Source organism: Homo sapiens, chromosome 5 (assembly GCF_000001405.40).
Source record: "Homo sapiens chromosome 5, GRCh38.p14 Primary Assembly".
In the NCBI taxonomy this organism is placed as follows: Eukaryota; Metazoa; Chordata; class Mammalia; order Primates; family Hominidae; genus Homo; species Homo sapiens.
The window spans coordinates 46,874,771-46,946,859 of NC_000005.10; the positions used below are offsets into that span (position 1 = coordinate 46,874,771).

At 38.5% G+C, this 72,089-nt stretch overlaps 1 annotated feature.

The window, feature by feature from the left end:
• Positions 1–72,089: part of a centromere (Linear centromere model derived predominantly from reads generated in PMID: 17803354. This region does not represent an actual centromere sequence, as long-range ordering of repeats and unmapped WGS contigs is not provided by the model. For details of model production, see http://arxiv.org/abs/1307.0035.) that runs on past both edges of the window.

The following is a 72,089-nucleotide window of genomic DNA, read 5'->3' on the forward strand; positions in this document are numbered from 1 at the left end:
TTCCTTCTGAGAGAACGGTTTTCAAACAGTCTTTTTGTAGTATCTGCAAGTCGATATTTGGAACGATTTGAGGCCTATGAGGGAAAAGGAACTATCTTCACATACAAACTAGACAGAAGCATGCTCAGAAACTGCTGTGTGATGTGTGCATTCAACTCACAGAGTTGAACCTTCCTTTTGAGAGAGACGTTTTGAAACAGTCTTTTTGTAGTATGTACAGGTGGATATTTTTGGTGCTTTGAGGTCTAAGATGGAAAAGGAAATACCTTCACCTACAAACTAGACAGAAGCATTCTCAGAAACTGCTTTGTGATGTGTGCATTAAACTTACAGACTTGAAACCTTATTTTGATAGAGCAGTGTTGAAACACACTTTTTATAGAACCTGCAAGTGTTCATTTGGAGAGCTTTGTTGCCTGTGGTGGAAAAAGAAATGTGTTCACATACAAACTAGAAAGAAGCCTTCTCAGAAACTCCTTTGAGATGTTTGTGTCTAATTCACAAAGTTGAACCTTTCTTTTGGTAGAGCAGATTTGAAACACTGCTTTTGTAGAATCTGCTTGCGTGTATTAGGAGGTCTTTGAGGAATTGGGCGTATACGGGATATCTTCACATACAAATTACACAGAAGCATTCTCAGAAACTGCTCTGTGATGTGTGCATTCAACTCACAGAGTTGAAACTTTCTTTGGAGAAAGCTGTTCTGAAACAGTCTTTTTGTAGTATCTGCAAGTGGATATTTGGAGCGATTTCAGGCCTATGATGGAAAAGGAAATATGTTCACATACAAACTAGACAGAAGCAATCTCAGAAACTGCTTTGTGATGTGTGTGTTCAATTCACAGGGTTGACTATTTCTTTTGATTGAGCAGTTTTGAACCACCTGTTTTGTAGAATCTGCTTGTGGATATTTGTAGCTCTTGGAGGAATTCTTTGTAAAAGGGATATCTGCACATACACACTAGTCAGAAGCATTCTCAGAAACTTCTTTGTGATGTGTGAATTGAATTCACAGAGTTGAACCTTCCTTTTGAGAGAGCCGTTTTGAAACAATCTTTTTGAAGTATCTTCAATTGGATGTTTGTAGTGATTTGAGGCCTAAGATGGAAAAGGAAATATCTTCACATACAATCTAGACAGAGGCACTCTCAGAAGCTGCTTGGTGATGTCTGCATTCAACTCACAGACTTGAACCCTTGTTTTGAAAGAGCAGTGTTGAAACACACATTTTGTACGATCTGCAAGTGTTCATTTGGAGCGCTTTTGTGCCTATGGTGGATAAAGAAATATCTTCACATAAATACTAGACAGAAGCATTCTCAGAAACTGCTTTGTGATGTGTGCATTCAACTCACAGAGTTGAACCTTCCTTTTGAGAGAGAGGTTTTGAAACAGTCTTTTTGTAGTATCTGCAAGTGGATATTTTTAGTGATTTGAGGTCTAAGATGGAAAAGGAAATACCTTCACCTACAAACTAGACAGAAGCATTCTCAGAAACTGCTTTGTGATGTGTGCATTCAACTTACAGACTTGAAACTTTATTTTGATAGAGCAGTGTTGAAACACACTTTTTATAGAATCTGCAAGTGTTCATTTGGAGAGCTTTGTTGCCTCTGGTGGAAAAAGGAATATGTTCACATAGAAACTAGAAAGAAGCATTCTCAGAAACTCCTTTTCGATGTTTGTGTCCAATTCACAAAGTTGAACCTTTCTTTTGATAGAGCAGATTTGAAACACTGCTTTTGTAGACTCTGCTTGCGGATATTTGGAGGTCTTTGAGGAATGGGGCGTATGCGGGAGATCTTCACCTACAAGTTACACAGAAGCATTCTCAGAAACTGCTTTGTGATGTGCGCATTCAACTCACAGAGTTGAAACTTTCTTTTGAGAAAGCAGTTTTGAAACAGTCTTTTTATAGTATCTGCAAGTGGATATTTGGAGCGATTTGAGGCCTATGATGGAAAAGGAAATATGTTCACATACAAACTAGACAGAAGCGTTCTCAGAAACTGCTTTGTGATGTGTGCATTCACCTCACAGAGTGGAACCGTTCTTTGGATAGAGCAGTTTTGAAACAGTCTTTCTCTAGTATCTGCAAGTGTTCATTTTGAGCGCTTTGAGGCCCATGATGGAAAAGTTAATATTTTCACATAAACCTAGACAGAAGCTTTCTCAGGAATTTCATTGAGATGTGTGCATTAAGGTAACTGATTTGAATACGTCTTTTGATAGAGCAGTATTGAAACACTTCTTTTGTATAATCTGCCTGTGGATATCTGGAACTCTTTGAAGAATTCTTTGGAAACGGCTATCTTCACATAAAAACTAGACCCAAGCATTCTCAGAAAGTTCTTTGTGATATGTACATTGGACTCCCAGACTTGAACCTTTCTTTTGATAGAGCAGTGCTGGAACACACTTTTTGTAGAATCTTCATGTGTTCGTCTGGAGTGCTTTGTTGCCTATGGTAGAAAAAGGAATATCTTCACCTAAAAACAAGACAGAAGCATTCTCAGAGACTGCTTTGTGATGTGTGTGTTCAATTCGCTGAGTTGAATGTTCCTTTTGATAGAGCAGTTTTGAAACACTGCTTTTGTAGAATCTGCTTGTTGATATTGGGGGCTCTATGAGGAATTTGTTGTAAACGGGATATCTTCACATACAAAGTAGACAGAAGCATTCTCAGAAACTGCTCTGTGATGTGTGCATTCAACTCACAGAGTTGAACCTTCCTTTTGCGAGAGCTGTTTTGAAGCAGTCTTTTTGTGGTATCTGCAATTGGATATTTGGATCGATTTGAGGCCTAAGATGGAAAAGGAAATATCTCCACATACAAACTAGACAGAAGCATTCTCAGACACTGCGTTGTGATGTGTGCATTCAACTCACAGAGTTGAACCTTCCTTTTGAGAGCAGTTTTGAAACAGTCTTTTTGAAGTATCTGCAAGTGGATGTTTGGAGAGATTTGAGGCCTAAGATGGAAAAGGATATATCTTCACCTAAAAACTAGGCAGAAGCATTCTCAGAAACTGCTTTGTGATGTGGGGATTCAACTCACAGGCTTGAAACTTTCTTTTGATACAGCAGGGTTCAAACACACTTTTTGTAGAATCTGCAAGTGTTCATTTGGAGTGCTTTCTTGCCCATGGTGGAAAAAGAAATATCTTCACGTAAAAACTAGACAGAAACATTCTCAGAAAATACTTTGTGATGTGGTTGTTCAATTCACAGGGTTGAACCTTTCTTTAGATAAAGCAGTTTTGAAACACTGCTTTTGTAGAATCTTCTTGTGGATATTTGGAGCTGTTTGAGGAATTCGTTTTAAACGGGATATCTTCACATTCAAACTAGTCAGAAGCATTCTCAGAAACTGGTTTGTGATGTGTGCATTCTACTCACAGAGTTGAACCTTCCTTTTGAGAGAGCAGTTTTGAAACAATCTTTTTGTATTCTCTACAAGTGGATACTTGGAGCAATGGGAGGACTAAGATTGAAAAGGAAATATCTTCACGGCCAAACTTGACAGAAGCTTTCTCAGAATCTGCTTTGTGATGTGTGCATTTACCTCACAGAGTGGAACCGTCCTTTTGATAGAGCAGTTCTGAAACAGTCTTTTTGTAGGATCTGCGAGTGTTCATTTTGGAGCACTTTTAAGCCTTTGGCGGAAAAGGAAATATCTTCACAAAAAAACTAGACAGAGGCATGCTCAGGAACTTCACTGAGATGTGTGCATTCAAGTAACTGAGTTGAATCTGCCTTTTGATAGAGCAGAATTGAAACACTCCTTTTGTAGAATCTGCTTGTGGATATTTGGAACTCTTTCAGGAGTTCGTTGGCAGCTGGTATCTTCACAAAAAAAGGAGACCCAAGGATTCTCAAAAAGTTCCTTGAGATGTGTGCCTTAAACTCACAGACTTCAAACTTTCTTTTGAGAGATCAGTGTTGGAACACGCTTTTTGTAGAATCTGCAAGTGTTCATTTAGTGCGCTTTGTTGCCTATGGTGGAAAAAGAAATATCTTCAAATGAAAACTAGACAGAAACATTCTCAGAAACTCCTTTGTGAAGTGTGTGTCAAATTCACAGAATTGAAATATTCCTTTGATAGCGCAGCTTTGAAACACCGCTTTTATAGGATCTGCTTGTGGATATCTGGAGCTCTTTGAGGAATTTGTTGTAAACGGGATATCTTCACATACAAAGTAGACAGAAGCATTCTCAGAAACTGCTTTGTGATGTGTGCATTCCAATCACAGACTTCAACCTTTCTTTTGAAAGAGCAGTGTTCAAACACACATTTTGTAGGATGTGCAAGTGTTCACTTGGAGCGCTTTTTTGCCTATGGTGGAAAAAGAAATATCTTCACATAAATACTAGACAGAAGCATTCTCAGAAACGCCTTAGTGATGTGTTTGTTCTATTCAGAGAGTTGAACCTTTCTTTTGATAGAGCAGTTTTGATACACTGCTTCTGTAGAATCTGCTTGTGGATATTTGGAGCTCTTTGAGGAATTCGTTGTAAACGGGATATCTTCACATACAAACTAGACAGAAGCATTCTCAGAAACTGCTTTGTGGTGTGTGCATTCAACTCACAGAGTTGAACCTTCCTTCTGAGAGAGCAGTTTTTAAACAGTCTCTTTGAAATATCTGCAAGTGGATATTTGGAGCGATGGGAAGTCTAAGTTTGAAAAGGAAATATCCTCACATACAAACTAGACAGAAGCAATCTCATTAACTGCTTTGCGATGTGTGCATTCAGCTCACAGAGTTGAACCTTCCTTTTGAGAGAGCAGTTTTGAAACAGTTTTTTGTAGTATCCTCAAGTGGATATATGGAGCGATGTGAGGCTTAAGATGGAAACGGGAATATCTTCACATGCAAACTAGAAAGAAGCATTCTCAGAAACTGCTTTGTGATGGGTGCATTCAACTCAGAGACTTGAACATTTCTTTAGACGGAGCAGTGTTGAAACACACATATGCAGAATCTGCAAGAGTTCATTTGGAGCGCTTTGATGCCTATGGTGGAAAAAGAAATATCTTCACATAAAGACTAGAAAGAAGCGTTCTCCGAAACTCCTTTGTGATATATGTGTTCAGTTCACAGAGTTGAACCTTTCTTTTGATTGAGCAGTTTTGAAACACTGCTTTTCTAGAATCTGCTTTTGGATATTTGAAGCTCTTTGACGAATTCGCTGTCAATGTTATATCTTCACATACAAACTAGACAGAAGCATTCTCAGAAACTGCTTTTTGATGTGTGCATTCAACACACGGAGTTGAACCTTCCTTCTGAGAACAGTTTTGAAGCAGTCTTTTTGTGGTATCTGCAAGTCGATATTTGGAACGATTTGGGACCTATGAGGGAAAAGGAACTATCTTCACGTACAAGCTAGACAGAAGCATTCTCAGAAACTGCTTTGTGATGTGTGCATTCAACACACGGAGTTGAGCCTTCCTTCTGAGAGAACGGTTTTCAAACAGTCTTTTTGTAGTATCTGCAAGTCGATATTTGGAACGATTTGAGGCCTATGAGGGAAAAGGAACTATCTTCACATACAAACTAGACAGAAGCATGCTCAGAAACTGCTGTGTGATGTGTGCATTCAACTCACAGAGTTGAACCTTCCTTTTGAGAGAGACGTTTTGAAACAGTCTTTTTGTAGTATGTACAGGTGGATATTTTTGGTGCTTTGAGGTCTAAGATGGAAAAGGAAATACCTTCACCTACAAACTAGACAGAAGCATTCTCAGAAACTGCTTTGTGATGTGTGCATTAAACTTACAGACTTGAAACCTTATTTAGATAGAGCAGTGTTGAAACACACTTTTTATAGAATCTGCAAGTGTTCATTTGGAGAGCTTTGTTGCCTGTGGTGGAAAAAGAAATGTGTTCACATACAAACTAGAAAGAAGCCTTCTCAGAAACTCCTTTGAGATGTTTGTGTCCAATTCACAAAGTTGAACCTTTCTTTTGATAGAGCAGATTTGAAACACTGCTTTTGTAGAATCTGCTTGCATTTTTTTTGGAGGTCTTTGAGGAATTGGGCGTATACGGGATATCTTCACATACAAATTACACAGAAGCATTCTCAGAAACTGCTCTGTGATGTGTGCATTCCTCTCACAGAGTTGAAACTTTCTTTTGAGAAAGCTGTTCTGAAACAGTCTTTTTGTAGTATCTGCAAGTGGATATTTGGAGCGATTTGAGGCCTATGATGGAAAAGGAAATATGTTCACTTACAAACTAGACAGAAGCATTCTCAGAAACTGCTTTGTGATGTGTGTGTTCAATTCACAGGGTTGACTCTTTCTTTTGATTGAGCAGTTTTGAACCACCTGTTTTGTAGAATCTGCTTGTGGATATTTGTAGCTCTTGGAGGAATTCTTTGTAAAAGGGATATCTTCACATACACACTAGTCAGAAGCATTCTCAGAAACTTCTTTGTGATGTGTGAATTGAACTCACAGAGTTGAACCTTCCTTTTGAGAGAGCCGTTTTGAAACAATCTTTTTGAAGTATCTTCAATTGGATGTTTGTAGTGATTTGAGGCCTAAGATGGAAGAGGAAATATCTTCACATACAATCTAGACAGAAGCACTCTCAGAAGCTGCTTGGTGATGTCTGCATTCAACTCACAGACTTGAACCCTTGTTTTGAAAGAGCAGTGTTGAAACACACATTTTGTACGATCTGCAAGTGTTCATTTGGAACGCTGTTGTGCCTATGGTGGATAAAGAAATATCTTCACATAAATACTAGAAAGTAGCATTCTCAGAAACTGCTTTGTGATGTGTGCATTCAACTCACAGAGTTGAACCTTCCTTTTGAGAGAGAGGTTTTGAAACAGTCTTTTTGTAGTATCTGCAAGTGGATATTTTTAGTGATTTGAGGTCTAAGATGGAAAAGGAAATACCTTCACCTACAAACTAGACAGAAGCATTCTCAGAAACTGCTTTGTGATGTGTGCATTAAACTTACAGACTTGAAACTTTATTTTGATAGAGCAGTGTTGAAACACACTTTTTATAGAATCTGCAAGTGTTCATTTGGAGAGCTTTGTTGCCTGTGGTGGAAAAAGGAATATGTTCACCTAGAAACTAGAAAGAAGCCTTCTCAGAAACTCCTTTGAGATGTTTGTGTCCAATTCACAAAGTTGAACCTTTCTTTTGATAGAGCAGATTTGAAACACTGCTTTTGTAGAATCTGCTTGCGGATATTTGGCGGTCTTTTAGGAATTGGGCGTATACGGGAGATCTTCACATACAAGTTACACAGAAGCATTCTCAGAAACTGCTTTGTGATGTGTGCATTCAACTCACAGAGTTGAAACTTTCTTTTGAGAAAGCAGTTTTGAAACAGTCTTTTTGTAGTATCTGCAAGTGGATATTTGGAGCGATTTGAGGCCTATGATGGAAAAGGAAATATGTTCACATACAAACTAGACAGAAGCGTTCTGAGAAACTGCTTTGTGATGTGTGCATTCACCTCACAGAGTGGAACCTTTCTTTGGATAGAGCAGTTTTGAAACAGTCTTTCTCTAGTATCTGCAAGTGTTCATTTTGAGCGCTTTGAGGCCCATGATGGAAAAGGAAATATTTTCACATAAAAACTAGACAGAAGCTTTCTCAGGAACTTCATTGAGATGTGTGCATTAAAGTAACTGAGTTGAATACGTCTTTTGATAGAGCAGTATTGAAACACTTCTTTTGTAGAATCTGCCTGTGGATATCTGGAACTCTTTGAAGAATTCTTTGGAAACGGCTATCTTCACATAAAAAGTAGACCCAAGCATTCACAGAACGTTCTTTGTGACATGTACATTGGACTCCCAGACTTGAAACTTTCTTTTGATAGAGCAGTGTTGGAACACACTTTTTGTAGAATCTTCATGTGTTCGTTTGGAGTGCTCTGTTGCCTATGGTGGAAAAAGGAATATCTTCACCTAAAAACCAGACAGAAGCATTCTCAGAGACTGCTTTGTGATGTGTGTGTTCAATTCGCAGAGTTGAAAGTTGCTTTTGATAGAGCAGTTTTGAAACACTGCTTTTGTAGAATCTGCTTGTTGCTATTGGGGGCTCTTTGAGGAATTTGTTGTAAACGGGATATCTTCACATACAAAGTAGACAGAAGCATTCTCAGAAACTGCTCTGTGATGTGTGCATTCAACTCACAGAGTTGAACCTTCCTTTTGCGAGAGCTGTTTTGAAGCAGTCTTTTTGTGGTATCTGCAATTGGATATTTGGATCGATTTGAGGCCTAAGATGGAAAAGGAAATATCTTCACATACAAACTAGACAGAAGCATTCTCAGACACTGCGTTGTGATGTGTGCATTCAACTCACAGAGTTGAACCTTCCTTTTGAGAGCAGTTTTGAAACAGTCTTTTTGAAGTATCTGCAAGTGGATGTTTGGAGAGATTTGAGGCCTAAGATGGAAAAGGATATATCTTCACCTAAAAACTAGGCAGAAGCATTCTCAGAAACTGCTTTGTGATGTGGGGATTCAACTCACAGGCTTGAAACTTTCTTTTGATAGAGCAGGGTTGAAACACACTTTTTGTAGAATCTGCAAGTGTTCATTTGGAGTGCTTTCTTGCCCATGGTGGAAAAAGAAATATCTTCACGTAAAAACTAGACAGAAACATTCTCAGAAAATACTTTGTGATGTGGTTGTTCAATTCACAGGGTTGAACCTTTCTTTAGATAAAGCAGTTTTGAAACACTGCTTTTGTAGAATCTTCTTGTGGATATTTGGAGCTGTTTGAGGAATTCGTTTTAAACGGGATATCTTCACATTCAAACTAGTCAGAAGCATTCTCAGAAACTGGTTTGTGATGTGTGCATTCTACTCACAGAGTTGAACCTTCCTTTTGAGAGAGCAGTTTTGAAACAATCTTTTTGTATTCTCTACAAGTGGATACTTGGAGCAATGGGAGGACTAAGATTGAAAAGGAAATATCTTCACGGCCAAACTTGACAGAAGCTTTCTCAGAATCTGCTTTGTGATGTGTGCATTTACCTCACAGAGTGGAACCGTCCTTTTGATAGAGCAGTTCTGAAACAGTCTTTTTGTAGGATCTGCGAGTGTTCATTTTGGAGCGCTTTTAAGCCTTTGGCGGAAAAGGAAATATCTTCACAAAAAAACTAGACAGAGGCATGCTCAGGAACTTCACTGAGATGTGTGCATTCAAGTAACTGAGTTGAATCTGCCTTTTGATAGAGCAGAATTGAAACACTCCTTTTGTAGAATCTGCTTGTGGATATTTGGAACTCTTTCAGGAGTTCGTTGGCAGCTGGTATCTTCACAAAAAAAGGAGACCCAAGGATTCTCAAAAAGTTCCTTGAGATGTGTGCCTTAAACTCACAGACTTCAAACTTTCTTTTGAGAGATCAGTGTTGGAACACGCTTTTTGTAGAATCTGCAAGTGTTCATTTAGTGCGCTTTGTTGCCTATGGTGGAAAAAGAAATATCTTCAAATGAAAACTAGACAGAAACATTCTCAGAAACTCCTTTGTGAAGTGTGTGTCAAATTCACAGAATTGAAATATTCCTTTGATAGCGCAGCTTTGAAACACCGCTTTTATAGGATCTGCTTGTGGATATCTGGAGCTCTTTGAGGAATTTGTTGTAAACGGGATATCTTCACATACAAAGTAGACAGAAGCATTCTCAGAAACTGCTTTGTGATGTGTGCATTCCAATCACAGACTTCAACCTTTCTTTTGAAAGAGCAGTGTTCAAACACACATTTTGTAGGATGTGCAAGTGTTCACTTGGAGCGCTTTTTTGCCTATGGTGGAAAAAGAAATATCTTCACATAAATACTAGACAGAAGCATTCTCAGAAACGCCTTAGTGATGTGTTTGTTCTATTCAGAGAGTTGAACCTTTCTTTTGATAGAGCAGTTTTGATACACTGTTTCTGTAGAATCTGCTTGTGGATATTTGGAGCTCTTTGAGGAATTCGTTGTAAACGGGATATCTTCACATACAAACTAGACAGAAGCATTCTCAGAAACTGCTTTGTGGTGTGTGCATTCAACTCACAGAGTTGAACCTTCCTTCTGAGAGAGCAGTTTTTAAACAGTCTCTTTGAAATATCTGCAAGTGGATATTTGGAGCGATGGGAAGTCTAAGTTTGAAAAGGAAATATCCTCACATACAAACTAGACAGAAGCAATCTCATTAACTGCTTTGCGATGTGTGCATTCAGCTCACAGAGTTGAACCTTCCTTTTGAGAGAGCAGTTTTGAAACAGTTTTTTGTAGTATCCTCAAGTGGATATATGGAGCGATGTGAGGCTTAAGATGGAAACGGGAATATCTTCACATGCAAACTAGAAAGAAGCATTCTCAGAAACTGCTTTGTGATGGGTGCATTCAACTCAGAGACTTGAACATTTCTTTAGACGGAGCAGTGTTGAAACACACATATGCAGAATCTGCAAGAGTTCATTTGGAGCGCTTTGATGCCTATGGTGGAAAAAGAAATATCTTCACATAAAGACTAGAAAGAAGCGTTCTCCGAAACTCCTTTGTGATATATGTGTTCAGTTCACAGAGTTGAACCTTTCTTTTGATTGAGCAGTTTTGAAACACTGCTTTTCTAGAATCTGCTTTTGGATATTTGAAGCTCTTTGACGAATTCGCTGTCAATGTTATATCTTCACATACAAACTAGACAGAAGCATTCTCAGAAACTGCTTTTTGATGTGTGCATTCAACACACGGAGTTGAACCTTCCTTCTGAGAACAGTTTTGAAGCAGTCTTTTTGTGGTATCTGCAAGTCGATATTTGGAACGATTTGGGACCTATGAGGGAAAAGGAACTATCTTCACGTACAAGCTAGACAGAAGCATTCTCAGAAACTGCTTTGTGATGTGTGCATTCAACACACGGAGTTGAACCTTCCTTCTGAGAGAACGGTTTTCAAACAGTCTTTTTGTAGTATCTGCAAGTCGATATTTGGAACGATTTGAGGCCTATGAGGGAAAAGGAACTATCTTCACATACAAACTAGACAGAAGCATGCTCAGAAACTGCTGTGTGATGTGTGCATTCAACTCACAGAGTTGAACCTTCCTTTTGAGAGAGACGTTTTGAAACAGTCTTTTTGTAGTATGTACAGGTGGATATTTTTGGTGCTTTGAGGTCTAAGATGGAAAAGGAAATACCTTCACATACAAACTAGACAGAAGCATTCTCAGAAACTGCTTTGTGATGTGTGCATTAAACTTACAGACTTGAAACCTTATTTTGATAGAGCAGTGTTGAAACACACTTTTTATAGAACCTGCAAGTGTTCATTTGGAGAGCTTTGTTGCCTGTGGTGGAAAAAGAAATGTGTTCACATACAAACTAGAAAGAAGCCTTCTCAGAAACTCCTTTGAGATGTTTGTGTCTAATTCACAAAGTTGAACCTTTCTTTTGGTAGAGCAGATTTGAAACACTGCTTTTGTAGAATCTGCTTGCGTGTATTAGGAGGTCTTTGAGGAATTGGGCGTATACGGGATATCTTCACATACAAATTACACAGAAGCATTCTCAGAAACTGCTCTGTGATGTGTGCATTCAACTAACAGAGTTGAAACTTTCTTTGGAGAAAGCAGTTCTGAAACAGTCTTTTTGTAGTATCTGCAAGTGGATACTTGGAGCGATTTGAGGCCTATGATGGAAAAGGAAATATGTTCACTTACAAACTAGACAGAAGCATTCTCAGATACTGCTTTGTGATGTGTGTGTTCAATTCACAGGGTTGACTCTTTCTTTTGATTGAGCAGTTTTGAACCACCAGTTTTGTAAAATCTGCTTGTGGATATTTGTAGCTCTTGGAGGAATTCTTTGTAAAAGGGAGATCTTCACATACACACTAGTCAGAAGCATTCTCAGAAACTTCTTTGTGATATGTGAATTGAACTCACAGAGTTGAACCTTCCTTTTGAGAGAGCCGTTTTGAAACAATCTTTTTGAAGTATCTTCAATTGGATGTTTCTAGTGATTTGAGTCCTAAGATGGAAAAGGAAATATCTTCACATACAATCTAGAGAGAAGCACTCTCAGAAGCTGCTTGGTGATGTCTGCATTTAACTCACAGACTTGAACCCTTGTTTTGAAAGAGCAGTGTTGAAACACACATTTTGTACGATCTGCAAGTGTTCATTTGGAGCGCTTTTGTGCCTATGGTGGATAAAGAAATGTCTTCACATAAATACTAGACAGAAGCATTCTCAGAAACTGCTTTGTGATGTGTGCATTCAACTCACAGAGTTGAACCTTCCTTTTGAGAGAGAGGTTTTGAAACAGTCTTTTTGTAGTATCTGCAAGTGGATATTTTTAGTGATTTGAGGTCTAAGATGGAAAAGGAAATACCTTCACCTACAAACTAGACAGAAGCATTCTCAGAAACTGCTTTGTGATGTGTGCATTAAACTTACAGACTTGAAACTTTATTTTGATAGAGCAGTGTTGAAACACACTTTTTATAGAATCTGCAAGTGTTCATTTGGAGAGCTTTGTTGCCTGTGGTGGAAAAAGGAATATGTTCACCTAGAAACTAGAAAGAAGCCTTCTCAGAAACTCCTTTGAGATGTTTGTGTCCAATTCACAAAGTTGAACCTTTCTTTTGATAGAGCAGATTTGAAACACTGCTTTTGTAGAATCTGCTTGCGGATATTTGGCGGTCTTTTAGGAATTGGGCGTATACGGGAGATCTTCACATACAAGTTACACAGAAGCATTCTCAGAAACTGCTTTGTGATGTGTGCATTCAACTCACAGAGTTGAAACTTTCTTTTGAGAAAGCAGTTTTGAAACAGTCTTTTTGTAGTATCTGCAAGTGGATATTTGGAGCGATTTGAGGCCTATGATGGAAAAGGAAATATGTTCACATACAAACTAGACAGAAGCGTTCTGAGAAACTGCTTTGTGATGTGTGCATTCACCTCACAGAGTGGAACCTTTCTTTGGATAGAGCAGTTTTGAAACAGTCTTTCTCTAGTATCTGCAAGTGTTCATTTTGAGCGCTTTGAGGCCCATGATGGAAAAGGAAATATTTTCACATAAAAACTAGACAGAAGCTTTCTCAGGAACTTCATTGAGATGTGTGCATTAAAGTAACTGAGTTGAATACGTCTTTTGATAGAGCAGTATTGAAACACTTCTTTTGTAGAATCTGCCTGTGGATATCTGGAACTCTTTGAAGAATTCTTTGGAAACGGCTATCTTCACATAAAAAGTAGACCCAAGCATTCTCAGAAAGTTCTTTGTGATATGTACATTGGACTCCCAGACTTGAACCTTTCTTTTGATAGAGCAGTGTTGGAACACACTTTTTGTAGAATCTTCATGTGTTCGTTTGGAGTGCTTTGTTGCCTCTGGTGGAAAAAGGAATATCTTCACCTAAAAACCAGACAGAAGCATTCTCAGAGACTGCTTTGTGATGTGTGTGTTCAATTCGCAGAGTTGGAAGTTCCTTTTGATAGAGCAGTTTTGAAACACTGCTTTTGTAGAATCTGCTTGTTGCTATTGGGGGCTCTTTGAGGAATTTGTTGTAAACGGGATACCTTCACATACAAACTAGACAGAAGCATTCTCAGAAACTGCTCTGTGATGGGTGCATTCAACTCACAGAGTTGAACCTTCCTTTTGCGAGAGCTGTTTTGAAGCAGTCTTTTTGTGGTATCTGCAATTGGATATTTGGATCGATTTGAGGCCTAAGATGGAAAAGGAAATATCTTCACATACAAACTAGACAGAAGCATTCTCAGACACTGCGTTGTGATGTGTGCATTCAACTCACAGAGTTGAACCTTCCTTTTGAGAGCAGTTTTGAAACAGTCTTTTTGAAGTATCTGCAAGTGGATGTTTGGAGAGATTTGAGGCCTAAGATGGAAAAGGATATATCTTCACCTAAAAACTAGGCAGAAGCATTCTCAGAAACTGCTTTGTGATGTGGGGATTCAACTCACAGGCTTGAAACTTTCTTTTGATAGAGCAGGGTTCAAACACACTTTTTGTAGAATCTGCAAGTGTTCATTTGGAGTGCTTTCTTGCCCATGGTGGAAAAAGAAATATCTTCATGTAAAAACTAGACAGAAACATTCTCAGAAAATACTTTGTGATGTGGTTGTTCAATTCACAGGGTTGAACCTTTCTTTAGATAAAGCAGTTTTGAAACACTGCTTTTGTAGAATCTTCTTGTGGATATTTGGAGCTGTTTGAGGAATTCGTTTTAAACGGGATATCTTCACATTCAAACTAGTCAGAAGCATTCTCAGAAACTGGTTTGTGATGTGTGCATTCTACTCACAGAGTTGAACCTTCCTTTTGAGAGAGCAGTTTTGAAACAATCTTTTTGTATTCTCTACAAGTGGATACTTGGAGCAATGGGAGGACTAAGATTGAAAAGGAAATATCTTCACGGCCAAACTTGACAGAAGCTTTCTCAGAATCTGCTTTGTGATGTGTGCATTTACCTCACAGAGTGGAACCGTCCTTTTGATAGAGCAGTTCTGAAACAGTCTTTTTGTAGGATCTGCGAGTGTTCATTTTGGAGCGCTTTTAAGCCTTTGGCGGAAAAGGAAATATCTTCACAAAAAAACTAGACAGAGGCATGCTCAGGAACTTCACTGAGATGTGTGCATTCAAGTAACTGAGTTGAATCTGCCTTTTGATAGAGCAGAATTGAAACACTCCTTTTGTAGAATCTGCTTGTGGATATTTGGAACTCTTTCAGGAGTTCGTTGGCAGCTGGTATCTTCACAAAAAAAGGAGACCCAAGGATTCTCAAAAAGTTCCTTGAGATGTGTGCCTTAAACTCACAGACTTCAAACTTTCTTTTGAGAGATCAGTGTTGGAACACGCTTTTTGTAGAATCTGCAAGTGTTCATTTAGTGCGCTTTGTTGCCTATGGTGGAAAAAGAAATATCTTCAAATGAAAACTAGACAGAAACATTCTCAGAAACTCCTTTGTGAAGTGTGTGTCAAATTCACAGAATTGAAATATTCCTTTGATAGCGCAGCTTTGAAACACCGCTTTTATAGGATCTGCTTGTGGATATCTGGAGCTCTTTGAGGAATTTGTTGTAAACGGGATATCTTCACATACAAAGTAGACAGAAGCATTCTCAGAAACTGCTTTGTGATGTGTGCATTCCAATCACAGACTTCAACCTTTCTTTTGAAAGAGCAGTGTTCAAACACACATTTTGTAGGATGTGCAAGTGTTCACTTGGAGCGCTTTTTTGCCTATGGTGGAAAAAGAAATATCTTCACATAAATACTAGACAGAAGCATTCTCAGAAACGCCTTAGTGATGTGTTTGTTCTATTCAGAGAGTTGAACCTTTCTTTTGATAGAGCAGTTTTGATACACTGCTTCTGTAGAATCTGCTTGTGGATATTTGGAGCTACTTTGAGGAATTCGTTGTAAACGGGATATCTTCACATACAAACTAGACAGAAGCATTCTCAGAAACTGCTTTGTGGTGTGTGCATTCAACTCACAGAGTTGAACCTTCCTTCTGAGAGAGCAGTTTTTAAACAGTCTCTTTGAAATATCTGCAAGTGGATATTTGGAGCGATGGGAAGTCTAAGTTTGAAAAGGAAATATCCTCACATACAAACTAGACAGAAGCAATCTCATTAACTGCTTTGCGATGTGTGCATTCAGCTCACAGAGTTGAACCTTCCTTTTGAGAGAGCAGTTTTGAAACAGTTTTTTGTAGTATCCTCAAGTGGATATATGGAGCGATGTGAGGCTTAAGATGGAAACGGGAATATCTTCACATGCAAACTAGAAAGAAGCATTCTCAGAAACTGCTTTGTGATGGGTGCATTCAACTCAGAGACTTGAACATTTCTTTAGACGGAGCAGTGTTGAAACACACATATGCAGAATCTGCAAGAGTTCATTTGGAGCGCTTTGATGCCTATGGTGGAAAAAGAAATATCTTCACATAAAGACTAGAAAGAAGCGTTCTCCGAAACTCCTTTGTGATATATGTGTTCAGTTCACAGAGTTGAACCTTTCTTTTGATTGAGCAGTTTTGAAACACTGCTTTTCTAGAATCTGCTTTTGGATATTTGAAGCTCTTTGACGAATTCACTGTCAATGTTATATCTTCACATACAAACTAGACAGAAGCATTCTCAGAAACTGCTTTTTCATGTGTGCATTCAACACACGGAGTTGAACCTTCCTTCTGAGAACAGTTTTGAAGCAGTCTTTTTGTGGTATCTGCAAGTCGATATTTGGAACGATTTGGGACCTATGAGGGAAAAGGAACTATCTTCACGTACAAGCTAGACAGAAAGCATTCTCAGAAACTGCTTTGTGATGTGTGCATTCAACACACGGAGTTGAACCTTCCTTCTGAGAGAACAGTTTTCAAACAGTCTTTTTGTAGTATCTGCAAGTCGCTATTTGGAACGCTATGAGGCCTATGAGGGAAAAGGAACTATCTTCACATACAAACTAGACAGAAGCATGCTCAGAAACTGCTTTGTGATGTGTGTGTTCAATTCACAGGGTTGACTCTTTCTTTTGATTGAGCAGTTTTGAACAACCTGTTTTGTAGAATCTGCTTGTGGATATTTGTAGCTCTTGGAAGAATTCATTGTAAAAGGGATATCTTCACATACACACAAGTCAGAAGCATTCTCAGAAACTTCTTTGTGATTGTGAATTGAACTCACAGAGTTGATCCTTCCTTCTGAGAGAGCCGTTTTGAAACAATCTTTTTGAAGTATCTTCAATTGGATACTTGTAGTGATTTGAGGCCTAAGATGGAAAAGGAAATATCTTCACATACAATCTAGACAGAAGCACTCTCAGAAGCTGCTTGGTGATGTCTGCATTCAACTCACAGACTTTAACCCTTGTTTTGAAAGAGCAGTGTTGAAACACACATTTTGTAGGATCTGCAAGTGTTCATTTGGAGAGCTTTTGTGCCTATGGTGGAAAAAGCAATATCTTCACATAAATACTAGACAGAAGCATTCTCAGAAACTGCTTTGTGATGTGTGCATTCAACTCACAGAGTTGAACCTTCCTTTTGAGAGAGAGATTTTGAAACAGTCTTTTTGTAGTATCTGCAAGTGGATATTTTTAGTGATTTGAGGTGTAAGATGGAAAAGGAAATACCTTCACCTACAAACTAGACAGAAGCATTCTCAGAAACTGCTTGGTGATGTGTGCATTCAACTCACAGAGTTGAAACTTTCTTTTGAGAATGCAGTTTTGAAACAGTCTTCTTGTAGTATCTGCAAGTGGATATTTGGAGCGATTTGAGGCCTATGATGGAAAAGGAAATATGTTCACATACAAACTAGACAGAAGCGTTCTCAGAAACTGCTTTGTGATGTGTGCATTCACCTCACAGAGTGGAACCGTTCTTTGGATAGAGCAGTTTTGAAACAGTCTTTCTCTAGTATCTGCAAGTGTTCATTTTGAGCGCTTTGAGGCCCATGATGGAAAAGTTAATATTTTCACATAAACCTAGACAGAAGCTTTCTCAGGAATTTCATTGAGATGTGTGCATTAAGGTAACTGATTTGAATACGTCTTTTGATAGAGCAGTATTGAAACACTTCTTTTGTATAATCTGCCTGTGGATATCTGGAACTCTTTGAAGAATTCTTTGGAAACGGCTATCTTCACATAAAAACTAGACCCAAGCATTCTCAGAAAGTTCTTTGTGATATGTACATTGGACTCCCAGACTTGAACCTTTCTTTTGATAGAGCAGTGCTGGAACACACTTTTTGTAGAATCTTCATGTGTTCGTCTGGAGTGCTTTGTTGCCTATGGTAGAAAAAGGAATATCTTCACCTAAAAACAAGACAGAAGCATTCTCAGAGACTGCTTTGTGATGTGTGTGTTCAATTCGCTGAGTTGAATGTTCCTTTTGATAGAGCAGTTTTGAAACACTGCTTTTGTAGAATCTGCTTGTTGATATTGGGGGCTCTATGAGGAATTTGTTGTAAACGGGATATCTTCACATACAAAGTAGACAGAAGCATTCTCAGAAACTGCTCTGTGATGTGTACATTCAACTCACAGAGTTGAACCTTCCTTTTGCGAGAGCTGTTTTGAAGCAGTCTTTTTGTGGTATCTGCAATTGGATATTTGGATCGATTTGAGGCCTAAGATGGAAAAGGAAATATCTCCACATACAAACTAGACAGAAGCATTCTCACAAACTGCTCTGTGATGTGTGCATTCAACTCACAGAGTTGAGCCTTCCTTTTGAGAGCAGTTTTGAAACAGTCTTTTTGAAGTATCTGCAAGTGGATGTTTGGAGAGATTTGAGGCCTAAGATGGAAAAGGATATATCTTCATCTAAAAACTAGGCAGAAGCATTCTCAGAAACTGCTTTGTGATGTGGGGATTCAACTCACAGGCTTGAAATTTTCTTTTGATAGAGCAGGTTTGAAACACACTTTTCGTAGAATCTGCAAGTGTTCATTTGGAGTGCTTTCTTGCCCATGATGGAAAAAGAAATATCTTCACGTAAAAACTAGACAGAAACATTCTCAGAAAATACTTTGTGATGTAGTTGTTCAATTCACAGGGTTGAACCTTTCTTTAGATAAAGGAGTTTTGAAACACTGCTTTTGTAGAATCTTCTTGTGGATATTTGGAGCTGTTTGAGGAATTCGTTTTAAACGGGATACCTTCATATTCAATCTAGTCAGAAGCATTCTCAGAAACTGGTTTGTGATGTGTGCATTCTACTCACAGAGTTGAACCTTCCTTTTGAGAGAGCAGTTTTGAAACAATCTTTTTGTATTCTCTACAAGTGGATACTTGGAGCAATGGGAGGACTAAGATTGAAAAGGAAATATCTTCACGGCCAAACTTGACAGAAGCTTTCTCAGAATCTGCTTTGTGATGTGTGCATTTACCTCACAGAGTGGAACCGTCCTTTTGATAGAGCAGTTCTGAAACAGTCTTTTTGTAGGATCTGCGAGTGTTCATTTTGGAGCGCTTTTAAGCCTTTGGCGGAAAAGGAAATATCTTCACAAAAAAACTAGACAGAGGCATGCTCAGGAACTTCACTGAGATGTGTGCATTCAAGTAACTGAGTTGAATCTGCCTTTTGATAGAGCAGAATTGAAACACTCCTTTTGTAGAATCTGCTTGTGGATATTTGGAACTCTTTCAGGAGTTCGTTGGCAGCTGGTATCTTCACAAAAAAAGGAGACCCAAGGATTCTCAAAAAGTTCCTTGAGATGTGTGCCTTAAACTCACAGACTTCAAACTTTCTTTTGAGAGATCAGTGTTGGAACACGCTTTTTGTAGAATCTGCAAGTGTTCATTTAGTGCGCTTTGTTGCCTATGGTGGAAAAAGAAATATCTTCAAATGAAAACTAGACAGAAACATTCTCAGAAACTCCTTTGTGAAGTGTGTGTCAAATTCACAGAATTGAAATATTCCTTTGATAGCGCAGCTTTGAAACACCGCTTTTATAGGATCTGCTTGTGGATATCTGGAGCTCTTTGAGGAATTTGTTGTAAACGGGATATCTTCACATACAAAGTAGACAGAAGCATTCTCAGAAACTGCTTTGTGATGTGTGCATTCCAATCACAGACTTCAACCTTTCTTTTGAAAGAGCAGTGTTCAAACACACATTTTGTAGGATGTGCAAGTGTTCACTTGGAGCGCTTTTTTGCCTATGGTGGAAAAAGAAATATCTTCACATAAATACTAGACAGAAGCATTCTCAGAAACGCCTTAGTGATGTGTTTGTTCTATTCAGAGAGTTGAACCTTTCTTTTGATAGAGCAGTTTTGATACACTGCTTCTGTAGAATCTGCTTGTGGATATTTGGAGCTCTTTGAGGAATTCGTTGTAAACGGGATATCTTCACATACAAACTAGACAGAAGCATTCTCAGAAACTGCTTTGTGGTGTGTGCATTCAACTCACAGAGTTGAACCTTCCTTCTGAGAGAGCAGTTTTTAAACAGTCTCTTTGAAATATCTGCAAGTGGATATTTGGAGCGATGGGAAGTCTAAGTTTGAAAAGGAAATATCCTCACATACAAACTAGACAGAAGCAATCTCATTAACTGCTTTGCGATGTGTGCATTCAGCTCACAGAGTTGAACCTTCCTTTTGAGAGAGCAGTTTTGAAACAGTTTTTTGTAGTATCCTCAAGTGGATATATGGAGCGATGTGAGGCTTAAGATGGAAACGGGAATATCTTCACATGCAAACTAGAAAGAAGCATTCTCAGAAACTGCTTTGTGATGGGTGCATTCAACTCAGAGACTTGAACATTTCTTTAGACGGAGCAGTGTTGAAACACACATATGCAGAATCTGCAAGAGTTCATTTGGAGCGCTTTGATGCCTATGGTGGAAAAAGAAATATCTTCACATAAAGACTAGAAAGAAGCGTTCTCCGAAACTCCTTTGTGATATATGTGTTCAGTTCACAGAGTTGAACCTTTCTTTTGATTGAGCAGTTTTGAAACACTGCTTTTCTAGAATCTGCTTTTGGATATTTGAAGCTCTTTGACGAATTCGCTGTCAATGTTATATCTTCACATACAAACTAGACAGAAGCATTCTCAGAAACTGCTTTTTGATGTGTGCATTCAACACACGGAGTTGAACCTTCCTTCTGAGAACAGTTTTGAAGCAGTCTTTTTGTGGTATCTGCAAGTCGATATTTGGAACGATTTGGGACCTATGAGGGAAAAGGAACTATCTTCACATACAAGCTAGACAGAAGCATTCTCAGAAACTGCTTTGTGATGTGTGCATTCAACTCACAGAGTTGAACCTTCCTTTTGAGAGAGAGATTTTGAAACAGTCTTTTTGTAGTATCTGCAAGTGGATATTTTTAGTGATTTGAGGTGTAAGATGGAAAAGGAAATACCTTCACCTACAAACTAGACAGAAGCATTCTCAGAAACTGCTTTGTGATGTGTGCATTAAACTTACAGACTTGAAACTTTATTTTGATAGAGCAGTGTTGAAACACACTTTTTATAGAATCTGCAAGTGTTCATTTGGAGAGCTTTGTTGCCTGTGGTGGAAAAAGGAATATGTTCACCTAGAAACTAGAAAGAAGCCTTCTCAGAAACTCCTTTGAGATGTTTGTGTCCAATTCACAAAGTTGAACCTTTCTTTTGATAGAGCAGATTTGAAACACTGCTTTTGTAGAATCTGCTTGCGGATATTTGGCGGTCTTTTAGGAATTGGGCGTATACGGGAGATCTTCACATACAAGTTACACAGAAGCATTCTCAGAAACTGCTTTGTGATGTGTGCATTCAACTCACAGAGTTGAAACTTTCTTTTGAGAAAGCAGTTTTGAAACAGTCTTTTTGTAGTATCTGCAAGTGGATATTTGGAGCGATTTGAGGCCTATGATGGAAAAGGAAATATGTTCACATACAAACTAGACAGAAGCGTTCTGAGAAACTGCTTTGTGATGTGTGCATTCACCTCACAGAGTGGAACCTTTCTTTGGATAGAGCAGTTTTGAAACAGTCTTTCTCTAGTATCTGCAAGTGTTCATTTTGAGCGCTTTGAGGCCCATGATGGAAAAGGAAATATTTTCACATAAAAACTAGACAGAAGCTTTCTCAGGAACTTCATTGAGATGTGTGCATTAAAGTAACTGAGTTGAATACGTCTTTTGATAGAGCAGTATTGAAACACTTCTTTTGTAGAATCTGCCTGTGGATATCTGGAACTCTTTGAAGAATTCTTTGGAAACGGCTATCTTCACATAAAAAGTAGACCCAAGCATTCACAGAACGTTCTTTGTGACATGTACATTGGACTCCCAGACTTGAAACTTTCTTTTGATAGAGCAGTGTTGGAACACACTTTTTGTAGAATCTTCATGTGTTCGTTTGGAGTGCTCTGTTGCCTATGGTGGAAAAAGGAATATCTTCACCTAAAAACCAGACAGAAGCATTCTCAGAGACTGCTTTGTGATGTGTGTGTTCAATTCGCAGAGTTGAAAGTTGCTTTGGATAGAGCAGTTTTGAAACACTGCTTTTGTAGAATCTGCTTGTTGCTATTGGGGGCTCTTTGAGGAATTTGTTGTAAACGGGATATCTTCACATACAAAGTAGACAGAAGCATTCTCAGAAACTGCTCTGTGATGGGTGCATTCAACTCACAGAGTTGAACCTTCCTTTTGCGAGAGCTGTTTTGAAGCAGTCTTTTTGTGGTATCTGCAATTGGATATTTGGATCGATTTGAGGCCTAAGATGGAAAAGGAAATATCTTCACATACAAACTAGACAGAAGCATTCTCAGACACTGCGTTGTGATGTGTGCATTCAACTCACAGAGTTGAACCTTCCTTTTGAGAGCAGTTTTGAAACAGTCTTTTTGAAGTATCTGCAAGTGGATGTTTGGAGAGATTTGAGGCCTAAGATGGAAAAGGATATATCTTCACCTAAAAACTAGGCAGAAGCATTCTCAGAAACTGCTTTGTGATGTGGGGATTCAACTCACAGGCTTGAAACTTTCTTTTGATAGAGCAGGGTTCAAACACATTTTTGTAGAATCTGCAAGTGTTCATTTGGAGTGCTTTCTTGCCCATGGTGGAAAAAGAAATATCTTCACGTAAAAACTAGACAGAAACATTCTCAGAAAATACTTTGTGATGTGGTTGTTCAATTCACAGGGTTGAACCTTTCTTTAGATAAAGCAGTTTTGAAACACTGCTTTTGTAGAATCTTCTTGTGGATATTTGGAGCTGTTTGAGGAATTCGTTTTAAACGGGACATCTTCACATTCAAACTAGTCAGAAGCATTCTCAGAAACTGGTTTGTGATGTGTGCATTCTACTCACAGAGTTGAACCTTCCTTTTGAGAGAGCAGTTTTGAAACAATCTTTTTGTATTCTCTACAAGTGGATACTTGGAGCAATGGGAGGACTAAGATTGAAAAGGAAATATCTTCACGGCCAAACTTGACAGAAGCTTTCTCAGAATCTGCTTTGTGATGTGTGCATTTACCTCACAGAGTGGAACCGTCCTTTTGATAGAGCAGTTCTGAAACAGTCTTTTTGTAGGATCTGCGAGTGTTCATTTTGGAGCGCTTTTAAGCCTTTGGCGGAAAAGGAAATATCTTCACAAAAAAACTAGACAGAGGCATGCTCAGGAACTTCACTGAGATGTGTGCATTCAAGTAACTGAGTTGAATCTGCCTTTTGATAGAGCAGAATTGAAACACTCCTTTTGTAGAATCTGCTTGTGGATATTTGGAACTCTTTCAGGAGTTCGTTGGCAGCTGGTATCTTCACAAAAAAAGGAGACCCAAGGATTCTCAAAAAGTTCCTTGAGATGTCTGCCTTAAACTCACAGACTTCAAACTTTCTTTTGAGAGACCAGTGTTGGAACACGCTTTTTGTAGAATCTGCAAGTGTTCATTTAGTGCGCTTTGTTGCCTATGGTGGAAAAAGAAATATCTTCAAATGAAAACTAGACAGAAACATTCTCAGAAACTCCTTTGTGAAGTGTGTGTCAAATTCACAGAATTGAAATATTCCTTTGATAGCGCAGCTTTGAAACACCGCTTTTATAGGATCTGCTTGTGGATATCTGGAGCTCTTTGAGGAATTTGTTGTAAACGGGATATCTTCACATACAAAGTAGACAGAAGCATTCTCAGAAACTGCTTTGTGATGTGTGCATTCCAATCACAGACTTCAACCTTTCTTTTGAAAGAGCAGTGTTCAAACACACATTTTGTAGGATGTGCAAGTGTTCACTTGGAGCGCTTTTTTGCCTATGGTGGAAAAAGAAATATCTTCACATAAATACTAGACAGAAGCATTCTCAGAAACGCCTTAGTGATGTGTTTGTTCTATTCAGAGAGTTGAACCTTTCTTTTGATAGAGCAGTTTTGATACACTGCTTCTGTAGAATCTGCTTGTGGATATTTGGAGCTCTTTGAGGAATTCGTTGTAAACGGGATATCTTCACATACAAACTAGACAGAAGCATTCTCAGAAACTGCTTTGTGGTGTGTGCATTCAACTCACAGAGTTGAACCTTCCTTCTGAGAGAGCAGTTTTTAAACAGTCTCTTTGAAATATCTGCAAGTGGATATTTGGAGCGATGGGAAGTCTAAGTTTGAAAAGGAAATACCCTCACATACAAACTAGACAGAAGCAATCTCATTAACTGCTTTGCGATGTGTGCATTCAGCTCACAGAGTTGAACCTTCCTTTTGAGAGAGCAGTTTTGAAACAGTTTTTTGTAGTATCCTCAAGTGGATATATGGAGCGATGTGAGGCTTAAGATGGAAACGGGAATATCTTCACATACAAACTAGAAAGAAGCATTCTCAGAAACTGCTTTGTGATGGGTGCATTCAACTCAGAGACTTGAACATTTCTTTAGACGGAGCAGTGTTGAAACACACATATGCAGAATCTGCAAGAGTTCATTTGGAGCGCTTTGATGCCTATGGTGGAAAAAGAAATATCTTCACATAAAGACTAGAAAGAAGCGTTCTCCGAAACTCCTTTGTGATATATGTGTTCAGTTCACAGAGTTGAACCTTTCTTTTGATTGAGCAGTTTTGAAACACTGCTTTTCTAGAATCTGCTTTTGGATATTTGAAGCTCTTTGACGAATTCACTGTCAATGTTATATCTTCACATACAAACTAGACAGAAGCATTCTCAGAAACTGCTTTTTGATGTGTGCATTCAACACACGGAGTTGAACCTTCCTTCTGAGAACAGTTTTGAAGCAGTCTTTTTGTGGTATCTGCAAGTCGATATTTGGAACGATTTGGGACCTATGAGGGAAAAGGAACTATCTTCACGTACAAGCTAGACAGAAGCATTCTCAGAAACTGCTTTGTGATATGTGCATTCAACACACGGAGTTGAACCTTCCTTCTGAGAGAACAGTTTTCAAACAGTCTTTTTGTAGTATCTGCAAGTCGATATTTGGAACGCTTTGAGGCCTATGAGGGAAAAGGAACTATCTTCACATACAAACTAGACAGAAGCATGCTCAGAAACTGCTGTGTGATGTGTGCATTCAACTCACAGAGTTGAACCTTCCTTTTGAGAGAGACGTTTTGAAACAGTCTTTTTGTAGTATGTACAGGTGGATATTTTTGGTGATTTGAGGTCTAAGATGGAAAAGGAAATACCTTCACCTACAAACTAGACAGAAGCATTCTCAGAAACTGCTTTGTGATGTGTGCATTAAACTTACAGACTTGAAACCTTATTTTGATAGAGCAGTGTTGAAACACACTTTTTATAGAATCTGCAAGTGTTCATTTGGAGAGCTTTGTTGCCTGTGGTGGAAAAAGAAATGTGTTCACATACAAACTAGAAAGAAGCCTTCTCAGAAACTCCTTTGAGATGTTTGTGTCCAATTCACAAAGTTGAACCTTTCTTTTGATAGAGCAGATTTGAAACACTGCTTTTGTAGAATCTGCTTGCGTGTATTTGGAGGTCTTTGAGGAATTGGGCGTATACGGGATATCTTCACATACAAATTACACAGAAGCATTCTCAGAAACTGCTTCGTGATGTGGGCATTCAACTCACAGAGTTGAAACTTCCTTTTGAGAGAGCAGTTTTGAAACAGTCTTTTTGTAGTATCGGCAAGTGGATATTTGGAGCGATTTGTGGCCTATGATGGAAAAGGAAATATCTTCACATAAAAACTAGACAGAAGCATTCTCAGAAACTGCTTTGTGATGTGAGGATTCGACTCACAGGCTTGAAACTTTCTTTTGATAGAGCAGGGTTGAAACACACTTTTTGTAGAATCTGCAAGTGTTCATTTGGAGTGCTTTCCTTGCCCATGGTGGAAAAAGAAATATCTTCACGTAAAAACTAGACAGAAGCATTCTCAGAAACTGCTTTGTGATGGGTGCATTCAACTCAGAGACTTGAACATTTCTTTAGACGGAGCAGTGTTGAAACACACATTTGTAGAATCTGCAAGAGTTCATTTGGAGCGCTTTGATGCCTATGGTGGAAAAAGAAATATCTTCACATAAACACTAGAAAGAAGCATTCTCAGAAACTGCTTTGTGATGTGTGCATTCAACTCACAGCAGTTGAAACTTTCTTTTGAGAAAGCAGTTTTGAAACAGTCTTTTTGTAGTATCTGCAAGTGGATATTTGGAGCGATTTGAGGCCTATGATGGAAAAGGAAATATGTTCACATACAAACTAGACAGAAGCGTTCTGAGAAACTGCTTTGTGATGTGTGCATTCACCTCACAGAGTGGAACCTTTCTTTGGATAGAGCAGTTTTGAAACAGTCTTTCTCTAGTATCTGCAAGTGTTCATTTTGAGCGCTTTGAGGCCCATGATGGAAAAGGAAATATTTTCACATAAAAACTAGACAGAAGCTTTCTCAGGAACTTCATTGAGATGTGTGCATTAAAGTAACTGAGTTGAATACGTCTTTTGATAGAGCAGTATTGAAACACTTCTTTTGTAGAATCTGCCTGTGGATATCTGGAACTCTTTGAAGAATTCTTTGGAAACGGCTATCTTCACATAAAAAGTAGACCCAAGCATTCACAGAACGTTCTTTGTGACATGTACATTGGACTCCCAGACTTGAAACTTTCTTTTGATAGAGCAGTGTTGGAACACACTTTTTGTAGAATCTTCATGTGTTCGTTTGGAGTGCTCTGTTGCCTATGGTGGAAAAAGGAATATCTTCACCTAAAAACCAGACAGAAGCATTCTCAGAGACTGCTTTGTGATGTGTGTGTTCAATTCGCAGAGTTGAAAGTTGCTTTTGATAGAGCAGTTTTGAAACACTGCTTTTGTAGAATCTGCTTGTTGCTATTGGGGGCTCTTTGAGGAATTTGTTGTAAACGGGATATCTTCACATACAAAGTAGACAGAAGCATTCTCAGAAACTGCTCTGTGATGTGTGCATTCAACTCACAGAGTTGAACCTTCCTTTTGCGAGAGCTGTTTTGAAGCAGTCTTTTTGTGGTATCTGCAATTGGATATTTGGATCGATTTGAGGCCTAAGATGGAAAAGGAAATATCTTCACATACAAACTAGACAGAAGCATTCTCAGACACTGCGTTGTGATGTGTGCATTCAACTCACAGAGTTGAACCTTCCTTTTGAGAGCAGTTTTGAAACAGTCTTTTTGAAGTATCTGCAAGTGGATGTTTGGAGAGATTTGAGGCCCAAGATGGAAAAGGATATATCTTCACCTAAAAACTAGGCAGAAGCATTCTCAGAAACTGCTTTGTGATGTGGGGATTCAACTCACAGGCTTGAAACTTTCTTTTGATAGAGCAGGGTTCAAACACACTTTTTGTAGAATCTGCAAGTGTTCATTTGGAGTGCTTTCTTGCCCATGGTGGAAAAAGAAATATCTTCACGTAAAAACTAGACAGAAACATTCTCAGAAAATACTTTGTGATGTGGTTGTTCAATTCACAGGGTTGAACCTTTCTTTAGATAAAGCAGTTTTGAAACACTGCTTTTGTAGAATCTTCTTGTGGATATTTGGAGCTGTTTGAGGAATTCGTTTTAAACGGGATATCTTCACATTCAAACTAGTCAGAAGCATTCTCAGAAACTGGTTTGTGATGTGTGCATTCTACTCACAGAGTTGAACCTTCCTTTTGAGAGAGCAGTTTTGAAACAATCTTTTTGTATTCTCTACAAGTGGATACTTGGAGCAATGGGAGGACTAAGATTGAAAAGGAAATATCTTCACGGCCAAACTTGACAGAAGCTTTCTCAGAATCTGCTTTGTGATGTGTGCATTTACCTCACAGAGTGGAACCGTCCTTTTGATAGAGCAGTTCTGAAACAGTCTTTTTGTAGGATCTGCGAGTGTTCATTTTGGAGCGCTTTTAAGCCTTTGGCGGAAAAGGAAATATCTTCACAAAAAAACTAGACAGAGGCATGCTCAGGAACTTCACTGAGATGTGTGCATTCAAGTAACTGAGTTGAATCTGCCTTTTGATAGAGCAGAATTGAAACACTCCTTTTGTAGAATCTGCTTGTGGATATTTGGAACTCTTTCAGGAGTTCGTTGGCAGCTGGTATCTTCACAAAAAAAGGAGACCCAAGGATTCTCAAAAAGTTCCTTGAGATGTGTGCCTTAAACTCACAGACTTCAAACTTTCTTTTGAGAGATCAGTGTTGGAACACGCTTTTTGTAGAATCTGCAAGTGTTCATTTAGTGTGCTTTGTTGCCTATGGTGGAAAAAGAAATATCTTCAAATGAAAACTAGACAGAAACATTCTCAGAAACTCCTTTGTGAAGTGTGTGTCAAATTCACAGAATTGAAATATTCCTTTGATAGCGCAGCTTTGAAACACCGCTTTTATAGGATCTGCTTGTGGATATCTGGAGCTCTTTGAGGAATTTGTTGTAAACGGGATATCTTCACATACAAAGTAGACAGAAGCATTCTCAGAAACTGCTTTGTGATGTGTGCATTCCAATCACAGACTTCAACCTTTCTTTTGAAAGAGCAGTGTTCAAACACACATTTTGTAGGATGTGCAAGTGTTCACTTGGAGCGCTTTTTTGCCTATGGTGGAAAAAGAAATATCTTCACATAAATACTAGACAGAAGCATTCTCAGAAACGCCTTAGTGATGTGTTTGTTCTATTCAGAGAGTTGAACCTTTCTTTTGATAGAGCAGTTTTGATACACTGCTTCTGTAGAATCTGCTTGTGGATATTTGGAGCTCTTTGAGGAATTCGTTGTAAACGGGATATCTTCACATACAAACTAGACAGAAGCATTCTCAGAAACTGCTTTGTGGTGTGTGCATTCAACTCACAGAGTTGAACCTTCCTTCTGAGAGAGCAGTTTTTAAACAGTCTCTTTGAAATATCTGCAAGTGGATATTTGGAGCGATGGGAAGTCTAAGTTTGAAAAGGAAATATCCTCACATACAAACTAGACAGAAGCAATCTCATTAACTGCTTTGCGATGTGTGCATTCAGCTCACAGAGTTGAACCTTCCTTTTGAGAGAGCAGTTTTGAAACAGTTTTTTGTAGTATCCTCAAGTGGATATATGGAGCGATGTGAGGCTTAATTTGGAAACGGGAATATCTTTACATGCAAACTAGAAAGAAGCATTCTCAGAAACTGCTTTGTGATGGGTGCATTCAACTCAGAGACTTGAACATTTCTTTAGACGGAGCAGTGTTGAAACACACATATGCAGAATCTGCAAGAGTTCATTTGGAGCGCTTTGATGCCTATGGTGGAAAAAGAAATATCTTCACATAAAGACTAGAAAGAAGCGTTCTCCGAAACTCCTTTGTGATATATGTGTTCAGTTCACAGAGTTGAACCTTTCTTTTGATTGAGCAGTTTTGAAACACTGCTTTTCTAGAATCTGCTTTTGGATATTTGAAGCTCTTTGACGAATTCACTGTCAATGTTATATCTTCACATACAAACTAGACAGAAGCATTCTCAGAAACTGCTTTTTGATGTGTGCATTCAACACACGGAGTTGAACCTTCCTTCTGAGAACAGTTTTGAAGCAGTCTTTTTGTGGTATCTGCAAGTCGATATTTGGAACGATTTGGGACCTATGAGGGAAAAGGAACTATCTTCACATACAAGCTAGACAGAAGCATTCTCAGAAACTGCTTTGTGATGTGTGCATTCAACACACGGAGTTGAACCTTCCTTCTGAGAGAACGGTTTTCAAACAGTCTTTTTGTAGTATCTGCAAGTCGATATTTGGAACGATTTGAGGCCTATGAGGGAAAAGGAACTATCTTCACATACAAACTAGACAGAAGCATGCTCAGAAACTGCTGTGTGATGTGTGCATTCAACTCACAGAGTTGAACCTTCCTTTTGAGAGAGACGTTTTGAAACAGTCTTTTTGTAGTATGTACAGGTGGATATTTTTGGTGCTTTGAGGTCTAAGATGGAAAAGGAAATACCTTCACATACAAACTAGACAGAAGCATTCTCAGAAACTGCTTTGTGATGTGTGCATTAAACTTACAGACTTGAAACCTTATTTTGATAGAGCAGTGTTGAAACACACTTTTTATAGAATCTGCAAGTGTTCATTTGGAGAGCTTTGTTGCCTGTGGTGGAAAAAGAAATGTGTTCACATACAAACTAGAAAGAAGCCTTCTCAGAAACTCCTTTGAGATGTTTTTGTCTAATTCACAAAGTTGAACCTTTCTTTTGATAGAGCAGATTTGAAACACTGCTTTTGTAGAATCTGCTTGCGTGTATTTGGAGGTCTTTGAGGAATTGGGCGTATATGGGATATCTTCACATACAAATTACACAGAAGCATTCTCAGAAACTGCTCTGTGATGTGTGCATTCAACTAACAGAGTTGAAACTTTCTTTGGAGAAAGCAGTTCTGAAACAGTCTTTTTGTAGTATCTGCAAGTGGATACTTGGAGCGATTTGAGGCCTATGATGGAAAAGGAAATATGTTCACTTACAAACTAGACAGAAGCATTCTCAGAAACTGCTTTGTGATGTGTGTGTTCAATTCACAGGGTTGACTCTTTCTTTTGATTGAGCAGTTTTGAACCACCTGTTTTGTAGAATCTGCTTGTGGATATTTGTAGCTCTTGGAGGAATTCTTTGTAAAAGGGATATCTTCACATACACACTAGTCAGAAGCATTCTCAGAAACTTCTTTGTGATGTGTGAATTGAACTCACAGAGTTGAACCTTCCTTTTGAGAGAGCCGTTTTGAAACAATCTTTTTGAAGTATCTTCAATTGGATGTTTGTAGTGATTTGAGGCCTAAGATGGAATAGGAAATATCTTCACATACAATCTAGACAGAAGCACTCTCAGAAGCTGCTTGGTGATGTCTGCATTCAACTCACAGACTTGAACCCTTGTTTTGAAAGAGCAGTGTTGAAACACACATTTTGTACGATCTGCAAGTGTTCATTTGGAACGCTGTTGTGCCTATGGTGGATAAAGAAATATCTTCACATACAAACTAGACAGAAGCATGCTCAGAAACTGCTGTGTGATGTGTGCATTCAACTCACAGAGTTTCACCTTCCTTTTGAGAGAGAGGTTTTGAAACAGTCTTTTTGTAGTATGTACAGGTGGATATTTTTGGTGATTTGAGGTCTAAGATGGAAAAGGAAATACCTTCACCTACAAACTAGACAGAAGCATTCTCAGAAACTGCTTTGTGATGTGTGCATTAAACTTACAGACTTGAAACTTTATTTTGATAGAGCAGTGTTGAAACACACTTTTTATAGAATCTGCAAGTGTTCATTTGGAGAGCTTTGTTGCCTGTGGTGGAAAAAGGAATATGTTCACCTAGAAACTAGAAAGAAGCCTTCTCAGAAACTCCTTTGAGATGTTTGTGTCCAATTCACAAAGTTGAACCTTTCTTTTGATAGAGCAGATTTGAAACACTGCTTTTGTAGAATCTGCTTGCGGATATTTGGCGGTCTTTTAGGAATTGGGCGTATACGGGAGATCTTCACATACAAGTTACACAGAAGCATTCTCAGAAACTGCTTTGTGATGTGTGCATTCAACTCACAGAGTTGCACCTTCCTTTTGAGAGAGAGGTTTTGAAACAGTCTTTTTGTAGTATCTGCAAGTGGATATTTTTAGTGATTTGAGGTCTAAGATGGAAAAGGAAATACCTTCACATACAAACTAGACAGAAGCGTTCTCAGAAACTGCTTTGTGATGTGTGCATTCACCTCACAGAGTGGAACCGTTCTTTGGATAGAGCAGTTTTGAAACAGTCTTTCTCTAGTATCTGCAAGTGTTCATTTTGAGCGCTTTGAGGCCCATGATGGAAAAGGAAATATTTTCACATAAAAACTAGACAGAAGCTTTCTCAGGAACTTCATTGAGATGTGTGCATGAAAGTAACTGAGTGGAATACGTCTTTTGATAGAGCAGTATTGAAACACTTCTTTTGTAGAATCTGCCTGTGGATATCTGGAACTCTTTGAAGAATTCTTTGGAAACGGCTATCTTCACATAAAAAGTAGACCCAAGCATTCTCAGACAGTTCTTTGTGATATGTACATTGGACTCCCAGACTTGAACCTTTCTTTTGATAGAGCAGTGTTGGAACACACTTTTTGTAGAATCTTCATGTGTTCGTTTGGAGTGCTTTGTTGCCCATGGTGGAAAAAGGAATATCTTCACCTACAAACCAGACAGAAGCATTCTCAGAGACTGCTTTGTGATGTGTGTGTTCAATTCGCAGAGTTGAAAGTTGCTTTTGATAGAGCAGTTTTGAAACACTGCTTTTGTAGAATCTGCTTGTTGCTATTGGGGGCTCTTTGAGGAATTTGTTGTAAACGGGATATCTTCACATACAAAGTAGACAGAAGCATTCTCAGAAACTGCTCTGTGATGTGTGCATTCAACTCACAGAGTTGAACTTTCCTTTTGCGAGAGCTGTTTTGAAGCAGTCTTTTTGTGGTATCTGCAATTGGATATTTGGATCGATTTGAGGCCTAAGATGGAAAAGGAAATATCTTCACATACAAACTAGACAGAAGCATTCTCAGACACTGCGTTGTGATGTGTGCATTCAACTCACAGAGTTGAACCTTCCTTTTGAGAGCAGTTTTGAAACAGTCTTTTTGAAGTATCTGCAAGTGGATGTTTGGAGAGATTTGAGGCCTAAGATGGAAAAGGATATATCTTCACCTAAAAACTAGGCAGAAGCATTCTCAGAAACTGCTTTGTGATGTGGGGATTCAACTCACAGGCTTGAAACTTTCTTTTGATAGAGCAGGGTTGAAACACACTTTTTGTAGAATCTGCAAGTGTTCATTTGGAGTGCTTTCTTGCCCATGGTGGAAAAAGAAATATCTTCACGTAAAAACTAGACAGAAACATTCTCAGAAAATACTTTGTGATGTGGTTGTTCAATTCACAGGGTTGAACCTTTCTTTAGATAAAGCAGTTTTGAAACACTGCTTTTGTAGAATCTTCTTGTGGATATTTGGAGCTGTTTGAGGAATTCGTTTTAAACGGGATATCTTCACATTCAAACTAGTCAGAAGCATTCTCAGAAACTGGTTTGTGATGTGTGCATTCTACTCACAGAGTTGAACCTTCCTTTTGAGAGAGCAGTTTTGAAACAATCTTTTTGTATTCTCTACAAGTGGATACTTGGAGCAATGGGAGGACTAAGATTGAAAAGGAAATATCTTCACGGCCAAACTTGACAGAAGCTTTCTCAGAATCTGCTTTGTGATGTGTGCATTTACCTCACAGAGTGGAACCGTCCTTTTGATAGAGCAGTTCTGAAACAGTCTTTTTGTAGGATCTGCGAGTGTTCATTTTGGAGCGCTTTTAAGCCTTTGGCGGAAAAGGAAATATCTTCACAAAAAAACTAGACAGAGGCATGCTCAGGAACTTCACTGAGATGTGTGCATTCAAGTAACTGAGTTGAATCTGCCTTTTGATAGAGCAGAATTGAAACACTCCTTTTGTAGAATCTGCTTGTGGATATTTGGAACTCTTTCAGGAGTTCGTTGGCAGCTGGTATCTTCACAAAAAAAGGAGACCCAAGGATTCTCAAAAAGTTCCTTGAGATGTGTGCCTTAAACTCACAGACTTCAAACTTTCTTTTGAGAGATCAGTGTTGGAACACGCTTTTTGTAGAATCTGCAAGTGTTCATTTAGTGCGCTTTGTTGCCTATGGTGGAAAAAGAAATATCTTCAAATGAAAACTAGACAGAAACATTCTCAGAAACTCCTTTGTGAAGTGTGTGTCAAATTCACAGAATTGAAATATTCCTTTGATAGCGCAGCTTTGAAACACCGCTTTTATAGGATCTGCTTGTGGATATCTGGAGCTCTTTGAGGAATTTGTTGTAAACGGGATATCTTCACATACAAAGTAGACAGAAGCATTCTCAGAAACTGCTTTGTGATGTGTGCATTCCAATCACAGACTTCAACCTTTCTTTTGAAAGAGCAGTGTTCAAACACACATTTTGTAGCCTGTGCAAGTGTTCACTTGGAGCACTTTTTTGCCTATGGTGGAAAAAGAAATATCTTCACATAAATACTAGACAGAAGCATTCTCAGAAACTCCTTTGTGATGTGTTTGTTCTATTCAGAGAGTTGAACCTTTATTTTGATAGAGCAGAATTGAAACACTCCTTTTGTAGAATCTGCTTGTGGATATTTGGAGCTCTTTGAGGAATTCGTTGTAAAAGGGATATCTTCACATACAAACTAGACAGAAGCCATTCTCAGAAACTGCTTTGTGGTGTGTGCATTCAACTCACAGAGGTGAACCTTCCTTCTGAGATAGCAGTTTTTAAACAGTCTCTTTGAAATATCTGCAAGTGGATATTTGGAGCGATGGGAAGTCTAAGATTGAAAAGGAAATATCCTCACATACAAACTAGACAGAAGCAATCTCATTAACTGCTTTGCGATGTGTGCATTCAGCTCACAGAGTTGAACCTTCCTTTTGAGAGAGCAGTTTTGAAACAGTTTTTTGTAGTATCCTCAAGTGGATATATGGAGCGATGTGAGGCTTAAGATGGAAACGGGAATATCTTCACATGCAAACTAGAAAGAAGCATTCTCAGAAACTGCTTTGTGATGGGTGCATTCAACTCAGAGACTTGAACATTTCTTTAGACGGAGCAGTGTTGAAACACACATATGCAGAATCTGCAAGAGTTCATTTGGAGCGCTTTGATGCCTATGGTGGAAAAAGAAATATCTTCACATAAAGACTAGAAAGAAGCGTTCTCCGAAACTCCTTTGTGATATATGTGTTCAGTTCACAGAGTTGAACCTTTCTTTTGATTGAGCAGTTTTGAAACACTGCTTTTCTAGAATCTGCTTTTGGATATTTGAAGCTCTTTGACGAATTCGCTGTCAATGTTATATCTTCACATACAAACTAGACAGAAGCATTCTGAGAAACTGCTTTTTGATGTGTGCATTCAACACACGGAGTTGAACCTTCCTTCTGAGAACAGTTTTGAAGCAGTCTTTTTGTGGTACCTGCAAGTCGATATTTGGAACGATTTGGGACCTATGAGGGAAAAGGAACTATCTTCACATACAAGCTAGACAGAAGCATACTCAGAAACTGCTTTGTGATGTGTGCATTCAACTCACAGAGTTGAGCCTTCCTTTTGAGAGAGAGGTTTTGAAACAGTCTTTTTGTAGTATATACAAGTGGATATTTTTAGTGATTTGAGGTCTAATATGGAAAAGGAAATACCTTCACCTACAAACTAGACAGAAGCATTCTCAGAAACTGCTTTGTGATGTGTGCATTAAACTTACAGAGTTGAAACCTTATTTTGATATAGCAGTGTTGAAACACACTTTTTATAGAACCTGCAAGTGTTCATTTGGAGAGCTTTGTTGCCTGTGGTGGAAAAAGAAATGTGTTCACATACAAACTAGAAAGAAGCCTTCTCAGAAACTCCTTTGAGATGTTTGTGTCTAATTCACAAAGTTGAACCTTTCTTTTGATAGAGCAGATTTGCAACACTGCTTTTGTAGAATCTGCTTGCGTGTATTTGGAGGTCTTTGAGGAATTCGGCGTATACGGGATATCTTCACATACAAATTACACAGAAGCATTCTCAGAAACTGCTCTGTGATGTGTGCATTCAACTAACAGAGTTGAAACTTTCTTTGGAGAAAGCAGTTCTGAAACAGTCTTTTTGTAGTATCTGCAAGTGGATACTTGGAGCGATTTGAGGCCTATGATGGAAAAGGAAATATGTTCACTTACAAACTAGACAGAAGCATTCTCAGAAACTGCTTTGTGATGTGTGTGTTCAATTCACAGGGTTGACTCTTTCTTTTGATTGAGCAGTTTTGAACCACCTGTTTTGTAGAATCTGCTTGTGGATATTTGTAGCTCTTGGAGGAATTCTTTGTAAAAGGGATATCTTCACATACACACTAGTCAGAAGCATTCTCAGAAACTTCTTTGTGATGTGTGAATTGAACTCACAGAGTTGAACCTTCCTTTTGAGAGAGCCGTTTTGAAACAATCTTTTTGAAGTATCTTCAATTGGATGTTTGTAGTGATTTGAGGCCTAAGATGGAATAGGAAATATCTTCACATACAATCTAGACAGAAGCACTCTCAGAAGCTGCTTGGTGATGTCTGCATTCAACTCACAGACTTGAACCCTTGTTTTGAAAGAGCAGTGTTGAAACACACATTTTGTACGATCTGCAAGTGTTCATTTGGAACGCTGTTGTGCCTATGGTGGATAAAGAAATAACTTCACATAAATACTAGAAAGTAGCATTCTCAGAAACTGCTTTGTGATGTGTGCATTCAACTCACAGAGTTGCACCTTCCTTTTGAGAGAGAGGTTTTGAAACAGTCTTTTTGTATATCTGCAAGTGGATATTTTTAGTGATTTGAGGTCTAAGATGGAAAAGGAAATACCTTCACATACAAACTAGACAGAAGCATTCTCAGAAACTGCTTTGTGATGTGTGCATTAAACTTACAGACTTGAAACTTTATTTTGATAGAGCAGTGTTGAAACACACTTTTTATAGAATCTGCAAGTGTTCATTTGGAGAGCTTTGTTGCCTGTGGTGGAAAAAGGAATATGTTCACCTAGAAACTAGAAAGAAGCCTTCTCAGAAACTCCTTTGAGATGTTTGTGTCCAATTCACAAAGTTGAACCTTTCTTTTGATAGAGCAGATTTGAAACACTGCTTTTGTAGAATCTGCTTGCGGATATTTGGCGGTCTTTTAGGAATTGGGCGTATACGGGAGATCTTCACATACAAGTTACACAGAAGCATTCTCAGAAACTGCTTTGTGATGTGTGCATTCAACTCACAGAGTTGAAACTTTCTTTTGAGAAAGCAGTTTTGAAACAGTCTTTTTGTAGTATCTGCAAGTGGATATTTGGAGCGATTTGAGGCCTATGATGGAAAAGGAAATATGTTCACATACAAACTAGACAGAAGCGTTCTGAGAAACTGCTTTGTGATGTGTGCATTCACCTCACAGAGTGGAACCTTTCTTTGGATAGAGCAGTTTTGAAACAGTCTTTCTCTAGTATCTGCAAGTGTTCATTTTGAGCGCTTTGAGGCCCATGATGGAAAAGGAAATATTTTCACATAAAAACTAGACAGAAGCTTTCTCAGGAACTTCATTGAGATGTGTGCATTAAAGTAACTGAGTTGAATACGTCTTTTGATAGAGCAGTATTGAAACACTTCTTTTGTAGAATCTGCCTGTGGATATCTGGAACTCTTTGAAGAATTCTTTGGAAACGGCTATCTTCACATAAAAAGTAGACCCAAGCATTCACAGAACGTTCTTTGTGACATGTACATTGGACTCCCAGACTTGAAACTTTCTTTTGATAGAGCAGTGTTGGAACACACTTTTTGTAGAATCTTCATGTGTTCGTTTGGAGTGCTCTGTTGCCTATGGTGGAAAAAGGAATATCTTCACCTAAAAACCAGACAGAAGCATTCTCAGAGACTGCTTTGTGATGTGTGTGTTCAATTCGCAGAGTTGAAAGTTGCTTTGGATAGAGCAGTTTTGAAACACTGCTTTTGTAGAATCTGCTTGTTGCTATTGGGGGCTCTTTGAGGAATTTGTTGTAAACGGGATATCTTCACATACAAAGTAGGCAGAAGCATTCTCAGAAACTGCTCTGTGATGTGTGCATTCAACTCACAGAGTTGAACCTTCCTTTTGCGAGAGCTGTTTTGAAGCAGTCTTTTTGTGGTATCTGCAATTGGATATTTGGATCGATTTGAGGCCTAAGATGGAAAAGGAAATATCTTCACATACAAACTAGACAGAAGCATTCTCAGACACTGCGTTGTGATGTGTGCATTCAACTCACAGAGTTGAACCTTCCTTTTGAGAGCAGTTTTGAAACAGTCTTTTTGAAGTATCTGCAAGTGGATGTTTGGAGGGATTTCAGGCTTAAGATGGAAAAGGATATATCCTCACCTAAAAACTAGGCAGAAGCATTCTCAGAAACTGCTTTGTGATGTGGGGATTCAAATCACAGGCTTGAAACTTTCTTTTGATAGAGCAGGGTTGAAACACACATTTTGTAGAATCTGCAAGTGTTCATTTAGAGTGCTTTCTTGCCCATGCTTGAAAAAGAAATATCTTCACGTAAAAACTAGACAGAAGCAATCTCAGAAACTCCTTTGTGATTTGTGCGTTCAATTCACAGAGTTGAACCTTTCCTTTGAAAGAGCTGTTTTGAAACACTGCTTTGGTAGAATCTGCTTGTGGATATATGGATCTCTTTGACGAATTCGTTGTAAACGGTATATCTTTACATTCAAACTAGACAGAAGCATTCTCAGAAACTGCTTTGTGATGTGGGCATTCAACTCACAGAGTTGAAACTTCCTTTTGAGAGAGCAGTTTTGAAACAGTCTTTTTGTAGTATCGGCAAGTGGATATTTGGAGCGATTTGTGGCCTATGATGGAAAAGGAAATATCTTCACATAAAAACTAGACAGAAGCTTTCTCAGAATCTGCTTTGTGATGTGTGCATTTACCTCACAGAGTGGAACCGTCCCTTTTGATAGAGCAGTTCTGAAACAGTCTTTTTGTAGGATCTGCGAGTGTTCATTTTGGAGCGCTTTTAAGCCTTTGGCGGAAAAGGAAATATCTTCACAAAAAAACTAGACAGAGCCATGCTCAGGAACTTCACTGAGATGTGTGCATTCAAGTAACTGAGTTGAATCTGCCTTTTGATAGAGCAGAATTGAAACACTCCTTTTGTAGAATCTGCTTGTGGATATTTGGAAATCTTTCAGGAGTTCGTTGGCAGCTGGTATCTTCCCAAAAAAAGGAGACCCAAGCATTCTCAAAAAGTTCTTTGAGATGTGTGCCTTAAACTCACAGACTTCAAAGTTTCTTTTGAGAGATCAGTGTTGGAACACGCCTTTTGTAGAATCTGCAAGTGTTCATTTAGTGCGCTTTGTTGCCTACGGTGGAAAAAGAAATATCTTCAAATGAAAACTAGACAGAAACATTCTCAGAAACTCCTTTGTGAAGTGTGTGTCAAATTCACAGAATTGAAATATTCCTTTGATAGCGCAGCTTTGAAACACCGCTTTTATAGGATCTGCTTGTGGATATCTGGAGCTCTTTGAGGAATTTGTTGTAAACGGGATATCTTCACATACAAAGTAGACAGAAGCATTCTCAGAAACTGCTTTGTGATGTGTGCATTCCAATCACAGACTTCAACCTTTCTTTTGAAAGAGCAGTGTTCAAACACACATTTTGTAGGATGTGCAAGTGTTCACTTGGAGCGCTTTTTTGCCTATGGTGGAAAAAGAAATATCTTCACATAAATACTAGACAGAAGCATTCTCAGAAACGCCTTAGTGATGTGTTTGTTCTATTCAGAGAGTTGAACCTTTCTTTTGATAGAGCAGTTTTGATACACTGCTTCTGTAGAATCTGCTTGTGGATATTTGGAGCTCTTTGAGGAATTCGTTGTAAACGGGATATCTTCACATACAAACTAGACAGAAGCATTCTCAGAAACTGCTTTGTGGTGTGTGCATTCAACTCACAGAGTTGAACCTTCCTTCTGAGAGAGCAGTTTTTAAACAGTCTCTTTGAAATATCTGCAAGTGGATATTTGGAGCGATGGGAAGTCTAAGTTTGAAAAGGAAATATCCTCACATACAAACTAGACAGAAGCAATCTCATTAACTGCTTTGCGATGTGTGCATTCAGCTCACAGAGTTGAACCTTCCTTTTGAGAGAGCAGTTTTGAAACAGTTTTTTGTAGTATCCTCAAGTGGATATATGGAGCGATGTGAGGCTTAAGATGGAAACGGGAATATCTTCACATGCAAACTAGAAAGAAGCATTCTCAGAAACTGCTTTGTGATGGGTGCATTCAACTCAGAGACTTGAACATTTCTTTAGACGGAGCAGTGTTGAAACACACATATGCAGAATCTGCAAGAGTTCATTTGGAGCGCTTTGATGCCTATGGTGGAAAAAGAAATATCTTCACATAAAGACTAGAAAGAAGCGTTCTCCGAAACTCCTTTGTGATATATGTGTTCAGTTCACAGAGTTGAACCTTTCTTTTGATTGAGCAGTTTTGAAACACTGCTTTTCTAGAATCTGCTTTTGGATATTTGAAGCTCTTTGACGAATTCACTGTCAATGTTATATCTTCACATACAAACTAGACAGAAGCATTCTCAGAAACTGCTTTTTGATGTGTGCATTCAACACACGGAGTTGAACCTTCCTTCTGAGAACAGTTTTGAAGCAGTCTTTTTGTGGTATCTGCAAGTCGATATTTGGAACGATTTGAGGCCTATGAGGGAAAAGGAACTATCTTCACATACAAACTAGACAGAAGCATGCTCAGAAACTGCTGTGTGATGTGTGCATTCAACTCACAGAGTTGAACCTTCCTTTTGAGAGAGACGTTTTGAAACAGTCTTTTTGTAGTATGTACAGGTGGATATTTTTGGTGATTTGAGGTCTAAGATGGAAAAGGAAATACCTTCACCTACAAACTAGACAGAAGCATTCTCAGAAACTGCTTTGTGATGTGTGCATTAAACTTACAGACTTGAAACCTTATTTTGATAGAGCAGTGTTGAAACACACTTTTTATAGAATCTGCAAGTGTTCATTTGGAGAGCTTTGTTGCCTGTGGTGGAAAAAGAAATGTGTTCACATACAAACTAGAAAGAAGCCTTCTCAGAAACTCCTTTGAGATGTTTGTGTCCAATTCACAAAGTTGAACCTTTCTTTTGATAGAGCAGATTTGAAACACTGCTTTTGTAGAATCTGCTTGCGTGTATTTGGAGGTCTTTGAGGAATTGGGCGTATACGGGATATCTTCACATACAAATTACACAGAAGCATTCTCAGAAACTGCTCTGTGATGTGTGCATTCCTCTCACAGAGTTGAAACTTTCTTTTGAGAAAGCTGTTCTGAAACAGTCTTTTTGTAGTATCTGCAAGTGGATATTTGGAGCGATTTGAGGCCTATGATGGAAAAGGAAATATGTTCACTTACAAACTAGACAGAAGCATTCTCAGAAACTGCTTTGTGATGTGTGTGTTCAATTCACAGGGTTGACTCTTTCTTTTGATTGAGCAGTTTTGAACCACCTGTTTTGTAGAATCTGCTTGTGGATATTTGTAGCTCTTGGAGGAATTCTTTGTAAAAGGGATATCTTCACATACACACTAGTCAGAAGCATTCTCAGAAACTACTTTGTGATGTGTGAATTGAACTCACAGAGTTGAACCTTCCTTTTGAGAGAGCCGTTTTGAAACAATCTTTTTGAAGTATCTTCAATTGGATGTTTGTAGTGATTTGAGGCCTAAGATGGAAGAGGAAATATCTTCACATACAATCTAGACAGAAGCACTCTCAGAAGCTGCTTGGTGATGTCTGCATTCAACTCACAGACTTGAACCCTTGTTTTGAAAGAGCAGTGTTGAAACACACATTTTGTACGATCTGCAAGTGTTCATTTGGAACGCTGTTGTGCCTATGGTGGATAAAGAAATATCTTCACATAAATACTAGAAAGTAGCATTCTCAGAAACTGCTTTATGATGTGTGCATTCAACTCACAGAGTTGCACCTTCCTTTTGAGAGAGAGGTTTTGAAACAGTCTTTTTGTAGTATCTGCAAGTGGATATTTTTAGTGATTTGAGGTCTAAGATGGAAAAGGAAATACCTTCACCTACAAACTAGACAGAAGCATTCTCAGAAACTGCTTTGTGATGTGTGCATTAAACTTACAGACTTGAAACTTTATTTTGATAGAGCAGTGTTGAAACACACTTTTTATAGAATCTGCAAGTGTTCATTTGGAGAGCTTTGTTGCCTGTGGTGGAAAAAGGAATATGTTCACCTAGAAACTAGAAAGAAGCCTTCTCAGAAACTCCTTTGAGATGTTTGTGTCCAATTCACAAAGTTGAGCCTTTCTTTTGATAGAGCAGATTTGAAACACTGCTTTTGTAGAATCTGCTTGCGGATATTTGGCGGTCTTTTAGGAATTGGGCGTATACGGGAGATCTTCACATACAAGTTACACAGAAGCATTCTCAGAAACTGCTTTGTGATGTGTGCATTCAACTCACAGAGTTGAAACTTTCTTTTGAGAAAGCAGTTTTGAAACAGTCTTTTTGTAGTATCTGCAAGTGGATATTTGGAGCGATTTGAGGCCTATGATGGAAAAGGAAATATGTTCACATACAAACTAGACAGAAGCGGTCTGAGAAACTGCTTTGTGATGTGTGCATTCACCTCACAGAGTGGAACCTTTCTTTGGATAGAGCAGTTTTGAAACAGTCTTTCTCTAGTATCTGCAAGTGTTCATTTTGAGCGCTTTGAGGCCCATGATGGAAAAGGAAATATTTTCACATAAAAACTAGACAGAAGCTTTCTCAGGAACTTCATTGAGATGTGTGCATTAAAGTAACTGAGTTGAATACGTCTTTTGATAGAGCAGTATTGAAACACTTCTTTTGTAGAATCTGCCTGTGGATATCTGGAACTCTTTGAAGAATTCTTTGGAAACGGCTATCTTCACATAAAAAGTAGACCCAAGCATTCACAGAACGTTCTTTGTGACATGTACATTGGACTCCCAGACTTGAAACTTTCTTTTGATAGAGCAGTGTTGGAACACACTTTTTGTAGAATCTTCATGTGTTCGTTTGGAGTGCTCTGTTGCCTATGGTGGAAAAAGGAATATCTTCACCTAAAAACCAGACAGAAGCATTCTCAGAGACTGCTTTGTGATGTGTGTGTTCAATTCGCAGAGTTGGAAGTTCCTTTTGATAGAGCAGTTTTGAAACACTGCTTTTGTAGAATCTGCTTGTTGCTATTGGGGCCTCTTTGAGGAATTTGTTGTAAACGGGATATCTTCACATACAAACTAGACAGAAGCATTCTCAGAAACTGCTCTGTGATGTGTGCATTCAACTCACAGAGTTGAACCTTCCTTTTGCGAGAGCTGTTTTGAAGCAGTCTTTTTGTGGTGTCTGCAATTGGATATTTGGATCGATTTGAGGCCTAAGATGGAAAAGGAAATATCTTCACATGCAAACTAGACAGAAGCGTTCTCAGACACTGCGTTGTGATGTGTGCATTCAACTCACAGAGTTGAACCTTCCTTTTGAGAGCAGTTTTGAAACAGTCTTTTTGAAGTATCTGCAAGTGGATGTTTGGAGAGATTTGAGGCCTAAGATGGAAAAGGATATACCTTCACCTAAAAACTAGGCAGAAGCATTCTCAGAAACTGCTTTGTGATGTGGGGATTCAACTCACAGACTTGAAACTTTCTTTTGATAGAGCAGTGTTGAAACACACTTTTTGTAGAATCTGCAAGTGTTCATTTGGAGTGCTTTCTTCCCCATGGTGGAAAAAGAAATATCTTCACCTAAAAACTAGACAGAAACATTCTCAGAAAATACTTTGTGATGTAGTTGTTGAATTCACAGGGTTGAACCTTTCTTTAGATAAAGCAGTTTTGAAACACTGCTTTTGTAGAATCTTCTTGTGGATATTTGGAGCTGTTTGAGGAATTCGTTTTAAACGGGATATCTTCACATTCAAACTAGTCAGAAGCATCCTCAGAAACTGGTTTGTGATGTGTGCATTCTACTCACAGAGTTGAACCTTCCTTTTGAGAGAACAGTTTTGAAACAATCTTTTTGTACTATCTGCAAGTGGATATTTGGAACAATGGGAGGACTAAGATGGAAAAGGAAATATCTTCACAGCCAAACTTGACAGAAGCTTTCTCAGAATCTGCTTTGTGATGTGTGCATTCACCTCACAGAGTGGAACCGTCCTTTTGATAGAGCAGTTCTGAAACAGTCTTTTTGTAGGATCTGCGAGTGTTCATTTTGGAGAGCTTTTAAGCCTTTGGCGGAAAAGGAAATATCTTCACAGAAAACTAGACAGAGGCATGCTCAGGAACTTCATTGAGATGTGTGCATTCAAGTAACTGAGTTGAATCTGCCTTTTGATAGAGCAGAATTGAAACAATCCTTTTGTAGAATCTACTTGTGGATATTTGGAACTCTTTCAGGAATTCGTTGGTAGTTGGTATCTTCCCAAAAAAAGGAGACCCAAGCATTCTCAAAAAGTTCTTTGAGATGTGTGCCTTCAACTCACAGACTTCAAACATTCTTTTGAGAGATCAGTGTTGGAACACGCTTTTTGTAGAATCTGCAAGGGTTCATTTAGTGCGCTTTGTTGCCTATAGTGGAAAAAGAAATATCTTCAAATGAAAACTAGACAGAAACATTCTCAGAAACTCCTTTGTGAAGTGTGTGTCAAATTCACAGAATTGAAATTTTCTTATGATAGAGCAGTTTTGAAACACCGCATTTATAGGATCTGCTTGTGGATATTTGGAGCTCTTTGAGTATTTCGTTGTAAACGGGATATCTTCACATACAAACTAGACAGAAGCATTCACAGAAACTGCTTAGTGATGTGTGCATTCAACTCACAGACTTGAACCTTTCTCTTGAAAGAGCAGTGTTGAAACAAACATTTTGTAGGATGTGCAAGTGTTCACTTGGAGCGTTTTTTTGCCTATGGTGGAAAAAGAAATATCTTCACATAAATACTAGACAGAAGCATTCTCAGAAACTCCTTTTTGATGTGTTTGTTCTATTCAGAGAGTTGAACCTTTCTTTTGATAGAGCAGTTTTGATACACTGCTTCTGTAGAATCTGCTTGTGGATATTTGGAGCTCTTTGAGGAATTCGTTGTAAACGGGATATCTTCGCATACAAACTAGACAGCAGCATTCTCAGAAACTGCTTAGTGATGTGTGCATTCAACTCACAGACTTGAACCTTTCTCTTGAAAGAGCAGTGTTGAAACACACATTTTGTAGGATGTGCAAGTGTTCACTTGGAGCGTTTTTTTGCCTATGGTGGATAAAGAAATATCTTCACATACAAACTAGACAGAAGCAATCTCATTTACTGCTTTGTGATGTGTGCATTCAGCTCACAGAGTTGAACCTTCCTTTTGAGAGAGCAGTTTTGAAACAGTTTTTTGTAGTATCCTCAAGTGGATATATGGAGCGATGTGAGGCTTAACATGGAAACGGGAATATCTTCACATAGAAACTAGATAGAAGCATTCTCAGAAACTCCTTTGTGATGGGTGCATTCAACACAGAGACTTGAACATTTCTTTAGACGGAGCAGTGTTGAAACACACATTTGTAGAATCTGCAAGTGTTCATTTGGAGCGCTTTGATGCCTATGGTGGAAAAAGAAGTATCTTCACATAAAGACTAGAAAGAAGTGTTCTCCGAAACTCCTTTGTGATATGTGTGTTCAATGCACAGAGATGAACCTTTCTTTTGATTGAGCAGTTTTGAAACACTGCTTTTCTAGAATCTGCTTGTGGATATTTGGAGCTCTTTGAGGAATTCGCTGTCAATGGGATATCTTCACATACAAACTAGCCAGAAGCATTCTCAGAAACTGCTTTGTGATGTGTGCATTCAACACACGGAGTTGAACCTTCCTTGTGAGAGAAGAGTTTTCAAACAGTCTTTTTGTAGTACCTGCAAGTCGATATTTGGAACGATTTGAGGCCTATGAGGGAAAAGGAACTATTTTCACATACAAACTAGACAGAAGCATGCTCAGAAACTGCTTTGTGATGTGCGCATTCAACTCACAGAGTTGAACCTTCCTTTTGAGAGAGAGGTTTTGAAACAGTCTTTTTGTAGCATATACAAGTGGATATTTTTAGTGATTTGAGGTCTAATATGGAAAAGGAAATACCTTCACCTACAAACTAGACAGAAGCATTCTCAGAAACTGCTTTGTGATGTGTGCATTAAATGTACAGACTTGAAACCTTATTTTGATAGAGCAGTGTTGAAACACACTTTTTATAGAATCTGCAAGTGTTCATTTTGAGAGCTTTGTTGCCTGTGGTGGAAAAAGAAATGTGTTCACATACAAACTAGAAAGAAGCCTTCTCAGAAACTCCTTTGAGATGTTTGTGTCCAATTCACAAAGTTGAACCTTTCTATTGATACAGCAGATTTGAAACTCTGCTTTTGTAGAATCTGCTTGTGAATATTTGGAGGTATTTGAGGAATTGGACGTATACGGGATATCTTCACATACAAATTACACAGAAGCATTGTCAGAAACTGCTTTGTGCTGTGTGCATTCAACTCACAGAGTTGAAACTTTCTTTTGAGAAAGCAGTTCCGAAACAGTCTTTTTGTAGTATCTGCAAGTGGATATTTGGAGCGATTTGAGGCCTATGATGGAAAAGGAAATATGTTCACATACAAACTAGACAGAAGCGTTCTCAGAAACTGCTTTGTGATGTGTGCATTCACCTCACAGAGTGGAACCGTTCTTTGGATAGAGCAGTTTTGAAACAGTCTTTCTCTAGTATCTGCAAGTGTTCATTTTGAGCGCTTTTAGGCCCATGATGGAATAGGAAATATTTTCACATAAAAAGTAGACAGAAGCTTTCTCAGGAACTTCATTGAGATGTGTGCATTAAAGTAACTGAGTTGAATACGTCTTTTGATAGAGCAGTATTGAAACACTTATTTGTAGAATCTGCCTGTGGATATCTGGAACTCTTTGAAGAATTCTTTGGAAACGGCTATCTTCACATAAAAAGTAGACCCAAGCATTCTCAGAAAGTTCTTTGTGATATGTACATTGGACTCCCAGACTTGAACATTTCTTTTGATAGAGCAGTGTTGGAACACACTTTTTGTAGAATCTTCATGTGTTCGTTTGGAGTGCTTTGTTGCCTATGGTGGAAAAAGGAATATCTTCACCTAAAAACCAGACAGAAGCATTCTCCGAGACTGCTTTGTGATGTGTGTGTTCAATTCGCAGAGTTAAAAGTTCCTTTTGATAGAGCAGTTTTGAAACACTGCTTTTGTAGAATCTGCTTGTTGCTATTGGGGGCTCTTTGAGGAATTTGTTGTAAACGGGATATCTTCACATACAAAGTAGACAGAAGCATTCTCAGAAACTGCTTTGTGATGTGTGCATTCCAATCACAGACTTCAACCTTTCTTTTGAAAGAGCAGTGTTGAAACACACATTTTGTAGCATGTGCAAGTGTTCACTTGGAGCTCTTTTTTGCCTATGGGGAAAAAGAAATATCTTCACATAAATACTAGACAGAAGCATTCTCAGAAACGCCTTAGTGATGTGTTTGTTCTATTCAGAGAGTTGAACCTTTCTTTTGATAGAGCAGTTTTGATACACTGCTTCTGTAGAATCTGCTTGTGGATATTTGGAGCTCTTTGAGGAATTCGTTGTAAACGGGATATCTTCACATACAAACTAGACAGAAGCATTCTCAGAAACTGCTTTGTGGTGTGTGCATTCAACTCACAGAGTTGAACCTTCCTTCTGAGAGAGCAGTTTTTAAACAGTCTCTTTGAAATATCTGCAAGTGGATATTTGGAGCGATGGGAAGTCTAAGTTTGAAAAGGAAATATCCTCACATACAAACTAGACAGAAGCAATCTCATTAACTGCTTTGCGATGTGTGCATTCAGCTCACAGAGTTGAACCTTCCTTTTGAGAGAGCAGTTTTGAAACAGTTTTTTGTAGTATCCTCAAGTGGATATATGGAGCGATGTGAGGCTTAAGATGGAAACGGGAATATCTTCACATGCAAACTAGAAAGAAGCATTCTCAGAAACTGCTTTGTGATGGGTGCATTCAACTCAGAGACTTGAACATTTCTTTAGACGGAGCAGTGTTGAAACACACATATGCAGAATCTGCAAGAGTTCATTTGGAGCGCTTTGATGCCTATGGTGGAAAAAGAAATATCTTCACATAAAGACTAGAAAGGAAGCGTTCTCCGAAACTCCTTTGTGATATATGTGTTCAGTTCACAGGAGTTGAACCTTTCTTTTGATTGAGCAGTTTTGAAACACTGCTTTTCTAGAATCTGCTTTTGGATATTTGAAGCTCTTTGACGAATTCACTGTCAATGTTATATCTTCACATACAAACTAGACAGAAGCATTCTCAGAAACTGCTTTGTGATGTGTGCATTCAACACACGGAATTGAACCTTCCTTCTGAGAGAACAGTTTTCAAACAGTCTTTTTGTAGTATCTGCAAGTCGATATTTGGAACGCTTTGAGGCCTATGAGGGAAAAGGAACTATCTTCACATACAAACTAGACAGAAGCATTCTCAGAAACTGCTTTGTGATGTGTGCATTCAACACACGGAGTTGAACCTTCCTTCTGAGAGAACGGTTTTCAAACAGTCTTTTTGTAGTATCTGCAAGTCGATATTTGGAACGATTTGAGGCCTATGAGGGAAAAGGAACTATCTTCACATACAAACTAGACAGAAGCATGCTCAGAAACTGCTGTGTGATGTGTGCATTCAACTCACAGAGTTGAACCTTCCTTTTGAGAGAGACGTTTTGAAACAGTCTTTTTGTAGTATGTACAGGTGGATATTTTTGGTGCTTTGAGGTCTAAGATGGAAAAGGAAATACCTTCACCTACAAACTAGACAGAAGCATTCTCAGAAACTGCTTTGTGATGTGTGCATTAAACTTACAGACTTGAAACCTTATTTTGATAGAGCAGTGTTGAAACACACTTTTTATAGAATCTGCAAGTGTTCATTTGGAGAGCTTTGTTGCCTGTGGTGGAAAAAGAAATGTGTTCACATACAAACTAGAAAGAATCCTTCTCAGAAACTCCTTTGAGATGTTTGTGTCCAATTCACAAAGTTGAACCTTTCTTTTTATAGAGCAGATTTGAAACACTGCTTTTGTAGAATCTGCTTGCGTGTATTTGGAGGTCTTTGAGGAATTGGGCGTATACGGGATATCTTCACATACAAATTACACAGAAGCATTCTCAGAAACTGCTCTGTGATGTGTGCATTCAACTCACACAGTTGAAAGTTTCTTTTGAGAAAGCAGTTCTGAAATAGTCTTTTGTAGTATCTGCAAGTGGATATTTGGAGCGATTTTAGGCCTATGATGGAAAAGGAAATATGTTCACATACAAACTAGACAGAAGAGTTCTCAGAAACTGCTTTGTGATGTGTGTGTTCAATTCACAGGGTCGACTCTTTCTTTTGATTGAGCAGTTTTCAACCACCTGTTTTGTAGAATCTGCTTGTGGATATTTGTAGCTCTTGGAGGAATTCTTTGTAAAAGGGATATCTTCACATACACACTAGTCAGAAGCATTCTCAGAAACTTCTTTGTGATGTGTGAATTGAAATCACAGAGTTGAACCTTCCTTTTGAGAGAGCCGTTTTGAAACAATCTTTTTGAAGTACCTTCAATTGCATGTTTGTAGTGATTTGAGGCCTAAGATGGAAAAGGAAATATCTTCACATACAATCTAGACAGAGGCACTCTCAGAAGCTGCTTGGTGATGTCTGCATTCAACTCACAGACTTGAACCCTTGTTTTGAAAGAGCAGTGTTGAAACACACATTTTGTACGATCTGCAAGTGTTCATTTGGAGCGCTTTTGTGCCTATGGTGGATAAAGAAATATCTTCACATAAATACTAGACAGAAGCATTCTCAGAAACTGCTTTGTGATGTGTGCATTCAACTCACAGCAGTTGAACCTTCCTTTTGAGAGAGAGGTTTTGAAACAGTCTTTTTGTAGTATCTGCAAGTGGATATTTTTAGTGATTTGAGGTCTAAGATGGAAAAGGAAATACCTTCACCTACAAACTAGACAGAAGCATTCTCAGAAACTGCTTTGTGATGTGTGCATTAAACTTACAGACTTGAAACTTTATTTTGATAGAGCAGTGTTGAAACACACTTTTTATAGAATCTGCAAGTGTTCATTTGGAGAGCTTTGTTGCCTGTGGTGGAAAAAGGAATATGTTCACCTAGAAACTAGAAAGAAGCCTTCTCAGAAACTCCTTTGAGATGTTTGTGTCCAATTCACAAAGTTGAACCTTTCTTTTGATAGAGCAGATTTGAAACACTGCTTTTGTAGAATCTGCTTGCGGATATTTGGCGGTCTTTTAGGAATTGGGCGTATACGGGAGATCTTCACATACAAGTTACACAGAAGCATTCTCAGAAACTGCTTTGTGATGTGTGCATTCAACTCACAGAGTTGAAACTTTCTTTTGAGAAAGCAGTTTTGAAACAGTCTTTTTGTAGTATCTGCAAGTGGATATTTGGAGCGATTTGAGGCCTATGATGGAAAAGGAAATATGTTCACATACAAACTAGACAGATGCGTTCTGAGAAACTGCTTTGTGATGTGTGCATTCACCTCACAGAGTGGAACCGTTCTTTGGATAGAGCAGTTTTGAAACAGTCTTTCTCTAGTATCTGCAAGTGTTCATTTTGAGCGCTTTGAGGCCCATGATGGAAAAGGAAATATTTTCACATAAAAACTAGACAGAAGCTTTCTCAGGAACTTCATTGAGATGTGTGCATTAAAGTAACTGAGTGGAATACGTCTTTTGATAGAGCAGTATTGAAACACTTCTTTTGTAGAATCTGCCTGTGGATATCTGGAACTCTTTGAAGAATTCTTTGGAAACGGCTATCTTCACATAAAAAGTAGACCCAAGCATTCACAGAACGTTCTTTGTGACATGTACATTGGACTCCCAGACTTGAAACTTTCTTTTGATAGAGCAGTGTTGGAACACACTTTTTGTAGAATCTTCATGTGTTCGTTTGGAGTGCTCTGTTGCCTATGGTGGAAAAAGGAATATCTTCACCTAAAAACCAGACAGAAGCATTCTCAGAGACTGCTTTGTGATGTGTGTGTTCAATTCGCAGAGTTGAAAGTTGCTTTGGATAGAGCAGTTTTGAAACACTGCTTTTGTAGAATCTGCTTGTTGCTATTGGGGGCTCTTTGAGGAATTTGTTGTAAACGGGATATCTTCACATACAAAGTAGACAGAAGCATTCTCAGAAACTGCTCTGTGATGTGTGCATTCAACTCACAGAGTTGAACTTTCCTTTTGCGAGAGCTGTTTTGAAGCAGTCTTTTTGTGGTATCTGCAATTGGATATTTGGATCGATTTGAGGCCTAAGATGGAAAAGGAAATATCTTCACATACAAACTAGACAGAAGCATTCTCAGACACTGCGTTGTGATGTGTGCATTCAACTCACAGAGTTGAACCTTCCTTTTGAGAGTAGTTTTGAAACAGTCTTTTTGAAGTATCTGCAAGTGGATGTTGGAGAGATTTGAGGCCTAAGATGGAAAAGGATATATCTTCACCTAAAAACTAGGCAGAAGCATTCTCAGAAACTGCTTTGTGATGTGGGGATTCAACTCACAGGCTTGAAACTTTCTTTTGATAGAGCAGGGTTGAAACACACTTTTTGTAGAATCTGCAAGTGTTCATTTGGAGTGCTTCCTTTCCCATGGTGGAAAAAGAAATATCTTCACGTAAAAACTAGACAGAAACATTCTCAGAAAATACTTTGTGATGTAGTTGTTCAATTCACAGGGTTGAACCTTTCTTTAGATGAAGCAGTTTTGAAACACTGCTTTTGTAGAATCTTCTTGTGGATATTTGGAGCTGTTTGAGGAATTCGTTTTAAACGGGATACCTTCACATTCAAACTAGTCAGAAGCATTCTCAGAAACTGGTTTCTGATGTGTGCATTCTACTCACAGAGTTGAACCTTCCTTCTGAGAGAGCAGTTTTTAAACAGCCTCTTTGAAATATCTGCAAGTGGATATTTGGAGCGATGGGAAGTCTAAGATTGAAAAGGAAATATCCTCACATACAAACTAGACAGAAGCAATCTCATTAACTTCTTTGTGATGTGTGCATTCAGCTCACAGAGTTGAACCTTCCTTTTGAGAGAGCAGTTTTGAAACAGTTTTTTGTAGTATCCTCAAGTGGATATATGGAGCGACGTGAGGCTAAAGATGGAAACGGGAATATCTTCACATACAAACTAGATAGAAGCATTCTCAGAAACTGCTTTGTGATGGGTGCATTCAACACAGAGACTTGAACATTTCTTTAGACGGGGCAGTGTTGAAACACAAATTTGTAGAATCTGCAAGAGTTCCTTTGGAACGCTTTGATGCCTATGGTGGAAAAAGAAATATCTTCACATAAAGACTCGAAAGAAGCGTTCTCCGAAACTCTTTGTGATATGTGTGTTCAGTTCACAGAGTTGAACCTTTCTTTTGTTTGAGCAGTTTTGAAACACTGCTTTTCTAGAATCTGCTTGTGGATGTTTGGAGCTCTTTGAGGGATTCGCTGTCAATGGGATATCTTCACATACAAACTAGACAGAAGCATTCTCAGAAACTGCTTTGTGATGTGTGCATTCAACACACGGAGTTGAACCTTCCTTCTGAGAGAACGGTTTTCAAACAGTCTTTTTGTAGTATCTGCAAGTCGATATTTGGTACGATTTGAGGCCTATGAGGGAAAAGGAACTATCTTAACATACAAACTAGACAGAAGCATGCTCAGAAACTGCTTTGTGATGTGAGCATTCAACTCACAGATTTGAACCTTCCTTTTGAGAGAGACGTTTTGAAACACTCTTTTTGTAGTATACACAAGTGCATATTTTTAGTGATTTGAGGTCTAAGATGGAAAAGGAAATACCTTCACCTACAAACTAGACAGAAGCATTCTCAGAAACTGCTTTGTGATGTGTGCATTAAACTTACAGACTTGAAACCTTATTTTGATAGAGCAGTGTTGAAACACACTTTTTATAGAATCTGCAAGTGTTCATTTGGAGAGCTTTGTTGCCTGTGGTGGAAAAAGAAATGTGTTCACATACAAACTAGAAAGAAGCCTTCTCAGAAACTCCTTTGAGATGTTTGTGTCCAATTCACAAAGTTGAACCTTTCTTTTGATAGAGCAGATTTGAAACACTGCTTTTGTAGAATCTGCTTGCATGTATTTGGAGGTCTTTGAGGAATTGGGCGTATACGGGATATCTTCACATACAAATTACACAGAAGCATTCTCAGAAACTGCTCTGTGATGTGTGCATTCCTCTCACAGAGTTGAAACTTTCTTTTGAGAAATCTGTTCTGAAACAGTCTTTTTGTAGTATCTGCAAGTGGATATTTGGAGCGATTTGAGGCCTATGATGGAAAAGGAAATATGTTCACTTACAAACTAGACAGAAGCATTCTCAGAAACTGCTTTGTGATGTGTGTGTTCAATTCACAGGGTTGACTCTTTCTTTTGATTGAGCAGTTTTGAACCACCTGTTTTGTAGAATCTGCTTGTGGATATTTGTAGCTCTTGGAGGAATTCTTTGTAAAAGGGATATCTTCACATACACACTAGTCAGAAGCATTCTCAGAAACTTCTTTGTGATGTGTGAATTGAACTCACAGAGTTGAACCTTCCTTTTGAGAGAGCCGTTTTGAAACAATCTTTTTGAAGTATCTTCAATTGGATGTTTGTAGTGATTTGAGGCCTAAGATGGAAGAGGAAATATCTTCACATACAATCTAGACAGAAGCACTCTCAGAAGCTGCTTGGTGATGTCTGCATTCAACTCACAGACTTGAACCCTTGTTTTGAAAGAGCAGTGTTGAAACACACATTTTGTACGATCTGCAAGTGTTCATTTGGAACGCTGTTGTGCCTATGGTGGATAAAGAAATATCTTCACATAAATACTAGAAAGTAGCATTCTCAGAAACTGCTTTGTGATGTGTGCATTCAACTCACAGAGTTGAACCTTCCTTTTGAGAGAGAGGTTTTGAAACAGTCTTTTTGTAGTATCTGCAAGTGGATATTTTTAGTGATTTGAGGTCTAAGATGGAAAAGGAAATACCTTCACCTACAAACTAGACAGAAGCATTCTCAGAAACTGCTTTGTGATGTGTGCATTAAACTTACAGACTTGAAACTTTATTTTGATAGAGCAGTGTTGAAACACACTTTTTATAGAATCTGCAAGTGTTCATTTGGAGAGCTTTGTTGCCTGTGGTGGAAAAAGGAATATGTTCACCTAGAAACTAGAAAGAAGCCTTCTCAGAAACTCCTTTGAGATGTTTGTGTCCAATTCACAAAGTTGAACCTTTCTTTTGATAGAGCAGATTTGAAACACTGCTTTTGTAGAATCTGCTTGCGGATATTTGGCGGTCTTTTAGGAATTGGGCGTATACGGGAGATCTTCACATACAAGTTACACAGAAGCATTCTCAGAAACTGCTTTGTGATGTGTGCATTCAACTCACAGAGTTGAAACTTTCTTTTGAGAAAGCAGTTTTGAAACAGTCTTTTTGTAGTATCTGCAAGTGGATATTTGGAGCGATTTGAGGCCTATGATGGAAAAGGAAATATGTTCACATACAAACTAGACAGAAGCGTTCTGAGAAACTGCTTTGTGATGTGTGCATTCACCTCACAGAGTGGAACCTTTCTTTGGATAGAGCAGTTTTGAAACAGTCTTTCTCTAGTATCTGCAAGTGTTCATTTTGAGCGCTTTGAGGCCCATGATGGAAAAGGAAATATTTTCACATAAAAACTAGACAGAAGCTTTCTCAGGAACTTCATTGAGATGTGTGCATTAAAGTAACTGAGTTGAATACGTCTTTTGATAGAGCAGTATTGAAACACTTCTTTTGTAGAATCTGCCTGTGGATATCTGGAACTCTTTGAAGAATTCTTTGGAAACGGCTATCTTCACATAAAAAGTAGACCCAAGCATTCACAGAACGTTCTTTGTGACATGTACATTGGACTCCCAGACTTGAAACTTTCTTTTGATAGAGCAGTGTTGGAACACACTTTTTGTAGAATCTTCATGTGTTCGTTTGGAGTGCTCTGTTGCCTATGGTGGAAAAAGGAATATCTTCACCTAAAAACCAGACAGAAGCATTCTCAGAGACTGCTTTGTGATGTGTGTGTTCAATTCGCAGAGTTGAAAGTTGCTTTTGATAGAGCAGTTTTGAAACACTGCTTTTGTAGAATCTGCTTGTTGCTATTGGGGGCTCTTTGAGGAATTTGTTGTAAACGGGATATCTTCACATACAAAGTAGACAGAAGCATTCTCAGAAACTGCTCTGTGATGTGTGCATTCAACTCACAGAGTTGAACCTTCCTTTTGCGAGAGCTGTTTTGAAGCAGTCTTTTTGTGGTATCTGCAATTGGATATTTGGATCGATTTGAGGCCTAAGATGGAAAAGGAAATATCTCCACATACAAACTAGACAGAAGCATTCTCAGACACTGCGTTGTGATGTGTGCATTCAACTCACAGAGTTGAACCTTCCTTTTGAGAGCAGTTTTGAAACAGTCTTTTTGAAGTATCTGCAAGTGGATGTTTGGAGAGATTTGAGGCCTAAGATGGAAAAGGATATATCTTCACCTAAAAACTAGGCAGAAGCATTCTCAGAAACTGCTTTGTGATGTGAGGATTCGACTCACAGGCTTGAAACTTTCTTTTGATAGAGCAGGGTTGAAACACACTTTTTGTAGAATCTGCAAGTGTTCATTTGGAGTGCTTTCCTTGCCCATGGTGGAAAAAGAAATATCTTCACGTAAAAACTAGACAGAAACATTCTCAGAAAATACTTTGTGATGTGGTTGTTCAATTCACAGGGTTGAACCTTTCTTTAGATAAAGCAGTTTTGAAACACTGCTTTTGTAGAATCTTCTTGTGGATATTTGGAGCTGTTTGAGGAATTCGTTTTAAACGGGATATCTTCACATTCAAACTAGTCAGAAGCATTCTCAGAAACTGGTTTGTGATGTGTGCATTCTACTCACAGAGTTGAACCTTCCTTTTGAGAGAGCAGTTTTGAAACAATCTTTTTGTATTCTCTACAAGTGGATACTTGGAGCAATGGGAGGACTAAGATTGAAAAGGAAATATCTTCACGGCCAAACTTGACAGAAGCTTTCTCAGAATCTGCTTTGTGATGTGTGCATTTACCTCACAGAGTGGAACCGTCCTTTTGATAGAGCAGTTCTGAAACAGTCTTTTTGTAGGATCTGCGAGTGTTCATTTTGGAGCGCTTTTAAGCCTTTGGCGGAAAAGGAAATATCTTCACAAAAAAACTAGACAGAGGCATGCTCAGGAACTTCACTGAGATGTGTGCATTCAAGTAACTGAGTTGAATCTGCCTTTTGATAGAGCAGAATTGAAACACTCCTTTTGTAGAATCTGCTTGTGGATATTTGGAACTCTTTCAGGAGTTCGTTGGCAGCTGGTATCTTCACAAAAAAAGGAGACCCAAGGATTCTCAAAAAGTTCCTTGAGATGTGTGCCTTAAACTCACAGACTTCAAACTTTCTTTTGAGAGATCAGTGTTGGAACACGCTTTTTGTAGAATCTGCAAGTGTTCATTTAGTGCGCTTTGTTGCCTATGGTGGAAAAAGAAATATCTTCAAATGAAAACTAGACAGAAACATTCTCAGAAACTCCTTTGTGAAGTGTGTGTCAAATTCACAGAATTGAAATATTCCTTTGATAGCGCAGCTTTGAAACACCGCTTTTATAGGATCTGCTTGTGGATATCTGGAGCTCTTTGAGGAATTTGTTGTAAACGGGATATCTTCACATACAAAGTAGACAGAAGCATTCTCAGAAACTGCTTTGTGATGTGTGCATTCCAATCACAGACTTCAACCTTTCTTTTGAAAGAGCAGTGTTCAAACACACATTTTGTAGGATGTGCAAGTGTTCACTTGGAGCGCTTTTTTGCCTATGGTGGAAAAAGAAATATCTTCACATAAATACTAGACAGAAGCATTCTCAGAAACGCCTTAGTGATGTGTTTGTTCTATTCAGAGAGTTGAACCTTTCTTTTGATAGAGCAGTTTTGATACACTGCTTCTGTAGAATCTGCTTGTGGATATTTGGAGCTCTTTGAGGAATTCGTTGTAAACGGGATATCTTCACATACAAACTAGACAGAAGCATTCTCAGAAACTGCTTTGTGGTGTGTGCATTCAACTCACAGAGTTGAACCTTCCTTCTGAGAGAGCAGTTTTTAAACAGTCTCTTTGAAATATCTGCAAGTGGATATTTGGAGCGATGGGAAGTCTAAGTTTGAAAAGGAAATATCCTCACATACAAACTAGACAGAAGCAATCTCATTAACTGCTTTGCGATGTGTGCATTCAGCTCACAGAGTTGAACCTTCCTTTTGAGAGAGCAGTTTTGAAACAGTTTTTTGTAGTATCCTCAAGTGGATATATGGAGCGATGTGAGGCTTAAGATGGAAACGGGAATATCTTCACATGCAAACTAGAAAGAAGCATTCTCAGAAACTGCTTTGTGATGGGTGCATTCAACTCAGAGACTTGAACATTTCTTTAGACGGAGCAGTGTTGAAACACACATATGCAGAATCTGCAAGAGTTCATTTGGAGCGCTTTGATGCCTATGGTGGAAAAAGAAATATCTTCACATAAAGACTAGAAAGAAGCGTTCTCCGAAACTCCTTTGTGATATATGTGTTCAGTTCACAGAGTTGAACCTTTCTTTTGATTGAGCAGTTTTGAAACACTGCTTTTCTAGAATCTGCTTTTGGATATTTGAAGCTCTTTGACGAATTCGCTGTCAATGTTATATCTTCACATACAAACTAGACAGAAGCATTCTCAGAAACTGCTTTTTGATGTGTGCATTCAACACACGGAGTTGAACCTTCCTTCTGAGAACAGTTTTGAAGCAGTCTTTTTGTGGTATCTGCAAGTCGATATTTGGAACGATTTGGGACCTATGAGGGAAAAGGAACTATCTTCACGTACAAGCTAGACAGAAGCATTCTCAGAAACTGCTTTGTGATGTGTGCATTCAACACACGGAGTTGAACCTTCCTTCTGAGAGAACGGTTTTCAAACAGTCTTTTTGTAGTATCTGCAAGTCGATATTTGGAACGATTTGAGGCCTATGAGGGAAAAGGAACTATCTTCACATACAAACTAGACAGAAGCATGCTCAGAAACTGCTGTGTGATGTGTGCATTCAACTCACAGAGTTGAACCTTCCTTTTGAGAGAGACGTTTTGAAACAGTCTTTTTGTAGTATGTACAGGTGGATATTTTTGGTGCTTTGAGGTCTAAGATGGAAAAGGAAATACCTTCACCTACAAACTAGACAGAAGCATTCTCAGAAACTGCTTTGTGATGTGTGCATTAAACTTACAGACTTGAAACCTTATTTTGATAGAGCAGTGTTGAAACACACTTTTTATAGAACCTGCAAGTGTTCATTTGGAGAGCTTTGTTGCCTGTGGTGGAAAAAGAAATGTGTTCACATACAAACTAGAAAGAAGCCTTCTCAGAAACTCCTTTGAGATGTTTGTGTCTAATTCACAAAGTTGAACCTTTCTTTTGATAGAGCAGATTTGAAACACTGCTTTTGTAGAATCTGCTTGCGTGTATTAGGAGGTCTTTGAGGAATTGGGCGTATACGGGATATCTTCACATACAAATTACACAGAAGCATTCTCAGAAACTGCTCTGTGATGTGTGCATTCAACTCACAGAGTTGAAACTTTCTTTGGAGAAAGCTGTTCTGAAACAGTCTTTTTGTAGTATCTGCAAGTGGATATTTGGAGCGATTTCAGGCCTATGATGGAAAAGGAAATATGTTCACATACAAACTAGACAGAAGCAATCTCAGAAACTGCTTTGTGATGTGTGTGTTCAATTCACAGGGTTGACTATTTCTTTTGATTGAGCAGTTTTGAACCACCTGTTTTGTAGAATCTGCTTGTGGATATTTGTAGCTCTTGGAGGAATTCTTTGTAAAAGGGATATCTGCACATACACACTAGTCAGAAGCATTCTCAGAAACTTCTTTGTGATGTGTGAATTGAATTCACAGAGTTGAACCTTCCTTTTGAGAGAGCCGTTTTGAAACAATCTTTTTGAAGTATCTTCAATTGGATGTTTGTAGTGATTTGAGGCCTAAGATGGAAAAGGAAATATCTTCACATACAATCTAGACAGAGGCACTCTCAGAAGCTGCTTGGTGATGTCTGCATTCAACTCACAGACTTGAACCCTTGTTTTGAAAGAGCAGTGTTGAAACACACATTTTGTACGATCTGCAAGTGTTCATTTGGAGCGCTTTTGTGCCTATGGTGGATAAAGAAATATCTTCACATAAATACTAGACAGAAGCATTCTCAGAAACTGCTTTGTGATGTGTGCATTCAACTCACAGAGTTGAACCTTCCTTTTGAGAGAGAGGTTTTGAAACAGTCTTTTTGTAGTATCTGCAAGTGGATATTTTTAGTGATTTGAGGTCTAAGATGGAAAAGGAAATACCTTCACCTACAAACTAGACAGAAGCATTCTCAGAAACTGCTTTGTGATGTGTGCATTAAACTTACAGACTTGAAACTTTATTTTGATAGAGCAGTGTTGAAACACACTTTTTATAGAATCTGCAAGTGTTCATTTGGAGAGCTTTGTTGCCTCTGGTGGAAAAAGGAATATGTTCACCTAGAAACTAGAAAGAAGCATTCTCAGAAACTCCTTTGAGATGTTTGTGTCCAATTCACAAAGTTGAACCTTTCTTTTGATAGAGCAGATTTGAAACATTGCTTTTGTAGACTCTGCTTGCGGATATTTGGAGGTCTTTGAGGAATTGGGCGTATACGGGATATCTTCACCTACAAGTTACACAGAAGCATTCTCAGAAACTGCTTTGTGATGTGTGCATTCAACTCACAGAGTTGAAACTTTCTTTTGAGAAAGCAGTTTTGAAACAGTCTTTTTGTAGTATCTGCAAGTGGATATTTGGAGCGATTTGAGGCCTATGATGGAAAAGGAAATATGTTCACATACAAACTAGACAGGAGCGTTCTGAGAAACTGCTTTGTGATGTGTGCATTCACCTCACAGAGTGGAACCTTTCTTTGGATAGAGCAGTTTTGAAACAGTCTTTCTCTAGTATCTGCAAGTGTTCATTTTGAGCGCTTTGAGGCCCATGATGGAAAAGGAAATATTTTCACATAAAAACTAGACAGAAGCTTTCTCAGGAACTTCATTGAGATGTGTGCATTAAAGTAACTGAGTTGAATACGTCTTTTGATAGAGCAGTATTGAAACACTTCTTTTGTAGAATCTGCCTGTGGATATCTGGAACTCTTTGAAGAATTCTTTGGAAACGGCTATCTTCACATAAAAAGTAGACCCAAGCATTCACAGAACGTTCTTTGTGACATGTACATTGGACTCCCAGACTTGAAACTTTCTTTTGATAGAGCAGTGTTGGAACACACTTTTTGTAGAATCTTCATGTGTTCGTTTGGAGTGCTCTGTTGCCTATGGTGGAAAAAGGAATATCTTCACCTAAAAACCAGACAGAAGCATTCTCAGAGACTGCTTTGTGATGTGTGTGTTCAATTCGCTGAGTTGAATGTTCCTTTTGATAGAGCAGTTTTGAAACACTGCTTTTGTAGAATCTGCTTGTTGATATTGGGGGCTCTATGAGGAATTTGTTGTAAACGGGATATCTTCACATACAAAGTAGACAGAAGCATTCTCAGAAACTGCTCTGTGATGTGTGCATTCAACTCACAGAGTTGAACCTTCCTTTTGCGAGAGCTGTTTTGAAGCAGTCTTTTTGTGGTATCTGCAATTGGATATTTGGATCGATTTGAGGCCTAAGATGGAAAAGGAAATATCTCCACATACAAACTAGACAGAAGCATTCTCAGACACTGCGTTGTGATGTGTGCATTCAACTCACAGAGTTGAACCTTCCTTTTGAGAGCAGTTTTGAAACAGTCTTTTTGAAGTATCTGCAAGTGGATGTTTGGAGAGATTTGAGGCCTAAGATGGAAAAGGATATATCTTCACCTAAAAACTAGGCAGAAGCATTCTCAGAAACTGCTTTGTGATGTGGGGATTCAACTCACAGGCTTGAAACTTTCTTTTGATACAGCAGGGTTCAAACACACTTTTTGTAGAATCTGCAAGTGTTCATTTGGAGTGCTTTCTTGCCCATGGTGGAAAAAGAAATATCTTCACCTGAAAACTAGACAGAAACTTTCTCAGAAAATACTTTGTGATGTAGTTGTTCAATTCACAGGGTTGAACCTTTCTTTAGATAAAGCAGTTTTGAAACACTGCTTTTGTAGAATCTTCTTGTGGATATTTGGAGCTGTTTGAGGAATTCGTTTTAAACGGGATATCTTCACATTCAAACTAGTCAGAAGCATCCTCAGAAACTGGTTTGTGATGTGTGCATTCTACTCACAGAGTTGAACCTTCCTTTTGAGAGAACAGTTTTGAAACAATCTTTTTGTACTATCTGCAAGTGGATATTTGGAACAATGGGAGGACTAAGATGGAAAAGGAAATATCTTCACAGCCAAACTTGACAGAAGCTTTCTCAGAATCTGCTTTGTGATGTGTGCATTCACCTCACAGAGTGGAACCGTCCTTTTGATAGAGCAGTTCTGAAACAGTCTTTTTGTAGGATCTGCGAGTGTTCATTTTGGAGAGCTTTTAAGCCTTTGGCGGAAAAGGAAATATCTTCACAGAAAACTAGACAGAGGCATGCTCAGGAACTTCATTGAGATGTGTGCATTCAAGTAACTGAGTTGAATCTGCCTTTTGATAGAGCAGAATTGAAACAATCCTTTTGTAGAATCTACTTGTGGATATTTGGAACTCTTTCAGGAATTCGTTGGTAGTTGGTATCTTCCCAAAAAAAGGAGACCCAAGCATTCTCAAAAAGTTCTTTGAGATGTGTGCCTTCAACTCACAGACTTCAAACATTCTTTTGAGAGATCAGTGTTGGAACACGCTTTTTGTAGAATCTGCAAGGGTTCATTTAGTGCGCTTTGTTGCCTATAGTGGAAAAAGAAATATCTTCAAATGAAAACTAGACAGAAACATTCTCAGAAACTCCTTTGTGAAGTGTGTGTCAAATTCACAGAATTGAAATTTTCTTATGATAGAGCAGTTTTGAAACACCGCATTTATAGGATCTGCTTGTGGATATTTGGAGCTCTTTGAGTATTTCGTTGTAAACGGGATATCTTCACATACAAACTAGACAGAAGCATTCACAGAAACTGCTTAGTGATGTGTGCATTCAACTCACAGACTTGAACCTTTCTCTTGAAAGAGCAGTGTTGAAACAAACATTTTGTAGGATGTGCAAGTGTTCACTTGGAGCGTTTTTTTGCCTATGGTGGAAAAAGAAATATCTTCACATAAATACTAGACAGAAGCATTCTCAGAAACTCCTTTTTGATGTGTTTGTTCTATTCAGAGAGTTGAACCTTTCTTTTGATAGAGCAGTTTTGATACACTGCTTCTGTAGAATCTGCTTGTGGATATTTGGAGCTCTTTGAGGAATTCGTTGTAAACGGGATATCTTCGCATACAAACTAGACAGCAGCATTCTCAGAAACTGCTTAGTGATGTGTGCATTCAACTCACAGACTTGAACCTTTCTCTTGAAAGAGCAGTGTTGAAACACACATTTTGTAGGATGTGCAAGTGTTCACTTGGAGCGTTTTTTTGCCTATGGTGGATAAAGAAATATCTTCACATACAAACTAGACAGAAGCAATCTCATTTACTGCTTTGTGATGTGTGCATTCAGCTCACAGAGTTGAACCTTCCTTTTGAGAGAGCAGTTTTGAAACAGTTTTTTGTAGTATCCTCAAGTGGATATATGGAGCGATGTGAGGCTTAACATGGAAACGGGAATATCTTCACATAGAAACTAGATAGAAGCATTCTCAGAAACTCCTTTGTGATGGGTGCATTCAACACAGAGACTTGAACATTTCTTTAGACGGAGCAGTGTTGAAACACACATTTGTAGAATCTGCAAGTGTTCATTTGGAGCGCTTTGATGCCTATGGTGGAAAAAGAAGTATCTTCACATAAAGACTAGAAAGAAGCGTTCTCCGAAACTCCTTTGTGATATATGTGTTCAGTTCACAGAGTTGAAGCTTTCTTTTGATTGAGCAGTTTTGAAACACTGCTTTTCTAGAATCTGCTTTTGGATATTTGAAGCTCTTTGACGAATTCGCTGTCAATGTTATATCTTCACATACAAACTAGACAGAAGCATTCTCAGAAACTGCTTTTTGATGTGTGCATTCAACACACGGAGTTGAACCTTCCTTCTGAGAACAGTTTTGAAGCAGTCTTTTTGTGGTATCTGCAAGTCGATATTTGGAACGATTTGGGACCTATGAGGGAAAAGGAACTATCTTCACGTACAAGCTAGACAGAAGCATTCTCAGAAACTGCTTTGTGATGTGTGCATTCAACACACGGAGTTGAACCTTCCTTCTGAGAGAACGGTTTTCAAACAGTCTTTTTGTAGTATCTGCAAGTCGATATTTGGAACGATTTGAGGCCTATGAGGGAAAAGGAACTATCTTCACATACAAACTAGACAGAAGCATGCTCAGAAACTGCTGTGTGATGTGTGCATTCAACTCACAGAGTTGAACCTTCCTTTTGAGAGAGACGTTTTGAAACAGTCTTTTTGTAGTATGTACAGGTGGATATTTTTGGTGATTTGAGGTCTAAGATGGAAAAGGAAATACCTTCACCTACAAACTAGACAGAAGCATTCTCAGAAACTGCTTTGTGATGTGTGCATTAAACTTACAGACTTGAAACTTTATTTTGATAGAGCAGTGTTGAAACACACTTTTTATAGAATCTGCAAGTGTTCATTTGGAGAGCTTTGTTGCCTGTGGTGGAAAAAGGAATATGTTCACCTAGAAACTAGAAAGAAGCCTTCTCAGAAACTCCTTTGAGATGTTTGTGTCCAATTCACAAAGTTGAACCTTTCTTTTGATAGAGCAGATTTGAAACACTGCTTTTGTAGAATCTGCTTGCGGATATTTGGCGGTCTTTTAGGAATTGGGCGTATACGGGAGATCTTCACATACAAGTTACACAGAAGCATTCTCAGAAACTGCTTTGTGATGTGTGCATTCAACTCACAGAGTTGAAACTTTCTTTTGAGAAAGCAGTTTTGAAACAGTCTTTTTGTAGTATCTGCAAGTGGATATTTGGAGCGATTTGAGGCCTATGATGGAAAAGGAAATATGTTCACATACAAACTAGACAGAAGCGTTCTGAGAAACTGCTTTGTGATGTGTGCATTCACCTCACAGAGTGGAACCTTTCTTTGGATAGAGCAGTTTTGAAACAGTCTTTCTCTAGTATCTGCAAGTGTTCATTTTGAGCGCTTTGAGGCCCATGATGGAAAAGGAAATATTTTCACATAAAAACTAGACAGAAGCTTTCTCAGGAACTTCATTGAGATGTGTGCATTAAAGTAACTGAGTTGAATACGTCTTTTGATAGAGCAGTATTGAAACACTTCTTTTGTAGAATCTGCCTGTGGATATCTGGAACTCTTTGAAGAATTCTTTGGAAACGGCTATCTTCACATAAAAAGTAGACCCAAGCATTCACAGAACGTTCTTTGTGACATGTACATTGGACTCCCAGACTTGAAACTTTCTTTTGATAGAGCAGTGTTGGAACACACTTTTTGTAGAATCTTCATGTGTTCGTTTGGAGTGCTCTGTTGCCTATGGTGGAAAAAGGAATATCTTCACCTAAAAACCAGACAGAAGCATTCTCAGAGACTGCTTTGTGATGTGTGTGTTCAATTCGCAGAGTTGAAAGTTGCTTTTGATAGAGCAGTTTTGAAACACTGCTTTTGTAGAATCTGCTTGTTGCTATTGGGGGCTCTTTGAGGAATTTGTTGTAAACGGGATATCTTCACATACAAAGTAGGCAGAAGCATTCTCAGAAACTGCTCTGTGATGTGTGCATTCAACTCACAGAGTTGAACCTTCCTTTTGCGAGAGCTGTTTTGAAGCAGTCTTTTTGTGGTATCTGCAATTGGATATTTGGATCGATTTGAGGCCTAAGATGGAAAAGGAAATATCTCCACATACAAACTAGACAGAAGCATTCTCAGACACTGCGTTGTGATGTGTGCATTCAACTCACAGAGTTGAACCTTCCTTTTGAGAGCAGTTTTGAAACAGTCTTTTTGAAGTATCTGCAAGTGGATGTTTGGAGAGATTTGAGGCCTAAGATGGAAAAGGATATATCTTCACCTAAAAACTAGGCAGAAGCATTCTCAGAAACTGCTTTGTGATGTGGGGATTCAACTCACAGGCTTGAAACTTTCTTTTGATAGAGCAGGCTTCAAACACACTTTTTGTAGAATCTGCAGTGTTCATTTGGAGTGCTTTCTTGCCCATGGTGGAAAAAGAAATATCTTCACGTAAAAACTAGACAGAAACATTCTCAGAAAATACTTTGTGATGTGGTTGTTCAATTCACAGGGTTGAACCTTTCTTTAGATAAAGCAGTTTTGAAACACTGCTTTTGTAGAATCTTCTTGTGGATATTTGGAGCTGTTTGAGGAATTCGTTTTAAACGGGATATCTTCACATTCAAACTAGTCAGAAGCATTCTCAGAAACTGGTTTGTGATGTGTGCATTCTACTCACAGAGTTGAACCTTCCTTTTGAGAGAGCAGTTTTGAAACAATCTTTTTGTATTCTCTACAAGTGGATACTTGGAGCAATGGGAGGACTAAGATTGAAAAGGAAATATCTTCACGGCCAAACTTGACAGAAGCTTTCTCAGAATCTGCTTTGTGATGTGTGCATTTACCTCACAGAGTGGAACCGTCCTTTTGATAGAGCAGTTCTGAAACAGTCTTTTTGTAGGATCTGCGAGTGTTCATTTTGGAGCGCTTTTAAGCCTTTGGCGGAAAAGGAAATATCTTCACAAAAAAACTAGACAGAGGCATGCTCAGGAACTTCACTGAGATGTGTGCATTCAAGTAACTGAGTTGAATCTGCCTTTTGATAGAGCAGAATTGAAACACTCCTTTTGTAGAATCTGCTTGTGGATATTTGGAACTCTTTCAGGAGTTCGTTGGCAGCTGGTATCTTCACAAAAAAAGGAGACCCAAGGATTCTCAAAAAGTTCCTTGAGATGTGTGCCTTAAACTCACAGACTTCAAACTTTCTTTTGAGAGATCAGTGTTGGAACACGCTTTTTGTAGAATCTGCAAGTGTTCATTTAGTGTGCTTTGTTGCCTATGGTGGAAAAAGAAATATCTTCAAATGAAAACTAGACAGAAACATTCTCAGAAACTCCTTTGTGAAGTGTGTGTCAAATTCACAGAATTGAAATATTCCTTTGATAGCGCAGCTTTGAAACACCGCTTTTATAGGATCTGCTTGTGGATATCTGGAGCTCTTTGAGGAATTTGTTGTAAACGGGATATCTTCACATACAAAGTAGACAGAAGCATTCTCAGAAACTGCTTTGTGATGTGTGCATTCCAATCACAGACTTCAACCTTTCTTTTGAAAGAGCAGTGTTCAAACACACATTTTGTAGGATGTGCAAGTGTTCACTTGGAGCGCTTTTTTGCCTATGGTGGAAAAAGAAATATCTTCACATAAATACTAGACAGAAGCATTCTCAGAAACGCCTTAGTGATGTGTTTGTTCTATTCAGAGAGTTGAACCTTTCTTTTGATAGAGCAGTTTTGATACACTGCTTCTGTAGAATCTGCTTGTGGATATTTGGAGCTCTTTGAGGAATTCGTTGTAAACGGGATATCTTCACATACAAACTAGACAGAAGCATTCTCAGAAACTGCTTTGTGGTGTGTGCATTCAACTCACAGAGTTGAACCTTCCTTCTGAGAGAGCAGTTTTTAAACAGTCTCTTTGAAATATCTGCAAGTGGATATTTGGAGCGATGGGAAGTCTAAGTTTGAAAAGGAAATATCCTCACATACAAACTAGACAGAAGCAATCTCATTAACTGCTTTGCGATGTGTGCATTCAGCTCACAGAGTTGAACCTTCCTTTTGAGAGAGCAGTTTTGAAACAGTTTTTTGTAGTATCCTCAAGTGGATATATGGAGCGATGTGAGGCTTAAGATGGAAACGGGAATATCTTCACATGCAAACTAGAAAGAAGCATTCTCAGAAACTGCTTTGTGATGGGTGCATTCAACTCAGAGACTTGAACATTTCTTTAGACGGAGCAGTGTTGAAACACACATATGCAGAATCTGCAAGAGTTCATTTGGAGCGCTTTGATGCCTATGGTGGAAAAAGAAATATCTTCACATAAAGACTAGAAAGAAGCGTTCTCCGAAACTCCTTTGTGATATATGTGTTCAGTTCACAGAGTTGAACCTTTCTTTTGATTGAGCAGTTTTGAAACACTGCTTTTCTAGAATCTGCTTTTGGATATTTGAAGCTCTTTGACGAATTCACTGTCAATGTTATATCTTCACATACAAACTAGACAGAAGCATTCTCAGAAACTGCTTTTTGATGTGTGCATTCAACACACGGAGTTGAACCTTCCTTCTGAGAACAGTTTTGAAGCAGTCTTTTTGTGGTATCTGCAAGTCGATATTTGGAACGATTTGGGACCTATGAGGGAAAAGGAACTATCTTCACATACAAGCTAGACAGAAGCATTCTCAGAAACTGCTTTGTGATGTGTGCATTCAACACACGGAGTTGAACCTTCCTTCTGAGAGAACGGTTTTCAAACAGTCTTTTTGTAGTATCTGCAAGTCGATATTTGGAACGATTTGAGGCCTATGAGGGAAAAGGAACTATCTTCACATACAAACTAGACAGAAGCATGCTCAGAAACTGCTTTGTGATGTGTGCATTCAACTCACAGAGTTGAACCTTCCTTTTGAGAGAGAGGTTTTGAAACCTTCTTTTTGTAGTATATACAAGTGGATATTTTTAGTGATTTGAGGTCTAAGATGGAAAAGGAAATACCTTCACCTACAAACTAGACAGAAGCATTTTCAGAAACTGCTTTGTGATGTGTGCATTAAACGTACAGACTTGAAACCTTATTTTGATAGAGCAGTGTTGAAATACACTTTTTATGGAATCTGCAAGTGTTCATTTGGAGAGCTTTGTTGCCTGTGGTGGAAAAAGAAATGTGTTCACGTACAAACTAGAAAGAAGCCTTCTCAGAAACTCCTTTGAGATGTTTGTGTCCAATTCACAAAGTTGAACCTTTCTTTTGATAGAGCAGATTTGAAACACTGCTTTTGTAGAATCTGCTTGCGTGTATTTGGAGGTCTTTGAGGAATTGGGCGTATACGGGATATCTTCACATACAAATTACACAGAAGCATTCTCAGAAACTGCTCTGTGATGTGTGCATTCAACTAACAGAGTTGAAACTTTCTTTGGAGAAAGCAGTTCTGAAACAGTCTTTTTGTAGTATCTGCAAGTGGATACTTGGAGCGATTTGAGGCCTATGATGGAAAAGGAAATATGTTCACTTACAAACTAGACAGAAGCATTCTCAGAAACTGCTTTGTGATGTGTGTGTTCAATTCACAGGGTTGACTCTTTCTTTTGATTGAGCAGTTTTGAACCACCTGTTTTGTAGAATCTGCTTGTGGATATTTGTAGCTCTTGGAGGAATTCTTTGTAAAAGGGATATCTTCACATACACACTAGTCAGAAGCATTCTCAGAAACTTCTTTGTGATGTGTGAATTGAACTCACAGAGTTGAACCTTCCTTTTGAGAGAGCCGTTTTGAAACAATCTTTTTGAAGTATCTTCAATTGGATGTTTGTAGTGATTTGAGGCCTAAGATGGAATAGGAAATATCTTCACATACAATCTAGACAGAAGCACTCTCAGAAGCTGCTTGGTGATGTCTGCATTCAACTCACAGACTTGAACCCTTGTTTTGAAAGAGCAGTGTTGAAACACACATTTTGTACGATCTGCAAGTGTTCATTTGGAACGCTGTTGTGCCTATGGTGGATAAAGAAATATCTTCACATAAATACTAGAAAGTAGCATTCTCAGAAACTGCTTTGTGATGTGTGCATTCAACTCACAGAGTTGCACCTTCCTTTTGAGAGAGAGGTTTTGAAACAGTCTTTTTGTAGTATCTGCAAGTGGATATTTTTAGTGATTTGAGGTCTAAGATGGAAAAGGAAATACCTTCACCTACAAACTAGACAGAAGCATTCTCAGAAACTGCTTTGTGATGTGTGCATTAAACTTACAGACTTGAAACTTTATTTTGATAGAGCAGTGTTGAAACACACTTTTTATAGAATCTGCAAGTGTTCATTTGGAGAGCTTTGTTGCCTGTGGTGGAAAAAAGAATATGTTCACCTAGAAACTAGAAAGAAGCCTTCTCAGAAACTCCTTTGAGATGTTTGTGTCCAATTCACAAAGTTGAACCTTTCTTTTGATAGAGCAGATTTGAAACACTGCTTTTGTAGAATCTGCTTGCGGATATTTGGCGGTCTTTTAGGAATTGGGCGTATACGGGAGATCTTCACATACAAGTTACACAGAAGCATTCTCAGAAACTGCTTTGTGATGTGTGCATTCAACTCACAGAGTTGAAACTTTCTTTTGAGAAAGCAGTTTTGAAACAGTCTTTTTGTAGTATCTGCAAGTGGATATTTGGAGCGATTTGAGGCCTATGATGGAAAAGGAAATATGTTCACATACAAACTAGACAGAAGCGTTCTGAGAAACTGCTTTGTGATGTGTGCATTCACCTCACAGAGTGGAACCTTTCTTTGGATAGAGCAGTTTTGAAACAGTCTTTCTCTAGTATCTGCAAGTGTTCATTTTGAGCGCTTTGAGGCCCATGATGGAAAAGGAAATATTTTCACATAAAAACTAGACAGAAGCTTTCTCAGGAACTTCATTGAGATGTGTGCATTAAAGTAACTGAGTTGAATACGTCTTTTGATAGAGCAGTATTGAAACACTTCTTTTGTAGAATCTGCCTGTGGATATCTGGAACTCTTTGAAGAATTCTTTGGAAACGGCTATCTTCACATAAAAAGTAGACCCAAGCATTCACAGAACGTTCTTTGTGACATGTACATTGGACTCCCAGACTTGAAACTTTCTTTTGATAGAGCAGTGTTGGAACACACTTTTTGTAGAATCTTCATGTGTTCGTTTGGAGTGCTCTGTTGCCTATGGTGGAAAAAGGAATATCTTCACCTAAAAACCAGACAGAAGCATTCTCAGAGACTGCTTTGTGATGTGTGTGTTCAATTCGCTGAGTTGAATGTTCCTTTTGATAGAGCAGTTTTGAAACACTGCTTTTGTAGAATCTGCTTGTTGATATTGGGGGCTCTATGAGGAATTTGTTGTAAACGGGATATCTTCACATACAAAGTAGACAGAAGCATTCTCAGAAACTGCTCTGTGATGTGTGCATTCAACTCACAGAGTTGAACCTTCCTTTTGCGAGAGCTGTTTTGAAGCAGTCTTTTTGTGGTATCTGCAATTGGATATTTGGATCGATTTGAGGCCTAAGATGGAAAAGGAAATATCTCCACATACAAACTAGACAGAAGCATTCTCAGACACTGCGTTGTGATGTGTGCATTCAACTCACAGAGTTGAACCTTCCTTTTGAGAGCAGTTTTGAAACAGTCTTTTTGAAGTATCTGCAAGTGGATGTTTGGAGAGATTTGAGGCCTAAGATGGAAAAGGATATATCTTCACCTAAAAACTAGGCAGAAGCATTCTCAGAAACTGCTTTGTGATGTGGGGATTCAACTCACAGGCTTGAAACTTTCTTTTGATACAGCAGGGTTCAAACACACTTTTTGTAGAATCTGCAAGTGTTCATTTGGAGTGCTTTCTTGCCCATGGTGGAAAAAGAAATATCTTCACGTAAAAACTAGACAGAAACATTCTCAGAAAATACTTTGTGATGTGGTTGTTCAATTCACAGGGTTGAACCTTTCTTTAGATAAAGCAGTTTTGAAACACTGCTTTTGTAGAATCTTCTTGTGGATATTTGGAGCTGTTTGAGGAATTCGTTTTAAACGGGATATCTTCACATTCAAACTAGTCAGAAGCATTCTCAGAAACTGGTTTGTGATGTGTGCATTCTACTCACAGAGTTGAACCTTCCTTTTGAGAGAGCAGTTTTGAAACAATCTTTTTGTATTCTCTACAAGTGGATACTTGGAGCAATGGGAGGACTAAGATTGAAAAGGAAATATCTTCACGGCCAAACTTGACAGAAGCTTTCTCAGAATCTGCTTTGTGATGTGTGCATTTACCTCACAGAGTGGAACCGTCCTTTTGATAGAGCAGTTCTGAAACAGTCTTTTTGTAGGATCTGCGAGTGTTCATTTTGGAGCGCTTTTAAGCCTTTGGCGGAAAAGGAAATATCTTCACAAAAAAACTAGACAGAGTCATGCTCTGGAACGTCACTGAGATGTGTGCATTCAAGTAACTGAGTTGAATCTGCCTTTTGATAGAGCAGAATTGAAACACTCCTTTTGTAGAATCTGCTTGTGGATATTTGGAACTCTTTCAGGAATTCGTTGGCAGCTGGTATCTTCACAAAAAATGGAGACCCAAGGATTCTCAAAAAGTTCCTTGAGATGTGTGCCTTAAACTCACAGACTTCAAACTTTCTTTTGAGAGATCAGTGTTGGAACACGCTTTTTGTAGAATCTGCAAGTGTTCATTTAGTGCGCTTTGTTGCCTATGGTGGAAAAAGAAATATCTTCAAATGAAAACTAGACAGAAACATTCTCAGAAACTCCTTTGTGAAGTGTGTGTCAAATTCACAGAATTGAAATATTCCTTTGATAGCGCAGCTTTGAAACACCGCTTTTATAGGATCTGCTTGTGGATATCTGGAGCTCTTTGAGGAATTTGTTGTAAACGGGATATCTTCACATACAAAGTAGACAGAAGCATTCTCAGAAACTGCTTTGTGATGTGTGCATTCCAATCACAGACTTCAACCTTTCTTTTGAAAGAGCAGTGTTCAAACACACATTTTGTAGGATGTGCAAGTGTTCACTTGGAGCGCTTTTTTGCCTATGGTGGAAAAAGAAATATCTTCACATAAATACTAGACAGAAGCATTCTCAGAAACGCCTTAGTGATGTGTTTGTTCTATTCAGAGAGTTGAACCTTTCTTTTGATAGAGCAGTTTTGATACACTGCTTCTGTAGAATCTGCTTGTGGATATTTGGAGCTCTTTGAGGAATTCGTTGTAAACGGGATATCTTCACATACAAACTAGACAGAAGCATTCTCAGAAACTGCTTTGTGGTGTGTGCATTCAAC